Source organism: Salvelinus namaycush, chromosome 4 (assembly GCF_016432855.1).
Source record: "Salvelinus namaycush isolate Seneca chromosome 4, SaNama_1.0, whole genome shotgun sequence".
NCBI lineage: Eukaryota > Metazoa > Chordata > Actinopteri > Salmoniformes > Salmonidae > Salvelinus > Salvelinus namaycush.
The window spans coordinates 66,295,303-66,367,391 of record NC_052310.1 but is presented as its reverse complement, the minus strand read 5'-3'; the positions used below and the strand labels follow the sequence as shown (position 1 = coordinate 66,367,391).

The 72,089-nt window shown below is 41.8% G+C and overlaps 2 protein-coding genes and 1 pseudogene across 7 annotated transcripts; 1 reads left to right on the top strand and 2 right to left on the bottom strand.

Moving 5' to 3' along the window:
- The first annotated feature begins 11,201 nt into the window (after positions 1-11,201).
- LOC120045968 (galanin receptor 2a) lies at positions 11,202-22,385 on the top strand. Its single transcript, XM_038990888.1, has 2 exons — positions 11,202-11,548; positions 21,623-22,385. Exons 1-2 carry the CDS (start codon positions 11,202-11,204, stop codon positions 22,383-22,385), a joined length of 1,110 nt encoding a protein of 369 aa, XP_038846816.1.
- Positions 22,386-49,443: 27,058 nt separating this feature from the next.
- On the bottom strand, positions 49,444-63,298 carry exoc7 (exocyst complex component 7). 6 transcript variants are annotated; one of them, XM_038992211.1, is made up of 20 exons: positions 63,121-63,298; positions 62,674-62,739; positions 62,273-62,457; positions 61,679-61,784; positions 61,240-61,462; positions 59,515-59,682; positions 58,282-58,293; positions 56,816-56,908; positions 55,426-55,571; positions 54,802-54,954; positions 54,540-54,638; positions 54,275-54,337; positions 54,084-54,150; positions 52,601-52,660; positions 51,907-52,027; positions 51,524-51,619; positions 51,303-51,366; positions 50,646-50,687; positions 50,314-50,447; positions 49,444-50,077 (listed from the first exon to the last, which is right to left on the bottom strand). In XM_038992211.1, the coding sequence occupies exons 1-20, from the start codon at positions 63,178-63,180 to the stop codon at positions 49,975-49,977; spliced, it is 2,061 nt and encodes a 686-aa protein (XP_038848139.1). In that variant the 5' UTR covers positions 63,181-63,298; the 3' UTR covers positions 49,444-49,974. The 6 variants fall into 6 exon arrangements, with proteins under 6 accessions (XP_038848139.1, XP_038848142.1, XP_038848145.1 ...); XM_038992214.1 differs by lacking the exon at positions 56,816-56,908 and adding an exon at positions 56,090-56,158; XM_038992217.1 differs by lacking the exon at positions 58,282-58,293 and adding an exon at positions 56,090-56,212 and having other exon boundaries at positions 56,795-56,908.
- A 1,149-nt stretch (positions 63,299-64,447) lies between these two features.
- Positions 64,448-69,721, bottom strand: LOC120045967 (annotated as a pseudogene).
- Positions 69,722-72,089: the final 2,368 nt, after the last annotated feature.

The following is a 72,089-nucleotide window of genomic DNA, read 5'->3' as shown; positions in this document are numbered from 1 at the left end:
TGTTTATCAAAAGTGTTGGAAAAACTTGTCAATAATCAACTGACTGGCTTTCTTGATGTCTATAGTATACTCTCTGGTATGCAATCTGGTTTCCGCTCAGGTTATGGATGTGTCACTGCAACCTTAAAGGTCCTCAATGATGTCACCATTGCCCTCGATTCTAAGCAATATTGTGCTGCTATTTGTATTGACTTGGTCAAAGTTTTTGATACGGTAGACCATTCCATTCCTGTAGGCCGGCTAAGGAGTATTGGTGTCTCTGAGGGGTCTTTGGCCTAGCTTGCTAACTACCTCTCTCAAAGAGTGCAGTGTAAAAAGTCTGAAAATCTGCTGTCTCAGCCACTGCCTGTCACCAAGGGAGTACCCCAAGTCTCAATCCTAGGCCCCATGCTCTTCTCAATTTACATCAACAACATAGCTCAAGCAGTAGGAAGCTCTCTCATCCATTTATATGCAGATGATACAGTGTTATACTCAGCTGACTCCTCCCCGGATTTTGTGTTAAATGCTCTACAATAAAGCTTTCTTATTGTCCAACAAGCTTTCTCTACCCTTAACCATGTTCTGAACACCTCCAAAACAAAGGTCATGTGGTTTGGTAAGAAGAATGCCCCTCTCCCCACAGGTGTGGACCCCAAAGGTCCACAAAACACACACGTCCCTGTGTCGCTTCTCTTTTCAGTTCGCTGCAGCTAGCGACTGGAACGAGCTGCAACAAACACTCAAACTGGACAGTTTTATCTCAATCTCTTCATTCAAAGACTCCATCATGGACACTCTTACTGACAGTTGTGTCTGCTTTGCGTGATGTATTGTTGTCTCTACCTTCTTGCCCTTTGTGCTGTTGTCTGTGCCCAATAATGTTTGTACCATGTTTTGTGCTGCTACCATGTTGTGTTTCTACCATGTTTTTGTCATGTTGTGTTGCTACCATGCTGTGTTGTCATGTGTTGCTGCCTTGCTGTGTTGTTGTTTTAGGTCTCTCTTTATGTGGTGTTGTGTTGTCTCTCTTGTCGTGATGTGTGTTTTGTACATTATATATATATATTTTTTTTTATCCCAGCCCTCGTCCCCACAGGAGGTCTTTTGCCTTTTGGTAGGCCGTCATTGTAAATAAGTATTTGTTCGTAACTGACTTGCCTAGTTAAATAAAGGTGAAATAAAAATAAAGTATGTTGTATTTGTAACAAGATACACTTTGATGTATATTTTACCCATCTCTGATAGTATGTAGCTATGTGAACAACAGTTAAGCCTTGTTTACACTGCAGACCACAATGCTCAAATCAGTTTTGTTTTTCAAATCCGTGTTGGAATATTTACTGTCCAAACAGCAAGTTACAAGTGACCAAATCAGATATGTGTGTGTGTTCAGACAGCAATCATTTGCTGACATGGCCACGCTAGTTGTCATAGTACCAACAGGCGAGTGTGCAGTGGTGTAGGCTGATTGGTTATCGTGCTTCCTATCACTCAGAAGTTTTGCCACAAGCTAAGGTCAACAATGCCTGCCATGGACGTTTCCCAGTTGTTTTGAATGTTCAAAATCATAGTGTAAGAAATACTTTCAAGCCTCAAAGGATAAGATGATACAATTTTTAAAACAAGTCCTTTCTGGCTAACCACAACAGTCAACTAGCTAGCTACTCTATGTAGCTGTTTAGGTTTCTAGCACATTCACTAATTTGTTTATAAACAATTAACAAGCTAGTTAGCTGCCACCTGTTCTTGTCTACCTGTCAACTGAGTAGCAGGCAACAAGATATGCCAAATAACAGTCTAAAAACCACTTGAGTGCAATAAAAAACACTTAAGGGCGACTTGTGTTCAGACACAAGTCGCATGGCCAATAAACTTTTTGTATCTGATTACAAGCCACCTACGAAGCTGGTTTGAAATGTGGCTTCAAATATCCGGCATGTGATTTTTAGTTGTTCAGACTGCAGGAAAAAGTACAGATTCGAATTGGATATGCCCCAAAAATTGGATTTGAGTCACTTCAAACTGCCAATGTGAACAAGGCTTTAGTGCTCCTGCTCCTATCCCAAAGTGATTTGGCTCCAGGTTACCATCAGAAGACCCTGTCCGTCCCTCCGTCTGAACAGCTGCACATTGCTCAGACAAGAACCCATTTTCTCCCCAATCAAGGTGATTGGAGCTCCATTTCCAGTCTGTCTGTCCTTTGAACTCGGGATGCCATGGCCTGAGGGTGTGGGAGGAGGGGGTTATGGGGGGATTGGGGTGGTGCTTGGCAGGCACTTACTATGTTATACAAATGCTTGCTTGCACGGATATGGCAGCAAAGCACCCCACTCCCAAGATCTACACCACACCACTGCATCTCATCCTTGGTTGTGATGTTGATGCACACATCGTCAAGACCTGGAAAGGCTTACTCGCACGACAGGCCTTTTTCGTTCATTAACTACCCTTACTCCAAGCTCCTCACACACACACACAAAATGGTTTAAAATAGTACCAGATTGGGGTTACCTGGCTTGTAATTATAGAGGAACCCTTCTTGGTGCTATATAGAACCCTTTTTTGAAGGTTCCATAAAGAACCATGCTCATAAGGTTCTAAATGAAAAAGGTTCTATTTAGCACCAAAAAAAGGATTCCGCTATGGTTATAACCCTTTTTGGGCCAATATAGAACCCTTTCTTTGGTTATGTATAACACCTTTATGAAGAATTGTTCTATAAACAACCTTTCATAATTTATTTTTTACTGTGTCAGCCGTATTATATGGTAAAAATTATATAGGTGTTATTTTTGTGTTGTATAAGTGTTATTATCAATATGGTTCCACATAGAACAGAGAGACATTATTGTGCCTTCTTCATGACTGCGTTGGTGTGTTTGGACCATGTTAACTCCTTAGTGATGTGGACACCGGGGAACTTAAAGCTCTCTACTCGCTCCACTACAGCCCCGTCGATGTGGAAGGGGGTGTGCTCGGCCCTCTGTTTACTGTAGTCCACAATCAGATTCTTTGTCTTGATGACATTGATGGAGAGGTTGTTGTCCTGGCACCACACTGCTGACACTGTAATTGGGCATAAATCAAGGCAGTGCAGTTGCAGCTTTCCTGAAGTCACCCAGAGGTGTGTTGATTGTTAACCTAACGTAGCAGGCATAAAAGAAACGACTGAGCAGTGTTTCCTTATTTCTGGTCCTGATTAGGGGGATAAACTGTTGGGGGAGGTTCTCTTCTGCACTGTTCAACCAATCCAGTAAATGTGGAGGAGGAGTTAAGATGAAGTGTCGCCATATTAACGTCCAAAAGCGGAAGTTGTGTCACAGGCTCACTTTCCATTTCCCCTGAAAACCAGATGCCATCCGACCCCGCAGTGGGCGGTTGACTGTTGACTTCAACAGGGGGTGTGTAGAGAGAGGTGACGTGCTGGCTGGGTGTGTATGTGCTGTGTGTGTGTGTGTGTGTGTGTGTGTGTGTGTGTGTGTGTGTGTGTGTGTGTGTGTGTGTGTGTGTGTGTGTGTGTGTGTGTGTGTGTGTGTGTGTGCGTACGAAACTCCTGGTGGATGAGCAGCATTCTCACGCTAAGGTGATGCTAACCGTACTACTCATTACCATACCTCTTACATTGATCACTTCCAGGGGATCCCAGAATCCAGACAATGGATGAAAGTGCAGGGCAGTTCTCTTTCATTGACCTTATGTTTCTGACCTGTGGAAAAGAGAAGATTGCTGGAAAACTCAAGTCTGTTGCCATTGCATTTGTCCACAGTCACACACAAAATAGTTTTAATCAGGCAACATAACCAAACCATACACACACACACACAAACAAACACAGATATACATACACACACACTTAAAAAATAATTGATTCTCTGGTCTCAATCCCAAGCCATACTAAGTGTTTCAGTGGAGCCCACATCTATGGTCATTTTCACAAGTGGCAATATTGACACATAGGATACAACACACATGAAGCACAATGGACTTTCCATGACAGTGTTAAAGCAGACTATGTGTTAAAAGCCTTTCCACAACCAGTTGCCTACATTACCATCCTGTTTCTAAACATATAAAGACAGATGGTGGGCTCTGGACAGGCCAGCTCCACCTGTGGATGATACTGAGGTATTCCCAGAAGACCCACCAATGAGCAGCAGATAATGGTAATTCAACCCTATTTCCTATATAGTGCACTTATTTTGTCCAGGACCCATTTTGGGAATAGGGTGCCATTTGGGATTAAGCTAATGTATCAGTACAGACTGCAGAGGCACACACAAAACATAGGTTGTATTCACTATGGTGTTGCTGCCCTCTGCTGGTATGTATACATTTCAGCTCTTCAAAGGTGCCTAATCAAATCAAAACAACGGAGCACACATGGTAAAAGTCCCAAATGGGACCCTATTCACTACATAGTGCACTACTTTTGACAAGAGCCCTATGGGCTAGGCACTTCCGCCCTGGATACCCTAAACCCTATTTTGCTAAACAAGTAGAAATCAGGAGGGAGGCAATGAGATAGAACACCCATTGAAATATAAATATATATATAACTAAGTAGCCATGTGCTTTGTTGCCCTTACACATGTGTAAGGCCCTAGAAGTGTCATCGCCTGTACTTTAGGTAGCACTTACTGCACATTTATGCACTTTTTATGTAAAATTAAAATGTTTCAAAAAGTATTAATAGTACCAACAATCTTTTGACAAACAATCAAAGTTGAGTCGGGCTATACATTTCAACATCGGTTTGGTGTTTGTAGATCAAGAGCAGGTGCGAATCTAGCTCTGGTCAGGGGCTTCAATGCAGCTAACGTTAGTGAGCTTGCTAACGCTAAACCTTTCTTCATCAACGCTGAAACTCTTGACTGGTTTAGAGGCTTGATTTAATATTATTTTGTTACTCACCAGCGCCTATTTCTCCAAAATACAAAATAAATAAAAATGTTTTGAGCATTATTTTTTACCGCCTCTTTTTTTCATAGCTGCAGCCTGCATGCGCATCCAACGCCAATGACGTATATATTGAAACAAAGAGATTGCATTGGTTGAAATCGGGAACGTCATCAATCGCGGGAATATTAGAAGAAGAAAAAAATGCCAAATCACATTTGGAATCTTCAGCTGACGACAGAGCAACAGCTGGATGAAGCACTCGGGGCTCCCGAGTGGCACAGTGGTCTAAGGCACTACATCTCAGTGCTAGAGGTTTAGGCTTTGGCTGGGTTAGGCCTTCATTGTAAATAAGAATTTGTTCTTAACTGGACATGCCTAGTTAAATAAAAAAATTAAGTGGTGTTGGAAGTTGTTGATATCCCTCTCTAATCCTCTGTAGGTGTGCTTTGACAGGTGAGTGTTATTTGTTGTTAATTTACTTTAAGGCCTCGAGCTAAGAATTTAACTCTAGAAGAGATAACAAATAAATCAGATTGTAAAACAGCTTTTCTTTTTAGTCATCATATGGCTAACTGCAACATACTTTCTGAATGTGATACTACTAGCCAACTTAGAAAGGAAACAATATAGCTAGCTAGTTAATAGCTAAACTTCCAGCAGCCTTTTCTAGCCTAGGCCCATCTGTTTTCTAGCTAGCTAACTAAGTTTTGTCTAACTAGCTAGAACCTTCCATACAAACAATTCTAGATCAAACTGATTGTCTTGCAGATGTAAAGAACTGGCTGTTGTGGCCTCCCAACTGGTCGACGCATTGGCCAACCTGAGTCACCTGGGCCTGTAGCTAACTGACTGGGCATTCCTAACTTACTGTTCATAACTCTGGTGAGGTTGGGGTCTGGGTCGAGGTACAGAGGCCTCCTCAGCTGCTCCTTCAAGTAGGTGAACGCGCTTTCAACTCTCCCTGTCTCTGTTTTACTTGTTTGCTTTACTTGTTTGAAATCTTTTCTTCTCATTTTCTCCCTCTGTACCTTCAAGTTTATTTGTGTGATGTTTGTGTTCCAATGTATAGGATGTGTAGAGCTTGTATTTTGTAATGGTATGGTTGTCTGTCAATTCTCTCCCCCTCCATCCCTAATAGAAAATGTTTACTTCATAAACCTACCTCATCTGGTGATTTGACAACATGTGTTGTGGGAAACGGGTTATCTGTGAAGGATGACTTCCTTCTAGGATGACTTCCTTCTAGCATCCCACTCAGATTGTAGGCATACTCTACATCTATGACTTCTCCAAACCAACACTAGAGGGCAGCCAGCTACTACATCATAACCACAAAGTTGATGTGAGAAATTGAGAATCTTAGCATTGCATAGCCAAGCAGGCCTACTAATGTCTGAATTGACAAGCAATGTATTCTATTGCTAGAGTTCACTGGCACTGCCCTGGTTGAGCCTCTGGTCTGATCCCCGGCATAAGTGTGTGTTGCTTCCCAGGAATGCTTCAGAGAGAACACAGGGTACCTGGCACAGGTGAAATGGGGTCATCAAACAGATACTGCCTTGGGTGTATCTCAACAATCCACATCCTTGTATCGTTTCTCACATCTGCACTCATCCGATAAGACAGTATAGGTGAAAGTCATATGTAAACAGCCACCTAAGGGGACGTGCATTGACTAATCCTTGACAATAAAGGTTTGCTGTCTGGCCCCATGTGTTTGTTGAACTGAAGTAGATAGGCAGGCATTAGGCTAGTACAAAATGTTTGCAATGTAGTGGTAATATTAATCATGCGCTTAATAGACAGTAGCTAAGAACATTTCTTTGCATGAAAACAAACTGATACTTGCCAGTAATGTAATTAAATCCTCCAAGACCTTCATTGACTCCCCATGAAGGAGAGGATAGACTTCAAGGTGATACTTCTCCCTTTCAAGGCCCTATGACACTGCGCCCTCCTACCTCTCACAGCCTCCCCAGCCCCACTGCCCTGACTGTTCAACTTTCAAACCAGACCAAATTGTTTCCAACTTGTTAAAGGAAAATTCCACCCCAAAACTATATTTTGGAATTTGTTTCATTAGTCCATTGTTGATATTCAGTCAGGCACCAGATTTCTATAACACATGATAAAATCTGCCATGTGTCAGCAACGTCTGAGCAGGGGAACACAACCAAGGTCAACAAGGCAGCATAATGCGTCGTTCAGAAACATGCATATCTCTTCCATAAAATGTTTGCGTTTTCAAACTAGTTTCCATTGGGAAACAGAATCCTACTCATTATTCCATATGATCAACCTACGTCACTTTTGTTTTGAGCCGACTTCTCCCCCGGTTCCAAAACAAATCACTTTTCATCTGGTAATTAAGGCACTACTGCACTATAAACCATGGAGTTTCAAACTGGGATCCGTAGAGGTACTGCAGGGGTCCGCGATTACTATTTTATTTAGCAAAACATTTTGGTGGAATTTTTGTTTGAATATCGCTAGCTATAACAGAATGCCATCGTGGATACCATTTTTATGTCTCTACGTCCAGTCTGAAGGAAGTTCAAAGTAGTTTCACAAGCCAATGCTAACTAGCATTACGGCAATGACTGGAAGTCATATTATACAGGAACAGTATTATTATTTATTTATTTGTTTGGGGGAGGGGGGGGGGGGGGTAAATCAGTTTTAATATTGCAGATTGTGGCTTCTATCAATGTAATTGTCTGCATCATTTCCAATCCCCCCAAATTTTGGGGGTAAATATACAGTACCAGTCAAAAGTTTGGACACACCTACTCATTCAAGGCTTTATCTTTATTTGGACTATTTTCTACATTGTAGAATATGAGTGAAGACATCAAAATTATGAAATAACACATATGGAATCATGTAGTAACCAAAAAAGTGTTAAACAAATCAAAATATATGTTATATTTGAGATTCTTCAAAGTAGCCATACTTTGCCTTGATGACAGCTTTGCACACTCTTGGCATTCTCTCAACCAGCTCCATGAGGTAGTCACCTGGAATGCATTGCAAATAACAGGTGTGTCTTAAAGTTAATTTGTGGAATTTCTTTCCTTCTTAATGCTTTTGAGCCAATCAGTTGTGTTGTGACAAGGTAAGGGTTGTATACAGAAGATAGTCCTATTTGGTTAAAGACCAAGTCCATATTATGGCAAGAACAGCTCAAATAAGTCAAAAGAAATGACAGTGCATCATTTCTTTAAGACATGAAGGTCAGTCAATCTGGAAAAATTCAAGAACTTTTAATGTTTCTTCAAGTGCAGTCGCAAAAACCATCAAGCGCTATGATGAAACTGCCTCTCATGAGGACAGCCACAGGAAAGGAAGACACAGAGTTACCTCTGCTGCAGAGGGTAAGTTCATTAGAGTTACCAACCTCAGAAATTGCAGCCCAAATAAATGCTTCACAGACTTCAAGTAACAGACACATGTCAACATCAACTGTTCAGAGGAGACTGTGTGAATGAGGCCGGTGGAAATCTGTCCTTTGGTCTGATGAGTCCAAATTTGAGATTTTTGGTTCAAACCACTGTGTTTTTGTGAGACGCAGAGTAAGTGAACGGATGATCTCCACATGTGTGGTTCCCACAGTGAAGCATGGAGGAGGAGGTGTGATTGTGTGGGGGTGCGTTGCTGGTGACACTGTCGGTAAGAGAACATTAACTACCCCTACACTCTGTATTTTCCGCTGGCTGCCCTACCACAGATAGCACTGAGCTAGCCTGAAACAGCAGCATTTTGGATCTACCTTACTCAAGAAAGCAAAGAGGAGACCATGTTTGTATGTGGCTTTAATAACTCAATGATTATTTTTTACATTGTTTGCAAACTGATATGTGACACGTATTAATGCCAATATAACATGGCAACATTTTTGCTAAACAGGTGGGGTTCAAAACAGTTGGGGCTCTGCCCTTAATGACAGGTCGCCACTGCTAATGATGTGGTCCTCTGATCAAACATTACAACAAAATAAATGTGCATGTGCCCTGAATCCCCAGTTTGGGGAATTTTATTCTCCCTGACCTAGGGATGTGAATGTGGCTTGATTGTTAGTTCTCAATGATGGTATTATTAAAAATATATATATAGTTCAATATCTTTCCTGCATGCTTTCTATCTGGTTTTAGTCGTTTAAGGCATGGTTTCCCAAAGTCAGTCCTGGGGACACAGCTGATTCAAATAATAAAAGCTTGATGATGAGCCACCCTTTGCCTTGATGACAGCTTTGTACACTCCTGGCATTTTCTCAACCAGGTTCACCTGGAATGCTTTTACAACAGTCTTGAAGGAGTTCCCACATATGCTTTTCCTTCACTCTGCGGTCCAACTCATCCCAAACCATCTCAATTGAGTTGATGTCGGGTGATTGTGGAGGCCAGGTCATCTGATGCAGCACTCCATCACTCTCCTTCTTGGTCAAATAGCCCTTACTCATCCTGGAGATGTGTTTTAGGTCATTGTCCTGTTGAAAAACAAATGATAGTCCCACTGAGCACAAGCCAGATGGGATGGCAGTGGTTAGAGCATTGGGCTAGTAACCGAAAGGTTGCAAGTTCGAATCCCCGAGCTGACAAGGCACTAATCTGTTGTTCTGCCCCTGAACAAGGCAGTTAACCCACTGTTCCTAGGCTGTCATTGAAAATAAGAATTTGTTCTTAACTGACGTGCCTAGTTAAATAAAGGTTAAAAAAATAATAATAATGGTGTATTGCTGCAGAATGCTGTGGTAACTATGCTGGTTAAGTGTGCCTTGAATTCTAAATAAATCACTGACAGTGTCACCAGCAAAGCACCCTCACACCACCACCTTCTTCTCCATGCTTCATGATGGGAACCACACATGGGGAGATCATCTGTTCACCTACTCTGCGTCTCACAAATACACGGCGCTTTGAACCAAAAATCCCAAATTTGGACTCATCAGACCAAAGGACAGATTTCCACCTGTCTAATGTCCATTGCTTGTGCTCTTATCCAGAGTGACTTACAGGTAGTGCATTCATCTTAAGGTAGCTGGGTGAGACGACCACCAGTTTTAATATTAAAGTGGAATAATGTTGTCTTCCTCAGATTCTCCTTGGTACATACCCAGATGAATACTTTGATGAGGCAGCCCCCAAGCAGATGATGAAGTACTTGCAGGCAGTTGTCCTTCCTCAGCCAGTCAATCATGGAGAGGAATACCAAGCTTACACTGCCCTATAACTACCTGAACCCTGCTGAGATGGAGAATAGTGTGACCATATGAGTTCTATGGTTCCACAGAGAATGTTTATCACAATGTACCCGTGTTGCAGCCAGAGCTATGCAATTAATAATAGTAGTAATAATAATAGCAATAATAGTAATAATAATAATAGTAGTAGTTGTAATAATAGCAATAATGACCTTTTTGGAGAGATAAGGAATCTAAATTGACACAATTTTGCCATCTTGCCATGGCTTCAGTAATACCAATGACCATGTTTTCTTGCCCTTCCTCTCATGCTGAAATGAAGGAGAGAAGTAGAAGGTTCTCAACCAAAGTGAGACGAGGTGCAACCAAAAACTTATATGACTGTTTTTTATGACACACACTTCTGCAAATGTTTGTCTGATTCAATGACCACAATAAGCAGTGTCTATCCTCAGTAATTGTTTTATTAAATGTATGTAAAGTTGTCTCTGGTTGGAGCAGCATAAAATATGTATTTTAATGGAAAATAAATTCAATAAAGCAATTGTTATGAGAAAATAAGAAACACCAAACAACATCCACAGGAAGAGCTGGATGAAAACAAGAAAGGCATATGGCTCTGGTAAAAAGTAATGGACTATATAGTGAATAAGGCCCCATTTGGGAAACAGGCATAAATCTACATCCTTTTGATAGTAACCCCATAATGTACTGTACATGGGCAGATAAAAAAAAAAGATATACTCTAGGAATTATACAGAAGATGGGAGGGATGTGAATGTGGCTTGATATTGATAATATGCAGGAGTGAAAATGCAAGATGGTGAAAAGAGATGTTATCGTAGGTGGTGTGTGGCAGAGAGAGAAAGAGAAAGGACACCCCTCCTAGCCTAGCCAGAGACAGAAAACACTATCCCCCTTTTGTCAGAGATAGGAGGACTAGACTAGACAGATGCTTAAACTTTCCACCTCTTTGAACAACCAAGTATTTCTCGATGCTTAGAACATGTGCGCGTTACGCAGCATCTGAAAATGAACAATGCATTTATGAGATTCACTAAATAAAGGATTTAAAATACCGAAACGTCAGATTTATGAAGAAGTTTAGTAAAAAGTAACAATGAATAACTCTGTGCAGAACCAAACTGGTGCGAACTGGAGAACGGAATCAGTTATCATTTCTCTGGTCTTCTCGCTCATCTTCTTCGTCGGTACCTTGGGGAACGGATTGGTCCTCACTGTCCTCCTCTGGAACGGACAGATGAACACCAAAACAACAAACCTATTTATTCTGAACCTCGGCGTGGCAGACCTGTGCTTTATAGTGTTCTGCGTACCTTTTCAAGCCACTATCTACACTATGGATGAATGGGTATTTGGACCGTTCTTGTGCAAAATCGTACACTTTATCATCTACCTTACCATGTATGCCAGCATCTTTACGCTCACCGCTGTGTCGTTGGACAGGTGCGTTTCACTTACCGTTAACAACAGTTTTTTATATATATATATAAGTTGAAATGGGTCGTAATGTTGTGAAAGATAACATTTTAAGTAGTTTAATGATTTTATTGTTATATTGTCAACATATATTTTTGCTGAAAAATACTTATTCATTGCAGAAGATCAGTCTTGTTACCCCATTTATATACAGTACTGTAATGGTATGAAGATGGTCTATAGGCAAATAGCCTACAGAGGGAAAGTGAGAAAGGGTGCATGATAGTCATTCTTGATTATTTTGTTCAGTGACACTCTCTGACCAATTAAAACATTTGAAAGAACACTCTCTGAGTTCCTTAAAAATATGAAAAAAAATGGTGTCTCCACACAGCCAAAGATTATATTGACAAGCTGGTCGAGGGGCCGCTCTAACGATGGAAATACATGTCCATAAAAAGATGGAAGGCAGACGAGAGGATGCGAGATCGGGTGGGAACATTGTAGCCAATGAGCGGGCAGATATGCGTGTGAGCAACAGGCACAACTCCGATATAACATATACAAGTTGCCGAAATGCAACGTCTTCCACTTAGTCAAAAGTTTGGAAACACCGACTCATTCAAGGTTTTTTCTTTATTTTTACTATTTTCTACATTGTAGAATTATAGTGAAGACATCAAAACTATGAAATAACACATATGGAATCATGTTGTGACCAAAAAAGTGTTCAACAAATCAAAATACACTACCGTTCAAAAGCTTGGGGTCACTTAGAAATGTCCTTGTTTTTAAAAGAAAAGCAAATGTTTTGTCCATACATCAAATTGGACAGAAATACAGTGTAGACATTGTTAATGTTGTAAATGACTATTGTAGCTGGAAACGGCTGTTTTTTATTGAATATCTATATAGGTGCGCAGAGGCCCATTATCAGCAACCATCACTCCTGTGTTCCAATGGCACGTTGTGTTAGCACATCCAAGTTTATCATTTTAAAAGGCTAATTGATCATTAGAAACCCCTTTTGCAATTATGTTAGCACAGCTGAAAACTGTTGTCCTGATTAAAGAAGCAATAAAACTGGCCTTCTTTAGACTAGTTGGGTATCTGGAGCATCAGCATTTGTGGGTTCAATTACAGGCTCAAAATGGCTAAAAACAAAGAACTCTCTTCTGAAACTCGTCAGTCTATTCTTGTTCGGAGAAATGAAAGCTATTACATGCCAGAAATTGCCAAGAAACTGAAGATCTCGTACAACTCTGTGTACTACTCCTTTCACAGAACTAACACATTGTGCCATTGGAACACAGGAGTGATAATTGCTGATAATGGGCCTGTGTACGCCTATGTAGATATTCCATTAAAAAATAGCCATTACCAGCTACAATAGTCATTTACAACATTATCAATGTCTACACTGTATTTCTGATCAATTTGATGTTATTTTAATAGACAAAAAATGTGTTTTTCTTTCAAAAACAAGGACATTTCTAAGTGACCCTAAACTTTTGAACGGTAGTATATATTTTATATTCTAGATTCTTCAAAGTAGCCCTCTTTGCCTTGATGACAGCTTTGCAAAAACTTTGCATTCTCTCAACCAGCTTAACCTGGAATGCTTTTCCAACAGTGTTGAAGGAGTTCTCACATATGCTGAGCACTTGTTGGCTGCTTTTCCTTCACTATGCGGTCCAACTCATCCCAAACCATGGGTTGAGGTCGGGTGATTGTGGAGGCCAAGTCATCTGATGCAGCACTCCATCAATCTCCTTCTTGGTCAAATAGTCCTTACACAGCCTGGAGATGTTATTGTCCTGTTGAAAAATAAATGATAGTCCCACTAAGCGCAAAACAGATGGGATGGCGTATTGCTGCAGAATGCTGTGGTAGTCATGCTGTTAAGTGTGCCTTGAATTCTAAGTATATCACTGACAATGTCACCAGAAAAGCACCCCCACACCACAAAACCTCCTCCTCCATGCTTCACGGTGGGAACCACACATGGGGAGATCATCCGTTCACCTACTCTGCGTCTCATAAAGACACGGCGGTTTGAACCAAAAATCTAAAATTTGGACTCAGATTTACACCTGTCTAATGTCTATTGCTTGTGTTTCTTGGCCCAGCAAGTCTCTTCTTATTATTGGTGTCCTTTAGTAGTGGTTTCTTTGCAGCAATTCAACCATGAAGGCCTGATTCACGCAGTCCCCTCTGAACAGTTGATGTTGAGAGGTGTCTGTTACTTTAACTTTGTGAAGCATTTATTTGGGCTGCAATTTCTGAGGCTTGTAACTCTAAGTAACTTATCCTCTGTATCAGAGGTAACTCTGGGTCTTCCTTTCCTGTGGTGGTCCTCATGAGAGACAGTTTCATCATAGAGCTTGATGGTTTTTGCGACTGCACTTGAAGAATCTTTCAAAGTTCTTAATGTTCCGTATTGCCTGACCTTCATGTCTCTTAAGGATCTGACCCTTTTTTTTGCCTAAATGTCATACCCAAATCGAACTGCCTGTTGCTCAGGACTTGAAGCAAGGATATGCATATTCTGATACCATTTGAAAGGAAACACTTTGAAGTTTGTGGAATTAATGTGAAATTAATGAGAATATAAAACATTAGGTCTGGTAAAAGATATACAAACAAAAAAAACTGTTCCATCATCTTTGAAATGCAAGAGAAAGGCCATAATAAAATATTGCAGTTTAGGCGCAATTTAGATTTTGGCCACTAGGTGACAGAGGTGTCTGTGCAAAGTTTCAGATTGATCCAGTGAAGCATTGCAATACTAGACAATATTTTTTATCAAGTCCTCCCAAATGTGCCGAATTGGTCAATTGATACATTTCAAGTACATAACTATAGAGAACATATACAAATTATATGGTAATACAATATTTAAGTTTACACACTCCCAGGAATGTCATACATGATGGATCATTAGCTTATAGACTAACTTTCACACATCTAGATGGCCGGGCGGGGTGGGTGTGGAGCCAGAGACAGCAGGGGTTCAAACTGTAGAACCCAGTTCCTACATTTGAATATTAAGATGGATTTGATCAAACAAACTATGCTACATTTTATCTCTGGGACCCTCAGGATAACAAATCAGAGCAAGATTACTGAATGTAAGTACATTATTTCACTTCAGAGGTGAATGTATCAAACCAGTTGCCGTGAGTTTTTTGTTGTTGTCCACTCTCCTCAAACAATAGCATGGTATGTTTTCACTGTAATAGCTACTGTAAATTGGACAGTGCAGTTAGATTAACAATAATGTCATCTTTCTGCCTGTATAAGACATGTCTATGTCCTGGAAAGTTTGCAGTTACTTACAACGTCATGCTAATCACATTAGCGCACGTTAGCTCAACCATCCCGGTATAGGGACACCGATCCCGTAGAGGTTTTAAGTAATGATGGACTGTAATTTCGCTTTGCGTATTTGAGCTGTTCTTGCCATAATATGGACTTGGTCTTTAACCAAATAGGGCTATCTTCTGTATACAACCCTTACCTTGTCACTACACAACTGATTGGCTGAAATGCATTAAGAAGGAATGAAATTCCACAAATGAACTTTTAAGAAGGCACACATTTTAATTGAAATGCATTTCAGGTGACTACCTCATGAAGCTGGTTGAGAGAATGCCAAGAGTGTGCAAAGCTGTCATCAAGGCAAAGCATGGCTACTTTGAAGAATCTCAAATATAAAATATATTTTGATTTGTTTAACACTTTTTTGGTTACTACATGATTCCATGTGTTATTTCATAGTTTTGATGTCTTCACTCATATTCTACAATGTAGAAAATAGTGAAAATAAAGAAAAACCCTTGAATGAGTAAGTGTGTCCAAACTTTTGACTGGTACTGTATATCACTGCATTCGTTACAACCTGACCATTAGGAAACTTCAAGTACCAGCTGTTCTGGATGGCTGTGTGATAACGCTCTCGGTAGCTGATGTGAGCAAGACCTTTAAACAGGTCAACGTTCACAAAGCTGCGGGGCCAGACGGATTACCAGGACGTGTACTCAAAGCATGCGCGGACCAACTGGCAAGTGTCTTCACTGACATTTTCAATCTCTCCCTGACCAAGTCTGTAATACCTACATGTTTCAAGCAGACCACCAAGGAAGCGAAGGTAACCTACATAAATTATTATCGCCCCGTAGCACTCATGTCGGTAGCCATGAAGTGCTTTGAAAGGCTGGTCATGGCTCACATCAACAGCATCCTCCCGGATACCCTAGATCCACACTGCCCTTTCCCACCTGGACAAAAGGAACACCTATGAAAGAATGCTGTTCAACAAACACCATAGTGCCCACATAGCTCATTTCTAAGCAAAGGACCCTGGGACTAAACACCTCCCTCTGCAACTGGATCCTGGACTTATTGATGGGCCGCCCCCAGGTGGTAAGGGTAAGCAACAACATGTCTGCTACGCTGATCCTCAACACTGGGGCCCCTCAGGCGTGTGTGCTTAGTCCCCTCCTGTACTCCCTGTTCACCCACGACTGCATGGTCAAACACGACTCCAACACCATCAGTAAGTTTGATGATGACACAGTGATATGCCTGATCACTGACAACAATGAGACAGCCTATAGGGAGGAGGTCAGAGACCTGGCAGTGTGGTGCCAGGACAACAACCTCTCCCTCAATGTGAGCAAGACAAAGGAGCTGATGGTGGACTACAGGAAAAGACGGGCCAAACAAGCCCCCATTAACATCGACGGGGCTGTAGTGGAGCAGGTCGATAGAGGTTGAGATCTTCAAGATTGTTGGTGTCCACATCACCAACAAACTATCATAGTCAAAACACACCAGACAGTAGTGAAGAGGGCATGACAAAACCTTTTCCCCCTCAGGAGACTGAAAAGATGTGGCATGGGTCCCCAGTTTCTCAAAAAGTTGTACAGCTGCACCATCGAGAGCATCCTGACCAGTTGCATCACCACCTGGTATGGTAACTGCTCGTTATCTGACTGAGAGGCGCTACAGAGGGTAGTGTGTACGGCCCAGTACACCAGGACCTATATACTAGTCGGTGTCAGAGGAAAGCCCCCAAAAATGTCAGACTCCGGTCACCCAAGTCACAGACTGTTTTCTCTGCTACCGCACGGCAAGCGGTACCGGATCGCCCAAGTCTAGGACCAAAAGGTTCCAGCTTCTACCCCCAAGCCATAAGACTGCTGAACAATTAATAAAATGGCCACCATATTATTTACATTGACACCACCTCCATTTGTTTTTTACACTGCTGCTACTTGCTGTTTATTATCTATGCACAGTCACGTCACCCCTACCTACATGTAAAAATTACCTCGACTAACCTGTACCCCTGCACATTGACTCGCATCCGGTACCCCCTGTATATAGAGACTCATTAGTGTTATTTTATTGTGTTACTTTTTATTGTTTTTTACTTTAGTTTATTTGGTAAATATTTTCTTAACTCTTTCTTGAACTGCGCTGTTGGTTAAGGGCTTGTAAATAAGCATTTCGCGGTAAGGTCTACACATGTATTCGGCGCAGGTGACAAATAAAGTTTTGATTTGATAAGCCTCAAATCAGCAATTTTTTGTTGACCAAATTCGATACTCTCTCGTTGATCTCCATACAAAAATACCTCACTTCGTGGTCTTGTTTTTGTGGACAGACTTTGGGCAGAGTAAACCCTCTCGCTTCATTTCATCCTCTCTAATACAGTCTAACGTCAGTGTTTAGGGTACAATCAGGGCAGGGCAAAGACCTTCTGAGGGGCAGGTGCTCAAAGTGAAAAGAAATAGGGATTATAAAGGGCATTGTGTGACATCACAAAATCTCAAATTTGAATACACATCTTATTAACATCTTATTTTTATTGGGGTGGCCGGTAGCCTAGTGGTTACAGCATTGGGACAGTAACCAAAAGGTTGCTAGATTGAATCCCTGAGCTGACAAGGTAAACATCTGTTGTTCTGCCCCTGAACAAGGCAGTTAACCCACTGTTCCTAGGCTGTCATTGAAAATAAGAATTTGTTCTTAACTGACTTGCCTAGTTAAATAAAAGTTTTTAAAAAATGTCTTACCTAATTAAAATATATACCACAGAAGTCGTGTTCAGAGGGGTGTGGTTTACATAACTAGGTAGTGTCAAAATTTTACTGCAGCGTGTCAGCAAATATAATTTGAGATTTAAGGCAAAGATACTTATAGGTTTCCGATTTCATTTGTGTCTGGTTCTAGCTAGTAATTGGGCGGATTCAATTATGCTGACCCGCCTGTTAATGTGATCTGGTGATAACGGGGAGGGAGGAGCATGAGTGCCCTTCTCAAATCACGACAGTAATCTACACAGAGTCATTTTTGTCAACGGGGTGCATTGTTCAGAAACATACATCTCTTTTCCATAAAATCTATTTTTAAATGTTCCCACTTGTTTTAATTGGGATGGCAGATAAAGCTCTAACGCAATCACTGTTGCATGTGAAAACACAGAATCCTACTCATTACTCCACATGCTCCTTTTTTATTTAACTAGGCAAGTCAGTGCAGACCAAATTGCTATTTTACAATGACGGCCTACCCTGGCCAAACCCTCCCCAAACCCGGACAACACTGGGCCAATTGTGCGCCACCCTATGGGACTCCTGATCACAGCCAGTTGTCATACAGCCCAGGGTCAAGCACTGAGATGCGAGATGCAGTGCTGTAGACTGCTGCGCCACTCAGGAGCCCTCCTATGTCACTTTGCTTTGAGCTGACTTTGCGTGGGCTTCGAAAGGGGCACCTGGATCACGCTCGGGAGGCAGCCCGGACCCAAAAGGAATGCAATCAACTTTCACCTGGTGCACAACACGCCGACACAGGCGCCCGAGCAAGATTAATCGAACCCCCTCACTGGCTAGCTAGGTCTTCAGCCAGCATGGAACAAAATGGGAGGAAGGCTTGCCCGAAACTCTTACGCAGTTGTCAAGTCATTACATCAAGAGACATGCCAAAACAGAAAATTGACACAGATTTCTTGACTTCATTGATAGTCATGATACTATATATGAACATTATCAGACAGTCAATATACTATATATTCAATCAAAAGTTTAAGCGGAAATTGTCCAAAGTGAACTAGCTTGTCAGTGCTGACAGTTCCATTTGGGCTAGTTAGCAAAATTATACAGCCAACATTTTGTCTATATAATGCTGTTAACCAAACAGTTGGATAAGCAAATCATTTTTGAAACCATGATGTAATGTATGACAGGATTGGATGTTGCATGCATATCAATGTTGTTTGAGTTGCTTTGTGTATCAGTGTAACAGTATTGCTTCCGTCCCTCTCCTCACCCCTCTGCACACATAGACAACAGCCACCCTCGAAGCATCGTTACCCATCGCTCGTCAAAAGCAGCAGCCCTTGCAGAGCAAGGAGAACAACTACTTCAAGGTCTCAGAGCGAGTGACGTCACCGATTGAAACGCTATTAGCGCGCACCCCGCTAACTAGCTAGCCATTTCACATCGGTTACATCCGCAAATTTGCTTGAGATAATATCACTGCAACACTGCTCACTGAGTCCATGGTGCTTGACAGGCATTTTCAAAGAACCTTCAGTCAAAGTCCGCTCCCCACCCACTTATCCTACTAGCTCCCCGCCCACGTAGTCTGCCTTTTTAAACTTCCTGGTAGTTTGAAATGAGAGAAAAACTGCACTTCTTCTCAAATTTTTGTCATTTTTATTGTGAAAGAATATTATGGGAGATGTTTAAGTCACGCAAAAGGCTATTTTATATGGGAATCAGAATGACTGTTTGGGACCTTTAAAATATGTTTCTTTCCATTTGTCAAATGGCAGATGCACAGAGCAGAATTTGGCTGCTGGAATTAATTTGTGTGTGGACGAACCTGCACAGGTAGCCTACATGAGCCTTTGATTGTTTGGCAATCAGATGAAAACATCATGACTGGTTGTTTTTATGCCACATTAAAAGGTAATACATTTTTCTTAAGTTAATTGACAAATGTGTTCTACTAGGCCCACACATCTTATGAAATGAAAAGGGATTCTATATGTAATTCTATGATGAGGCCCATAGTGCACACAAGCACACAAAAAAACAGTGGTTCTCAATAGTAACAAATAGGGGTTATTTGGCTTGTAACCATAGCAGAACCCTTTTTGTTGCTATATAGAACCCTTTTTTGAAGGTTCACAAATAACCATGCACATAATGTTTTAAATGGAACCTGTATGGTGCTATAAAGAACCATTTTCTAAGGTTTGCCTCATGCAACTCGACACATCCCCTTCGCATAGAGTTGATCAGGCTGTTGATTGTGGCCTGTGGAATGTTGTCCCACTCTTCAATGGCTATGTGAAGTCGATCCAGAGCATCCCAAGCAAGCTTATTGGCTGAAATGTCTGGTGAGTATGCAGGCCATGGAAGAATGGGACATTTTCAGCTTCCAGGAATTGTGTACAGATCCTTGCAACATAGGTCCGTGCATTATCATGCTGAAACATGAGGTGATGGCGGCGGATGAATGGCACGACAACGGGCCTCAGGATCTCGTCATGGTATCTCTGTGCACTGAAATTGCCATCGATAAAATGCAATTGTGTACGTTGTCCGTAGCTTATGCCTCCCAACATTGACATCAGAAAACCACTTGGCCACACAACGGCAAACGTCTGCCCGGTACTGTTGAAACCGGGATTAATTCGTGAAGAGCACACTTCTCCAGCGTGCAAGCAGAAATTGCAAGTGATAATTTGCCCACTGAAGTCCGTTACAACGTCGGATTGCGGTCAGGTCAAGACCCTGGGGAGGATGACAAACACACAGATGAGCATCCGTGAGACGGTTTCTGACAGTTTGTGCATAAATTCTTCAGTTGTGCAATCCCACATTTTCATCAGCTGTCCGGGTGGCTGGTCTCAGATGATCTCGCAAGTGAAGAAGCCGGATGTTGAGGTCCTGGGCTGGAGTGGTTACACGTGGTCTGCGGTTGTGAGGCCGGTTGGACGTAGTGTCAAATTCTCTAAAATGATGTTGGGAGGTGGCTTTTGGTAGAGAAATTAACATTAAATTCTCTGGCAAAAGCTCTGGTGGACATTCCTGCAGTCAGCATGCCAATTGCACGCTCCCTCAAAACTTGAGACATCTGTGACATTGTGTTGTGTGACAAAACTGCATATTTTAAAGTCGCCTTTTATTGTCCAGAGCACAGGGTGTTCCAGTGTAATGATCACGCTGTTTAATCAGATTCTTGATATGCCGCACCTGTCAGGTGGATGGATTATCTTGGCAAAGGAGAAATGCTCACTAACAAAGATGTAAACAAATTTGTTCATAAAGTTTGAGAGAAATAAGCCTAATGCGCATCTGAAAAATTTGAGGGATCTTTTATTTCAGCTCATGAAACATGGGACAACACATTGCATTTATATTTTTTATTTAGTATAATTATATAACACAACACATTAAAGAAACTAGAATAACACTCTCACTCACGGTTGCACAAAAAGACCTGGGTGCAAACCATGCCCCAAAATATTGTAATGCACCGCCCCTACATTTGAAAGATCACTAAAAGAGCAAAGAACCCTTTTGAGAACTTGAAATAATTATTGAAGCGCTCAAATGGTTCTTTGAGTTCTTATGGTTCTAGATAGAACAATCATCCTTCCCTAAGAAGCCTTGAGGAAACCTAATTTTTTTGTGTGTAGGAGGTCCCGTAATGGAAATAAATTACATCTACTTTCAACCCTGCTTATAACATTTCTACAGCTAGGCGCCGGTAGTTTCTGCTTGTGCAACAGCAGGAAGACGACTGCAGTGCACGCTCGCATGGGGGCAGAGTAGCGGGGAGAGGTGATTTTCCAAGATTCAAAAATTTGAAATTAGCAAATTTGATGGACAATTCTTTACCGGACAGGATAAAAAAAATAAAAAAAAAATGAAAATGTATTCATAAGAAAATGCTACCAATCTGACAGGGCACTTTTTTCTCATAGAAGGACATACCTGGGTATTATTTTATGTATCACTAAATCCTGTCTGTCCAACTATCTGAGTCCACCTCTTCTTCCTATTGTTGACCCCGAAGGTATCTGGCCATCCGCTACCCTCTCCGTTCCAGGGAGATGAGGACCCATCGTAACGCCCTGACGTCCATCTGTGTGGTGTGGGGTTTGTCCCTGGTCTTCTCTGGCCCGTACCTGAGCTACTACCGACAGATGGACCTGGACGGCACCGTGGTTTGCATCCCCGCCTGGCAGTTCCAGGACAGGCGCCTTATGGACGTCTGCACCTTCTTCTTCGGCTACCTCATCCCTGTCCTCACCCTCAGCCTGACCTACGCCAGAACCATCCGTTACCTGTGGACCACAGTGGACCCCATGAAGGACATGTCTGAGTCCAGGAGAGCAAAGAGGAAAGTCACCAAGATGATTATTATCGTAGCGGTGCTCTTCTGCCTCTGCTGGCTTCCCCATCACCTGGTTATACTGTGTATGTGGTTTGGTCACTTTCCGCTAAACCACACCACCTATATACTCCGTATTCTCTCTCACCTGGTGGCCTATGCTAACTCCTGCCTCAACCCTATAGTGTATGCCCTGGTGTCCAAACACTTCCGGAAGGGATTCCGGAAGGTGTTTGACTGTGTGTTGAGTAAGAGGGTGGTGAACCGGGTGCATGTGTTTCAGGCGGCGCATGTGGTCAGCACGGTGGAGGTGGGGTCCAGTGAGACGTCCAATCAGAGCCTGGGGTCACAGCGAGGAGATAGTGCCGGACTAACCACATCTGGGGCCCTGGGCAAGAAGAATTTGGAGGCCCCGCTCATGGCAGTGGAGAGATTTTCTTTTTAAGCTAACTTCCTGCAATTCCAACCTGGACTCAGGGGTAGACATAACATAGTAAATCGGTCTCCCTCAATATAGCATGATATGTTAAGTTTCGTATGGAATGTATTAATTTGTGGATCTCCATCACCCATTTTGTATGATATATTACAAATTGCAATTCGTATGATATTTCACAAATGTAAAAATAAATGTGGCTAATGTTAGCTAGGTGACTAGTTGGCTAATTTAAGCTAGGTTAGGGGTTAGGGGTTATGGTTAGGGGAAGGGTTAGCTAACATACTAAGTAGTTGCAAATTAATAAATAGTTGCCCATGATGTGAACCTTTGCATTGCTAGATGTTTGTGTTATATCCCCACCCATCACCCCGACCAACTTCCCACCTTTTGTTTTTAGCTTAGTAACCTTATGTCTTATGTAACTATACCAAACGTAACATATCATACTAATCAGAGTGTCACAGATTTACTTTTACTATGTTATGTCTAGTCTTTGAGGCCAGGCTAACAATTCTAAACATTTTGCCATAGGGCAGAGAGAAAAATATGCTGTTTATAGAAAATTTCTTGCATTTCTACACTTTTTGCCATGTGGCGGAGGGAAAATGTTTCCGTTTTAAATTAGATTTCCTACTATTCCACAAATTTTGCCATGGGGCTGAGAGATGATTTTTGAGTTTTAAAGCATATTTCTTCCTATTCTATACAGTACATTTTGTCATTGGGCTGAGAGAAAATGTTCCTGATTTAAAGCTAATTTCTCTTACACCTTATGTTATCTGATCAGGGCAGGCTCTAGCCTTTTGGGGGCCCTAAGTAAGTTTTGATTGGGGAATAATAATAATAATAATAATAAATAAGAGACTGTCCATGAAACAAACTGTCAGTGAACAGTCACCTGCTGAGGATGATGCTACTGAACCACAAAATGTTTGCAATACTAAATTCAACATGTAAATACTTAAGGGACAGTTCAAAATTTACAAACATTTTCACCTTGTACTGTAAAATTGCACACCCTCCTCCCTCATAGAATTAACTTAAAACAATGTTTACGACCACACCATAAATAACAATACATGGATATCGACTTTTCCACTTTAGTGTGCTTGATGCCATCCAGAGCTGCGGGCCAAAAGATTGAGGGTTTGCTGTCCACCATGGATGAGCTAACTCTCCCTGCCTGTTTCAATAGAACTGCACTATGATCAAAGCTGGCTGCAGACAATTATCAGCTAGGTGGAAATCAGATTTTACATTTTGATGCTATATTCATAATTATATAAAATATATGCAACTAATTTTCCATCAACAGGTTTCTATGCCACTGTCTGCACAGTTTGGATGCTGGAAAAATATTTTGGTGAACATGCGCAGGTAGACTACAGGAGACTTTTGAAGTAGCCTAATCAGATTAAAACATTGTGACTGGTTGTGTTTATGCCACACATAAAATTACATACATTTTAGAAGTTAAATAACAAATATTTTGTCTATATTGAAGCATTAGGTGCACAACTAATACGATGGGAAGCGGAGTTAAGCTTTTCTGAATAACTGAGCCTGCTGGGAGCATATTATTATAAGACAACTGATCGAAATGGAATGAAATATGCAATTTACAGAATATAGTAGAATTTTGTGCACACTTGAAAAAAATAATACAATTAATTATTAATTTCCCCTTAGGTGTTGTAGGCTAGTCTGGGTAGCCTTGTCCCTCAACAAGAAGAATTGAAGAAGAAAACCATCCTTAGAATGGAATCGGAATTTAGAATTGGAATTTAGACGGTCTGAATTGGAATTGAATTGGAAAATAAAAACAAAATTGGAATGGAATTTGAATAAAACATTGTAATTGTGCAAATTCCATTTACTGGATTAAATGCATTTAGCATTGAAATTGAATGCAGATGTTGTTTAAAATCAAATAAATATAAGTATTACTGTTTATAAATATATTTTTTATTTTGGTCCAATTAAAGTGATAGTTCAGCCAAATGACATATTCGTTTCTTTACGCTTAAGCAGTCTATGAACTATGTCATTTTGTCGATGCATTTTATATGGAGGCAGAATTTGAATTCTACTAATTTATTGTTTACTCAATTATTGCATCTACAACATATACATCTACAACATATGCCATTTAGCAGAACCTTTTATCAGACGCAATTTACAGTGACGTACGCATACATTTTTTACCTAACGGTGTTCCCGGGTATTGAACCCACTATCCTGTCATTGATACCATGTTGCTCAGTTGGTAGAGCATGGCACTTGCAACGCCAGGGTTGTGGGTTTGATTCCCACGAGGGACCATTACAAAAATATATGCACTCACTACTGTAAATTGCTCTGTATTAAGTGTCTGCTAAATGACAAGTATGTGGCAAGAGCCATGTGCTACCAATTGAGCACTGCAACATTCTGTATTGCTTACTTTTAGACTTGGAAAAATACATTATAAATTACGTCAGGCGGCTGATTAAAAGAATTCCCAGCATGCTGTTTTGCTGGTCTATTTTTCAAATTATTTGATTATATGTGTGTGGTTTTCGATGTACAAGGATTGTTATATTATGCTGAGCAAAGACAAACAAAAAATATTTTTTAAAGTCTACTATAATCTGTTGGATTTTTTTGCACCCATTATTGAGATGGTGGAACCAGTTAATAAGGTTTGGGTTGTTTGGGGATAGTTGCTAACCTTGTCTGAATGTATAAAGTTGGAAATTGAATATTCTAAACTTGACATTTGGCTAGATTTCAGTGGGAATTAAACACCACCCTGAAGATCATCAAAAATTAATGAAATGTGTTGTGTAAGTCCAATACAGTTGAAGTCAGAAGTTTACATACACCTTAGACGAATACATTTAAAATCAGTTAAGCACAATTCTTGACATTTAATCTTTGTAAAAATTTATTTTAAGAATGTGAACTGTCAGAATAATAGTAGAGAGAAGGATTTATTTCAGATTTTATTTCTTTCATCACATTCCCAGTGGGTCAGAAGTATTTGGTAGCATTGCATTTAAATTGTTCAACTTGGGTCAAACGTTTCAGGTAGCCTTCCACAAGCTTCCCACAATAAGTTTTGGCCCATTCCTCCTGACAGAGCTGGTATAACTGAGTCAGGTTTGTAGGCCTCCTTGCTCGCACACGCTTTTTCAGTTCTGCCCACAAATGTTCTATAGGATTGAGGTCAGGGCTTTGTGATGGCCAATCCAATACCTTGACTTTGTTGTCTTAAGCCATTTTGCCACAACTTTGGAAGTATGCTTGGGGTCATTGTCGATTTGGAAGACCCATTTGCGACCAAGCTTTAACTTCCTGACTGATGTCTTGAGATGTTGCTTCAATATATCCCCATAATTTTCCTCCCTCATGATGCCATCTATTTTGTCAAGTGCACCAATCCCTCCTGCAGCAAAGGACCCCCACAACATGATACTGCCACCCCCATGCTTCACGGTTGGGATGGTGTTCTTCGGCTTGCAAGCATCCCCCTTTTTCTTCCAAACATAACAATGGTCATTATGGCCAAACAGTTCTATTTTTGTTTCATCAGACCAGAGGACATTTCTCCAAAAAGTATGATCTATGTCCCCATGTGCAGTTACAAACCATAGTCTGGCTTTTTTTATGGCTGTTTTGGAGCAGTGGATTCTTCCTTGCTGAGTGGCCTTTCAGGTTATGTCGATATAGGACTCGTTTTACTGTGGATATAGATACTTTTGTACCTGTTTCCTCCAGCATCTTCACAAGGTCCTTTACTGCTGTTCTGGGATTCATTTGCCCTTTTCGCACCAAAGTACGTTCATCTCTAGGGGACAGAACGCGTCTCCTTCCTGAGCAGTATGATGGCTGCGTCGTCCCATGTTATTTTTACTTGCGTACTATTGTTTGGTACAGATGAACATGGTATCTTCAGGCATTTGGAAATTTCTCCCAAGGATGAACAGGCTTGTGGAGGTCTACACATTTTCTTCTGAGGTCTTGGCTGATTTCTTTAGATTTTCCCATGATATCAAGCAAAAAAGCACTGAGTTTGAAGGTAGGTCTTGAAATGCATCCACAGGTACACCTCCAATTGACTAAAATATTATATTGATGTCAATTAGCCTATCAGAAGCTTCTAAAGCCATGACGTAATTTTCTGGAATTTTCCAAGCTGATTAAAGGCACAGTCAACTTACACGGAACCCAAACCGGCTGCGCGCGTGCGCTATCGTGCATAAATGTATTTTGCCCCCCCACACCAAACGCGATCACGACACGCAGGTTAAAATATCAAAACAAACTCTGAACCAATGACATTAATTTGGGGACAGGTCGAAAAGCATTAAACATGTATGGCAATTTAGCGAGCTTGCTTGCACTTACTAGCTAACGTTAATTTGTCCTATTTAGCTATCTTGCTGTTGCTAGCTAATTTGTCCTGGGATATAAACATTGAGTTGTTATTTTTCCTTAAATGCACAAGGACCTCTACTCCGACAATTAATCCACACATAAAACGTCCAACCGAATCGTTTCTAGTCATCTCTCCTCCTTCCAGGCTTTTTCATCGTTTAACTTATATGGTGATCGCATCTAAACTTTCATTGTATTACCACGACTACAGGCAAAACAGTTCGTCTTTCAATCACCCACGTGGGTATAACCAATGAGGAGATGGCACGTGGGTACCTGCTTCTATAAACCAATGAGGAGATGGCACGTGGGTACCTGCTTCTATAAACCAATGAGGAGATGGGAGAGGCAGGACTTGCAGTGCGATCTGCGTCAGAAATAGGAATGAGTTCTATTTTAGCCCTTGGCGTCGTAGACGCTCGCGAGCAGTGTGGGTTCAATAATTGAATAACATGGATTTCTAAATTTATTTTGCGACGCTCGCGCACGCGACGTGTCCGGTCTGGTCAGCATGTTAGTGTATGTAAACTTCTGACCCACTGGAATTGTGATACAGTGAATGATAAGTGAAATAATCTGTCTGTAAACAATTGTTGGAAAATATACTTGTGTCATGCACAAAGTAGATGCCCTAACTGACTTGCCAAAACTACAGTTTGTTAACAAGAAATTTGTGGAGTGGTTGAAAAACGAGTTTTGATGACTCCAACCTAAGTGTATGTAAACTTCCGACTTCAACTGTACATAATTTTGCTGTGCAAAGGAGTGAACAGGCAATCAACAATGTACTGTACATTCTGGTATTTTAACAACATTTTGATACACAAAAATGTGAACTCTTAATCAACCGCAACCTGCATTTAGAATGACTGCAAGCATTTGGAGCAGGGAGACTACCTACTGTACATCATTTAAACTGGAACAATCATCTCAGTTACGGGTACAATGAGTCCAACTACTAACAGATTTAATTAGCTTAGTAATAAGCTAATTCTGGGAAATTTGACGGGCATGGTTTTGACTAAGTGTTTTACTACAGAGTAAAAATGACACAATCACACTCAACTCTGGTTATTAACACCAACAGGTTATTTTACAAACTGAGTGTTAATTTAACTCCTGAATAAATAAGCATCTCATTCATTTTATGGAGAGTGGAGTTCCACTGTACCTTTAGTATTTTTCTTTATTTAGACAGATACATAGCATGAAAGAAGGAAATGAAAATAACATACACTTTATGTAACATTTACACATGTTGTCAAGTGCTTAAATGCATAGTTCGAAAGAAGATTCATGATAGAAATGAGAGGATCGTCCAGAGCCGTGGTCGTGTGGGCAACACTCCCAGCAACACGCTAATGTGTGCTTCCCCACCGGAGACCAAGGTTCAATTGAAGGATATGTTACATAAAGGGTTTTGTTTGAATATTAAAAAACGTATGACCATTTTTTTTTAGGTGTTTCCCAATCTAAATCTCACAATTTTTTTGTTGAGCATTGGGCTTTGTTCCACAATGTGCCAAACCAATTGGGGGGGAAACTGTATAACGTAATATTGAATAATACAGTAGCCACTACCGAGTGGAATAGAGTATTTAGCATTTTCGGCATTATTTAATGCTGTTCCTTTTAAACAGCTTTAACTTATCAATGATATTCACAAATTGGATGGGTTATATTTAGGACAATGTTTTACATCTTTATGATTGTATGTTTAAATTTGAAAAGCATCTTATTGTGTTATTTAATATATTTTGCATGTTAAGCTTCCTGAAAGTTTTCAGAATTAAGGGGACATTTTGAGGTTTACCAGGAATATTCCCTCTTAGTTCGTGAAGAGGTTAAGTTTGTCTTCGTAATCTACCATGAGTTGAGACAGTTGGGTGGAGTATGGCTTGATTTGAAAGAAGTTGACGAATTTAAATTCAGGGTATTGGTCTACAGAGGTAATTTAATTATGTAAATTTTTGTGACAGAATATTGAATTAAGAATTGTAGTTTTAAATTGACTTAGAATTAGAATTTGAGATGAGTTTAAATTACTCTGAATTGCAGAACTTCTCTGGAATGTTTTTATTAATTGATGTAATTTATATGGAGAGGGAATTGAATTTGTGGAATTGACCCCAACCCTGCTGTAGTTTTGACTTTAATTGACGGAATTTATAGGGAGAGGTAATTGCATTGGAATTTAATTTGTGGAATTGACCCCAATCCTGCAACCCTCCCCTAATTTGGACCCCCTCCCCAGTAATTTTCTAACTGTCCCTAACTTCAAAATTGCACCTTGAGAATTCTACTATTCAAACTCTCAAACGTAAGTTGAAAGCCCAACTGTTTTCCTAGAGCTCGAGGCCCCAGGGCACGTGCCATGCGTCCCCCATCAGTAATCAGGCCATAAGTGGAGGGCCCAGAGCTAAGGATAAGCTCTGGGCCAAGACAAGGAATGACAATAGTACCAAGAGAAAGAGCCTACTGAACCTATTAATTTCAGTGTGACAAACTCTTGAACACACACTCGCACCTGTGTGGTTGAATGAAAATAGCATTGGGCAAACTCTGACCCTAAACATTGGCGCATGTGGTAAGCATGTGGTCTCTGTAGCTGCAGACAGTCACTGTAACGTAGCAAGGCATACACTGATTACATTCTACACCTACTCCGTCATTGACTTATGAGGATAGTTGGCTGGTGTCTCCTGAAGTATCTTTCTTGGAAACTACACTTATTCAGTTTCACATGTAAATATCTGTTACTGTCTGTAATTATTTGTTTGTATGTGATTTCAACTAGCTCTCACAGTCTCATATCAGAATTAGACATTCATCCATGTTTCTTCAAAATGTCAAAGTTGTTGCAAACGTGTTTAAGGTTAAGTTTAGACATTTACTCCACATTTTTGAGGGTTAAGGTGAGGGTTAAGTTTAGGCATTAACTCCGAAATCTTAAAGTTTGGCATTAACTCTGAATGCTTATGGTAAGGGTTAAGGTTTGGGATAGGCTTAAAACAAACTCTCAAAAGCAACTTTGTATTGCTGGATTTGAACTCACAACCTTTGGAATCAGAGGCTGATGTTCCCATCCACCATCCCTGTCCACAATGCCCTAGCAAAACTCAAATCTACTTGAAGGTAACAGCGCCCACTGTGGCCCCTAGTGGCTGGTTTCCACGTCATCTCTCGACATCCTCAGACATGGATGGACATTGAATACCATGGATGGACATTGAATACTGACTTGTATCAAGGGTGACCTGGTTGGTATGTATTGTGTTGCTGCAAAATGAATTGCCTCATTGAGGACTTAAAGTTTTCAGTTTCTGAATCTGAAACACAGCACCACTGGCCTGAATGGAATTTACTTTAGAAACAAGGACCCAGAGATCATAAGTCTTGACACACACATACACACTCTTAAGATTCTGTCTTGTAATATAAACAAATAAGGGCTCAATTCAACCCTTATAGTGGAAGATCCACTGTATAGGGCAATTTAAATTTAAAGTCCCACTCCAGCAATTTTTGTACTTTTCCTGTTAAAAAACGATATTCCAAATATAAATACATATTTTGAGCAAAATAGTGTTTTTAGATACAATTGCGAAATTTAAGGGTTTGGCAATTCAAGGAATTTGATGGTGCACTCTGATGTCATCGGCCTCCCCCCCCTGCTTGCAGGAACAATAGAGGAGCAATTGAAGACCAAAGGCCAACCCCCACACTTGTGCCATGTCAGAGGACACCTGGACCACCTATCAGGTAATCAATTAAGTTCTAGGGAGGCTGGAGTGGGTCTTTAAAGGCAATGTTCACTAGTTTGCGGAGACTACATTCACGGTTAATGCTGCATATGCTGCATATGTCCGCTCAATCAGAAATTAGCTTTACATTTAAATTGCGCTATACCGTATCTCTTTTGCGATAAGGACGGAATCATGCCCTAAACCTTTGAAGTTATGTTTGGTTTTAATTGGGACCATATTTCACATCCCATCCTGGACAGAGAACCACAAGAGGATCTTAACTTAATGTAAGCAACTGTGGGTGTCTTTGAACTTCAGTTCTAACCCAACCATTATGCAATGTGCATGCCAACCAAATGTACTCTTACTCCTGTATATACTTGTGATAAGCATAGTACCTTCTGGTCTGGCTTGAGAGCTCTCACTTCAGTTTGGAAGTTGCTACAGTAATACATTGTGCGAGCCAACCCAAGAACCAAGATGTACTCTTAAATTACCGCTGTATACACTTCTAGTAGTACCCACTGATCCGCCATGACAGCTCTCATACGTGTCTCTGTACGAGACCTAGCTGTTGCCTACCTGTTGCCTGGTGTCAGGGGCCGTTAAAACGATAAGCTGGGTGATCTTGTGCTGTCAGTGGAAAAAAGTGTGTTGCAGGCTCATTTAACATCTGTGGTGCTTCAGCGTTGTGTAGGTGAGTGTGACAGTGCCATTGTAACAGCTTGCGCCTTAGAGTCGTGTGGTGGGGTTTTCTCTATCATGGTTGCTGCATATTTAAAGTCATGTCCTCTGTTGTTGAAAATCATTGTGCACTGTAAGAAAAATACCACTTTAATTAAAATATATCTGTTTGATATGCATTGAATAGTATCATGCTTGCAGTGTGTCGTGTTTTACACAGCATCTCAACTGTTTTGAAAATAAATGAATGTGGTTGTTCAATAACCCAGGTTGTGAATCAATATGTTTGACAGAGTTTCACAACACAGCAAGATTAACAGGTATTTTATGAATGCAGGCATAGCAAGCATTTTATTCATGTTACATAGACCCATAACTTTACCAAAAACATGTAATAATAAGCCCTGTGGTGTTACTAACAGTTTAGGAAGCTTGAGATATTTATATTTTCACTAATGAATGGCTCATCAGTCCATTGGGACTTCCTCTATTTCCCTCCATCACCATGAAGATTATCTTGAGCAAGTGAGTCTCTCTTTACATCACATAGTGACCCTACAATTTACAAAACATTTGGGCCCAAGTTATTCAGCACGAATGCAGACAAAAATGTATGAGCCCTGTGAAATCAAATCAAATCCAATTGTATTCAAATCCAATTTAATTTGTCACATACACATGGTTAGCAGATGATAATGCGAGTGTAGCGAAATGCTTGTGCTTCCAACCGTGCAGTAATATCTAACAAGTAATCTAACCATTTCACAACTAACTTATACACACAAGTGTAAAGGAATGAATAAGAATATGTACATAAAAAAGTATGGATGAGCGATGGCGGAACGGCATAGGCAAGATGCAGTAGATGGTATAGAGTACAGTATATACAGTATATACATATGATATGAGTAATGTAGGGTATGTAAACATTATATAAAGTGGCATTGTTTAAAGTGGCTAGTGATACATTTATTACATCCAATTTTTAATTATTAAAGTGGCTAGAGATTTGAATCAGTATGTTGGCACTCAATGTTAGTGGTGGCTGTTTAACAGTCTGATGGCCTTGAGATAGAAGCTGTTTTTCAGTCTCTCGGTCCCAGCTGTGATGCACCTGTACTGACCTCGCCTTCTGCGAGCGGGGTGAACAGGCAGTGGCTCGGGTGGTTGTTGTTCTTGATGATCTTATTGGCCTTCCTGTGACATCGGGAGGTGTAGGTGTCCTGGAAGGCAGGTAGTTTGCCCCGGGTGATGCGTTGTGCAGACCTCACTACCCTCTGGAGAGCCTTACGGTTGTGGGAGGAGCAGTTGCCATACCAGGCGGTGATACAGCCCGACAGGATGCTCTCGATTGTGTATCTGTAAAAGTTTGTGAGTGTTTTTGGTGACAAGCCAAATTTCTTCAGCCTCCTGAGGTTGAAGAGGCGCTACTGCGCCTTCTTCACCATGCTGTCTGTGTGGGTGGACCATTTCAGTTTGTCTGTGATGTGTACGCAGAGGAACTTAAAACTTTCCACCTTCTCCACTACTGTCTAGTCGATGTGGATAGGGGGCTGCTCCCTCTGCTCTTTCCTGAAGTTCACGATCATCTCCTTTGTTTTGTTGACATTGAGTGTGAGGTTATTTTCCTGACACCACACTCCGAGGGCCCTCACCTCCTCCCTGTAGGCCGTCTCGTCGTTGTTGGTAATCAAGCCTACCACTGTAGTGTCGTCTGCAAACTTGATGATTGAGTTGGAGGCGTGCATGACCACGCAGTCATGGGTGAACAGGGAGTACAGGAGAGGGCTGAGCACGCACCTTTGTGGGGCCCCAGTGTTGAGGATCAGCGGGGTGGAGATGTTGTTTCCTACCCTCACTACCTGGGGACAGCCCGTCAGGAAGTCCAGAACCCAGTTGCACAGGGCGGGGTCGAGACCCATGGTCTCAAGCTTAATGACGAGTTTGGAGGGTACTATGGTGTTAAATGCTGAGCTGTAGTCGATGAACAGCATTCTTACAAAGGTATTCCTCTTGTCCAGATGGGTTAGGGCAGTGTGCAGTGTGATTGCGATTGTGTCGTCTGTGGACCTATTGGGGTGGTAAGCAAATTGGAGTGGGTCTAGGGTATCAGGTAGGGTGGAGGTGATATGGTCCTTGACTAGTCTCTCAAAGCACTTCATGATGTCAGAAGTGAGTGCTACGGGGCGATAGTCATTTAGCTCAGTTACCTTAGCTTTCTTGGGAACAGGAACAATGGTGGTCCTCTTGAAGCATGTGGGAACAGCAGACTGGGATAAGGATTGATTGAATATGTCCATAAACACACCAGCCAGCTGGTCTGCGCATGCTCTGAGGACGCGGCAAGGGATGCCGTCTGGGCCGGAAGCCTTGCGAGGGTTAACACGTTTAAATGTCTTACTCACGTTGGCTGCAGTGAAGGAGAACTACCAGGTTTTGGTAGGGGGCCATGTCGGTGGCACTGTTTTGTTCTCAAAGCGAGCAAAGAAGTTGTTTAGTTTGTCTGGGAGCAAGACATCGTGGTCCGCGATGGGGCTGGTTTTCTTTTTGTAGACCGTGATTGACTGTAGACCCTGCCACATACCTCTCGTGTCTGAGCCGTTGAATTGCGACTACTTTGTCTCTATACTGACGCTTAGCTTGTTTGATTGCCTTGCGGAGGGAATAGCTACACTGTTTGTATTCGGTCATGTTTCTGGTCGCCTTGCCTTGATTAAAAGCAGTGGTTCGCGCTTTCAGTTTTGTGCGAATGCTGCCATCAATCCACGGTTTCTGGCTGGTGAAGGTTTTAATAGTCGCTGTGGGTACAACATCACCGATGCACTTGCCAATAAACTCGCTCACCGAATCAGCGTATTCATCAATGTTATTGTCCGACGCTATGCGGAACATATCCCAGTCCACGTGATCGAAGCAATCTTGAAGCGCTGAATCCGATTGGTCGGACCAGCGTTGAACAGACCTGAGGACGGGCGTTTCCTGGTTTTCAGTTTACATAGAGTTTAATGAAGTTCTATCAGGGCCATTGATGTGTCTGCTTGGGGGGGATATACACAACTGTGATTATAATCAAAGAGAATTCTCTTGGTAGATAATGCGGTCGGCATTTGATTGTAAGGAATTCTAGGTCAGGTGAACAAAAGGACTTGAGTTGCAAGTATGCACATTTGTGGCCTGCTGGAGGTCATTTTGCAGGGCTCTGGCAGTGCACCTCCTTGCACAAAGGCGGAGGTAGCGGTCCTGCTGCTGGGTTGTTGCCCTCCTACGGCCTCCTCCACGTCTCCTGATGTACTGGCCTGTCTCCTGGTAGCGCCTCCATGCTCTGGACACTACGCTGACAGACACAGCAAACCTTTTTGCCACAGCTCGCATTGATGTGCCATCCTGGATGAACTGCACTACCTGAGCCACTTGTGTGGGTTGTAGACTCCGTCTCATGCTACCACTAGAGTGAGAGCACCGCCAGCATTCAAAAGTGACCAAAACATCAGCCAGGAAGCATAGGAACTGAGAAGTGGTCTGTGGTCACCACCTGCAGAATCACTCCTTTTTTGGGGGTGTCTTGCTAATTGCCTATAATTTCCACCTTTTGTCTATTCCATTTGCACAACAGCATGTGAAATTTATTGTCAATCAGTGTTGCTTCCTAAGTGGACAGTTTGATTTCACAGAAGTGTGATTGACTTGGAGTTACATTGTGTTGTTTAAGTGTTCCCTTTATTTTTTTGAGCAGTGTATTACTATAAAAGGTGATATCAACCATATTGAGCAGAGGCCTACAAAATACTCAGTACTGTCTATATTTATTCATATAGATAGTATATGTATAAGTATTCTTGATGTGTTGCTTTACTAACCCTTCTGCCTGTCTTTTAATTCAGTAAGTTATGACAAAAACTAAATAATACACTGTTAGAATTAATCAATCATTCAAACATATCCTTTGACATCCTTCAACGCAATACAAACGCAGTGTTTACACAGGCAGCCCAATTCTGATCTTTTGCAACTAATTGTTCTTTTGACTAATCAGATTCAATCAGATCTACACACAATACTTCAGAATGACAAAGCAAAAACAGGTTTTTATAAATATTTGCTACTTTATTAAAAATAAAAACCAGAAATATTTTTTTTTACATGAGTATTCAGACCCTTTGCTATGAGACCCAAAATTGGAACCCAATGGCCACTCTGACAGTGCTCCAGAGTTCCTCTGTGGGAGAACCTTCCAGAAGGACAACCATCTCTGCAGCACTCCACCAATCAGGCCTTTATGGTAGAGTGGCCAGACGGAAGCCAAAAGGCACCAAAAGGCACCAAAAGACTCTCAGACCATGATAAACAAGATTCTCTGGTCACATGAAACCAAGATTGAACTCTTTGGCCTGAATGCCAAGCGTCAAGTCTGGAGGAAACCTGGCACCATCCCTACGGTGAAGCATGGTGGTGGCAGCATCATGCTGTGGTGATGTTTTTCTGTGGTAGGGACTGGGAGACTAGTCAGGATGGAGGGAAAGATGAACGGAGCGAAGTACAGAGAGATCCTTGATGAAAACCTGCTCCAGAGGGCTCAGGACCTCAGACTGGGACGAAGGTTCACCTTCCAACAGGGCAACAACCCTAAGCACAAAGCCAAGACAATGCAGGAGTGGCTTCGGGACAAGTCTCTGAATGTCTTTGAGTGACCCAGCCAGTGCCGACTTGAACCCGAACGAACATCTCCGGAGAGACCTGAAAATAGCTGTGCAGCGATGCTCCCAATCCAACCTCACAGAGCTTGAGAGGATCTGCAGAGAAGAATGGGAGAAACTCCCCAAATACAAGTGTGCAAAGCTTGTAGCGTCATACCCAAGAAGACTAATCGCTGCCAAACGTTCGGGAACAAAGTACTTAGTAAGGGTATGAATACTTATGTAAATGTAATATTTCAGTTTTTATTTTTTATACATTTGCAAAACTGTCTATTAACCTGTTTTTGCTTTGTCATTATGAGGCATTGTGTGTAGATTGATGAGGGGGAAAACGATTTAATCAATTTTAGAATAAGGCTGTAACATTACAAAATGTGGAAAAAGTGAAGTGGTCTGAATACTTTCGAATTAACTGTATATTAGCTCTGTTCATAACACATTAATCACAATGTCAGACAGCACTGACAGACCCATAAAGATGTTATATCTCTATGGACAAACTCTGTGGTGAAAGACCCATACAGTTCACAATGGTGCACTTTAATGTCTCCCTCCATGCAGGAATATTGAATGTAAACAAGATCATTACGCACAATTAGACTACATGGATCAGTCGCGTAAAATAATAATCCCTTTCCACAAAGACTTTGTACTCTGGACTATATAACTGCTGTTTGAAAGTCTTTCTCTGTGCCAATCTGATTATAGAATAATTTGGAGAGAAAACAGAGGACCAGAAGAATACAGAGACAAATCACTGTGACTGTACTGGAGAGAAACCTCAACTCCTGTTATGTCATACACATTGTCCTCGGCGTCCTCTGCAACAATGGAAATATGACCTCCTTAATATGGTTATAATTAAAGGTACAATCTGCAATATTGCACCATCCCTCTGCTTTACAGCCAACCAAGTGGCACAGCTGCCATTAGGCTGCACTGTAAAAAGTGGGAAGGCACTGTTGTTCATCTAAGTGCTTTTTCTGATTAGTATGATCCAAAATTACGCTTTGGTTCATTCAACCTATTCTATTCAATTTGTCTGAAATGAAATAACACATTTGACAGATACAGTACATTCAAACATTAAGTAACTCAAGGAAGCAGTAAAATCAGATTTAAATCAGATAAAACTACACCTTATGGAACAACACGGACTGTGAAGAGACACACACACACACGCATAAGCACACACACGCAATCTACAGACACGTATATTATAATGTTGTAATGTTGTTGTAATGTAGATATGTAGCAGTAGAGTAATGGTGTAATAATGTGTTGAATGATGTACTGTTGTTTTTGTTTGTGTGCATGTGTGTGGGTTTGATGTAATTGCCTTGATCTTGTTTGGACCACAGGAAGAGTAGCTGCTGCCTTGGAAGGAACTAACGGTAATACGTAATGAATACAAAAAATACCTCAGACGGAGGAATATGAACAAGCCTAAAAATAAGGGTTCTTAAAGGGTTCTTTGGGAAGGGTGATGGTTCTATGTGGAACCATAATGACTAAAATAACCCTTTGAGCTCTTCAAGGGTTCTTTGCTCTTTTAGTGATAATTCTAGATAATTGTTAGCTAGCTATTCATGGGTTTTAGTTACATATATATATTTAGTTACATATATACATACATACAGTGGGGAGAACAAGTATTTGATACACTGCCGATTTTGCAGGTTTTCCTACTTACAAAGCATGTAGAGGGCTGTAATTTTTATCATAGGTACACTTCAACTGTGAGGGACAGAATCTAAAACAAAAATCCAGAAAATCACATTGTATGATTTTTAAGTAATTAATATGCATTTTATTGCATGACATAAGTATTTGATACATCAGAAAAGCAGAACTTAATATTTGGTACAGAAACCTTTGTTTGCAATTACAGAGATCATACGTTTCCTGTAGTTCTTGACCAGGTTTGCACACACTGCAGCAGGGATTTTGGCCCACTCCTCCATACAGACCTTCTCCAGATCCTTCAGGTTTCGGGGCTGTTGCTGGGCAATACGGACTTTCAGCTCCCTCCAAAGATTTTCTATTGGGTTCAGGTCTGGAGACTGGCTAGGCCACTCCAGGACCTTGAGATGCTTCTTACGGAGCCACTCCTTAGTTGCCCTGGCTGTGTGTTTCGGGTCGTTGTCATGCTGGAAGACCCAGCCACGACCCATCTTCAATGCTCTTACTGAGGGAAGGAGGTTGTTGGCCAAGATCTCGCGATACATGGCCCCATCCATCCTCCCCTCAATACGGTGCAGTCGTCCTGTCCCCTTTGCAGAAAAGCATCCCCAAAGAATGATGTTTCCACCTCCATGCTTCACGGTTGGGATGGTGTTCTTGGGGTTCTACTCATCCTTCTTCTTCCTCCAAACACGGCGAGTGGAGTTTAGACCAAAAAGCTCTATTTTTGTCTCATCAGACCACATGACCTTCTCCCATTCCTCCTCTGGATCATCCAGATGGTCATTGGCAAACTTCAGACGGGCCTGGACATGCGCTGGCTTGAGCAGGGGGACCTTGCGTGCACTGCAGGATTTTAATCCATGACGGCGTAGTGTGTTACTAATGGTTTTCTTTGAGACTGTGGTCCCAGCTCTGTTCAGGTCATTGACCAGGTCCTGCCGTGTAGTTCTGGGCTGATCCCTCACCTTCCTCATGATCATTGATGCCCCACGAGGTGAGATCTTGCATGGAGCCCCAGACCGAGGGTGATTGACCGTCATCTTGAACTTCTTCCATTTTCTAATAATTGCACCAACAGTTGTTGCCTTCTCACCAAGCTGCTTGCCTATTGTCCTGTAGCCCATCCCAGCCTTGTGCAGGTCTACAATTTTATCCCTGATGTCCTTACACAGCTCTCTGGTCTTGGCCATTGTGGAGAGGTTGGAGTCTGTTTGATTGAGTGTGTGGACAGGTGTCTTTTATACAGGTAACGAGTTCAAACAGGTGCAGTTAATACAGGTAATGAGTGGAGAACAGGAGGGCTTCTTAAAGAAAAACTAACAGGTCTGTGAGAGCCGGAATTCTTACTGGTTGATAGGTGATCAAATACTTATGTCATGCAATAAAATGCAAATTAATTACTTAAAAATCATACAATGTGATTTTCTGGATTTTTGTTTTAGATTCCGTCTCTCACAGTTGAAGTGTACCTATGATAAAAAAAATTACAGACCTCTACATGCTTTGTAAGTAGGAAAACCTGCAAAATTGGCAGTGTATCAAATACTTGTTCTCCCCACTGTATATATACATACACTACCGTTCAAAAGTTTGGGGTCACTTAGAAATGTCCTTGTTTTTGAGAGAAAATTTTAAAAATTGTCCATTAAAATAACATCAAATTGATGAGAAATACAGTGTAGACATTGTTAGTGTTGTAAATGACTATTGTAGCTGGAAACGGCAGATTCTTTATGGAATATCTACATAGGTGTACAGAGGCCCATTATCAGCAACCATCACTCCTGTGTTCCAATGGCACGTTGTGTTTGCTAATCCAAGTTTATCATTTTAAAAAGCTAATTGATCATTAGAAACCCCTTTTGCAATTATGTTGGCACAGCTAAAAACTGTTGTGCTGATTAAAGAAGCAAAAAAACTGGCCTTCTTTAGACTAGTTGAGTATCTGGAGCATCAATATTTTGTGGGTTCGATTACAGGCTCAAAATGGCCAGAAACAAATAGCTTTCTTCTGAAACTTGTCAGTCTATTCTTGTTCTGAGAAATTAAGGCTATTCCATGCGAGAAATTGCCAAGAAACTGAAGATCTTGTACAAGGCCCATTCCTCCTGACAGACCTGGTGTAACTGAGTCAGGTTTGTAGGCCTCCTTGATCGCACACACTTTTTCAGTTCTGCCCACAAATTTTCTATGGGATTGAGGTCAGGGCTTTGTGATGGCCAATCCAATACCTTACTTTGTTGTCCTTAAGCCATGTTGCCACAACGTTGGAAGTATGCTTGGGGTCATTGTCCATTTGGAAGACCCATTTGCGACCAAGCTTTAACTTCCTGACTGATGTCTTGAGATGTTGCTTCAATATATCCACAATTTTCTTTCCTCATGACGCCATCTATTTTGTGAAGTGCACCAGTCCCTCCTGCAGCAAAGCACCCCCACAACATGATGCTGCCACCCCCGTGCTTCACGGTTGGGATGGTGTTCTTTGACTTGCAAGCCTCCCCCTTTTTCCTCTAAACATAACGATGGTCATTATGGCCAAACAGTTCTATTTTTGTTTCATCAGACCAGAGGACATTTCTCCAAAAAGTACGATGTTTGTCCCCATGTGCAGTTACAAATGGTAGTCTGGCTTTTTTATGGCTGTTTTGGAGCAGTGGCTTCTTCCTTGCTGAGTGGCCTTTCAGGTTATGTCGATATAGGACTTGTTTTACTGTGGATATAGATACGTATTTCCTCCAGCATCTTCTAATTATAATAGAAAAAGAAGAAAAAACATCTGAGATGCCATCTTGTTCTCATTAATTTACAAACAAAGTTAGCTAGCTTAGCTTGGCTACAATCATATAAATTGGAAAATGTCACACATTTTTCACTCGGTCAAAACACTTAAATTATACATAAAAAGGAACAGAAAAGTTTAGACATACATGTTGTTTATAGATTTTGAAAATGAATCCATGGTTATAAATGTTACAAAGCTGAAAACAGGATAAATAAAGAGACACAAAGTGTTGGCTGTTCACTGGGCTTGTCTTCCAACACATGAAGAAGTAGAGGCACGCGCCTGCAGCCATTGAAAGTTTACATGACATGCACAGTCTGGAAATTTCTAGAAACTTTTTAATGCATAATCAGGAATTTCCTATCCCAGAAATACCCGTATCACACAAGTGTTCTGGGATGCGCAGGAGTGTGCAGGAATCCACACACTCACATGGAAAATTCCCACTCAGGACCTTGTGAATATAGCAGATTGAATTACACCCAGAAACTGCTTTCATGCAATGAGATGTTTATCTAAAAAACTACTTTTAAAAGTTTGGAAGGTTATAACCAGAAGTATTTAACTTGACTTGAGTCTGCCTGGTCTGAAGAATAAGGGGTCACCAAAGTTCCTTTCTTTCTGTATGTTCACTTTGTGAAGCTTCACCCTTCTTATTCACACAGTTTAGTAGTCTTCCTGAGTCTAGGGCTTCATCTTCTAGAGTAACAGTTGGACAGTTCACCAATTAAAGCCTTGTTGATTCCGTTTCTCAGCATGGTAATGTAGTTACCAGTATGACAGGAATGACCTTCTCCAGAATCCATCAACAAGCTGAGTCATTGTCACTTGTTTTCAGGAGTTACAATGAGGAATAAGACTTTTTGTCTAATAGAAGAGTCTCAAAAAAAGTACCAGTAATTGTGTTTATGGAGTGTTTACTTCCAGGAGCAGAGCTAGTGTTACCTTTGATTATAAGTTGAGACCTTTGACTTATTGTTGGGAAAGATTCCGGCTCGACTTCTGCTCCGGCTTTAACATGTTTTTGTTGTTATCATTGTTGTCTCAAGATTTTCTTCATTGCGTAAATTTCATCTGATTGAAGACACTTTCAGAAAAGTACTGCTGTTGCAAGCAGCAAGCCGTACCCAATTTAGTCGTCAATAGGGTGCCTTTGCGTAATGAAGAATGATGTGAGTTGATCAGCGTGTTTAGAGTTTTTGCATGCATGAGCTTACATCTTTACAGCATGTGTGTGTTGTGAGCATGGATGTTGTTCAGCTCTCCCCAGTAGCCTGCTGTGTTCAAAGAAGGTGAAGAGACCTAATAATTGTACATTGAGTTAAGAATGATTCTGATAACACAATAAGGCATAATGGAGAGTTGTGTTGTTGTAGAACAATTGCATGATAAAGACTGAGGACATCCTGATGAGACTCATTATACCCAGGTCTCTCCATTCTCCATCATAGAGGGGGGTAGTGAACTGAGGGTTCTGACTATGTCCCAAATCGCACCCTATTCCCTAGTGCACTACTTTTGACCAGAGCCCTATGGGCCCTTTGCAGGTAATAGGATGCCATTTAGGAATCATACTTTGTTTCAGACGGGGATAGTGAATGGAGTGTTGTGCCTCAGTAGGGAATGAACGGAGGGTTCTACCTACCTTCAGTGTCAGGCCCCCCTTGGCCTGATTGTCCTAATAGGGTCTGGTAGAGGAGCCGTGATCAGGGCCCCTATTCGCAAAATAGTCTCAGAGTAGTAATGCCCTCTGTAAAATGGGTCAGATGAGGCACACTTTAGTTTCTGAATTAGAGAGCCCAAAATAACGTTGAAAATAAATATTTTCCAGATGTTGACATCGTGCATTTCAGGTGCTGATTGAAAGGCTAGAAGACGTCTTATCCGGACATCAAAAACACGTATTTTCCGGACATTGAAAATATGTCTTATACGGACGTCGAAAATGCGTCTTAAATGTCTGTTGAATATACATATTTTCCGTACATCGAAGAGACATCTTATACAGACGTTGAAAATACCTCGTCAAATATTTGTATTTTTCGGTCATTGATTTAATGGACAAATTTCAACTGCACATACATTCTCAATAAAGTAAATATTATATCACAATAATATGTTTTCAAGTCTCTCAATATAGGAAAGAGGAGCCAAATGAAGAGTGCAACAGAATATTTATTATTGCTCCCATCTGTCACATGCACTTATGTTAGATTTCTCATAAGCTTTAAAACTGGCATTGAATTAACCAACAGACCACTTAAACTACAATAATAATCTTAGTAACGATTACAGATTTTTTAAATTATCTTGCTATGACTGTATATGTTGTTTTTTTGCCTGCGTTGGTTGAATGCACTGATTGTCAGTCGCTATGGATAAGAGTGGCTGCTGAATGACCAAAATGTAAATGTTTCGAAAAACAAACACTTGCAAAGCATGCTGGGTAAACAAGTACAAATTTGGTCGGTGCAGACCAGATCCAAATCTGAACGAATCATAGATGTCTAGCTATGTTTGACAAGTTTGAACATCACATTTCAGAATGGCAGTTTAGTATAGTAGAGTACAGTACGGTATGGTACAAAACAGTTTTATTCAGCACAGTAGAGTTTAATTCAGTAGAGTTTAATTCAGAGTACAGTATTACAGTACAGTAAAGAAAAGTCGAGTATAGTACAGTAGAGTTTAGTTCAGTAGAGTAGAGTACATTAGAGTAAAGTAGGGTACAATACAGTCACTATACTTACATTTTCTTTACTGTACAGTACAGCATGGTACAGTAGTTTAATTTATTAGAGTGTAATTCAGTAGAGTATAGTATTACAGTACACAGTACAGTAAAGAAAAGTAGAGTAGAGTACAGTAGAGTTTAGTAGGGTTCAATACAGTCACTATACTTTAATTTTCTTTACTGTACTATGTACAGTAATGTACGGTACTGTGTACAGTAATGTACTGTACTCTGTTGTGCTCTACTGTATTGTACTGTGCTTTCCAAACTTGTGAAACATAGCAATCTATGATTTGTTCAGATTCGGTCCGGTCCGGACTGAACCAAATCGACCGAAAAAAAGATGTCCTTGGACGTGGAAAACAAGGCCGATCCGGAATGCACCACAAAAAAAAAAAAAGACATCCGGACCAAAATAAGACGTCGCCGTCAGTGCCATCACATTTCTGACACCAATGTGACGAACAACAAACCCGGGTCATGGCGTGAAAGGCAAACACCCTTCTGGACCAATTTTGACGTCTATATTTGGGCCAAGTCATGCCCAGTCAAGAACGGACCAAATCTGAACCAATCTTAGACATAATTTTTTGGGGTCAAATCAAGGCCAGTCTGGACCGGACCAAATCTGAACCAAATATAGACGTCTATGATTGGTTCAAATTTGGTCCGGTCCGAAATGAAGGCACCAAAAAAAAAAAAAATAATAAAGACAGCCGGTCCGGACAGGACCAAACGCCTAGTGGGAGAGCAATGACAAGAACACCCAAGATAGGTTGAGTCCTTTATGCTGTGCTGCCACCTCTACATTTCTACACTATATATACACAAATGTATGTGGACACTTCTGGCTATTTCATGCACACCCATTGCTGACAGGTGTATAAAATCGAGCACACCGCCATGCAATATCCATAGACAAACATTGGCAGTAGAATGGCCTTACTGAAGAGCTCAGTGACTTTCAGCGTGGTACCGCCATAGGATGCCACCTTTCCAACAAGTCAGTTCGTCAAATTTCTGCCCTGATAGAGCTGCCCCGGTCAACTGTAAGTGCTGTTATTGTGAAGTGGGAACGTCTAGGAGCAACAGTGGCTTAGCCCCGAAGTGGTAGGCCCCACAATCTCACAGAACAGGACCGCCGAATGCTGAAGCACATATTGCGCAAAAATATCTATCCTTGGTTGCAACACTCACTACCGAGTTCCAAACTGCCTCTTTAAGCAACGTCAGCACAACAACTGTTTGTCGGGAGCTTCATGAAACGTGTTCCCATGGCATAGCAGCCGCACACAAGCCTAAAATCATCGTGCACAATGCCAAGCATCGACTGGAGGGGTGTAAAGCTCGCCACCATTGGACTCTGGAGCAGTGCAAACACCTTCTCTGGAATGATGAATCTGACGGACGGATCTGGGTTTGGCGGATGCCAGGAGAACGCTATCTGCCCGAATGCATAGTGCCAACTGTAAAGGTTGGTGGAGGAGGAATAATTGTCTGGAGCTGTTTTCATGGTTCGTGCTAGGCCCCTTAGTTCCAGTAAATGGAAATCTTAACGCTGCAGCATACAATGACATTCTAGACGATTCTATGCTTCCAACTTTGTGGCAAAAGAGGGGATAAATTGGAGCGCTGACTGCGAGCCAGGCCTGAACGCCCAACATCAGTGCCCAACTTCACTAATACTCTTGTAGCTTAAATGGAAGCAAGTCCCTGCAGCAATGTTCCAACATCTAGATGAAAGCCTTCCCAGAAGAGTGGAGACTGTCATAGCAGCAAAGGGGTTCCAACTCCATATTAATGCCCATGATTTTGGAATGAGATGTTTGACGAGCAGGTGTCCACATACTTTTGGTCATGTAGTGTACATCTGTGCTTTCTATAAAAAGAAGAGTCAGAAGAACTTGGTGTGAAATGCACCTTTAACAAAAAGCTAATCACTGAAACATTCTGTTGTTGGCACCTTAGAAAACATAAAATTAATCACAAATGTGGGGATAGAGAGATAGAATCTCTACTTCCGCACAGTACTAGTTTCCAAGGCAACTTCTAATGAAATGCTTCAATCAGTGCATATATTTTTTAGGCTTTTTAGAACAATATGCTCCCTTTCTAAATGGAAAACTCTTCAACAAAGACCCAATTTAAAAACACATCCATGCTCTGGTTGGCTTCAATATGTAAAATAATGTCAAATATACATTTGACATTGTCAAATATAAAGCTGTTATTTACAGTGCATTCAGAAAGTAGTCAGACACCTTGACTTTTTCCACATTTTTATGTTACAGCCGTATTCTAAAATTGATTAAATTGTTTTTTCCCCTCATCAATCTACACATAATGACAGCAAAAACTGTTTTTTTTAGAAACTTTAGCAAATGTATTATAAATATAAAACTTCAATATAACATTTACATAAGTATTCAGACCCTTTACTCCGTACTTTTTTGACACACCTTTGGCAGCGATTACAGCCTTGAGTCTTCTTGGGTATGACGCTATAAGCTTGGCACACCTGTATTCGGGAAGTTTCACCATTCTTCTCTGCAGATTCTCTCAAGCTCTGTCAGGTTGGATGGGGAGCGTTGCTGCACAGCTATTGTCAGGTCTCTCCAGAGATGTTCGATCGGGTTCAAGTCCGGGCTCTTGCTGGGCTACTCAAGGACATTCCGAGACTTGTCCCGAAGCCACTCCTGCGTTGTCTTGGCTGTGTGCTTAGGATCGTTGTCCTGTTGGAAGGTAAACCTTCGCCCCAGTCTGAGGTCCTGAGCACTCTGGAGCATGTTTTCATCAAGGATCTCTCTGTACTTTAATTAATCTTTCCCTCAATCCTGACTAGACTCCCAGTCCCTGAAAAACATCCCCACAGCATGATGCTGCCACCAACATGCTTCACCGTAGGGACGGTGCCAGGTTTCCTCCAGACGTGACGCTTGGCATTCAGGCCCAAGTGTTCAATCGTGGTTTCATCAGACCAGATAATATTGTTTCTCATGGTCTGAGAGTCCTTTTGGTGCCTTTTGGAAAACTCCAAGCGGGCTGTCATGTGCCTTTTACTGAGGAGTGGCTTCCGTCTGGCCACTCTACCATAAAGGCCTGATTGGTGGAGTGCTGCAGAGATGGTTGTCCTTCTGGAAAGTTCTCCCATCTCCACAGAGGAACTCTGGAGTTCTGTCAGAGTGACCATTGGGCTCTTGGTCACCTCCCTGACCAACGCCCTTCTCCACCAATTGCTCCATTTTGCCATGTGGCCAGCTCTAAGAAGAGTCTTGGTGGTTCCAAACTTCTTCCATTTAAGAATGATGGAGGCCACTGTGTTCTTGGGGACATTGAATGCTGCAGACACTTTTTGGTACCTTTCCCGAGATCTGTGTCTCGTAGCTCTACGGACAATTCCTTCGACCTAATGGCCTGTTTTTTTTCTCTAACATGCACTGTCATCTGTGTGACTTTATATAGACAGGTGTGTGCCTTTCCAAATCATGTCCAATTAATTTAATTTACCACAGGTGGACTCCAATCAAGATGTAGAAAAAACGAGAAAATAGGATGCACCTGAGCTCAAGTCTCATAGCAAAGGGTCTGAACACGTATGTATGTAAATAAGATTTTTCTGTTTTTTACATTTAATACATTTTCAAAAATGTAAAAAAAAATGTTTTTGCTTTGTTATTATGGGGTATGGTGTGTAGATTGATGAGGGGAAAAAATATTTTCATACATTTTACAATAAGGCTGTAACATAACAAAATGTGGAAAAAGTCAAGGGGTCTGAATTACAGGTCGACCGATTATAATTTTTCAACCCCAATACCGATACCGATTATTGGAGGACCAAAAAAAGCTGATACCGATTAATCGGCCGATTTTTATATATATATATTTGTAATAATGACAATTACAACAATACTGAATGAACACTTATTTTAACTTAATAGAATACATCAATAAAATCAATTTAGTCTCAAATAAATGATGAAACATCTTCAAACAGTTCAATTTGGTTTAAATAATGCAAAAACAAAGTGCTGGAGAAGAAAGTAAAAGTGCAATATGTGCCATGTAAAAAAGCTAACGTTTAAGTTCCTTGATCAGAACATGAGAACATATGAAAGCTGGTGGTTCCTTTTAACATGAGTCTTCAATATTCCCAGGTAAGAAGTTTTAGGTTGTAGTTATTATAGGACTATTTCTCTCTATACCATTTGCATTTCATATACCTTTGACTACTGGATGTTCTAATATGTACTTTAGTATTGACAGCCTAATCTCGGGAGTTGATAGGCTTGAAGTAATAAACAGTGCAATGCTTAAGCACAGCGAAGAGCTGCTGGCAAATGCAGGAAAGTGCTGTTTGAATGAATGCTTACGAGCCTGCAGCTGCCTACCACTGCACAGTCAGACTGCTCTATCAAATCATAGACTTAATTATAATATAATAACACACAGAAATACGAGCCTTAGGTCATTAATATGGTCAAATTCGGAAACTATCATTTCGAAAACAAAACGTTTATTCTTTCAGTGAAATACGGAACCGTTCCGTATTTTATCTAACGGGTGGCATCCATAAGTCTAAATATTGCTGCACAACCTTCAATGTTATGTCATAATTATGTAAATTTCTGGCAAATAAATTACGGTTTTTGTTAGGAAGAAACGGTCTTCACACAGTTCGCAACGAGCCAGGCGGCCCAAACTGCTGCATATACCCTGACTCTGCTTGCACAGAACGCAAGAGAAGTGACACAATTTCCCTAGTTAAAATAAATTCATGTTAGCATTTTAAGAAAGGCATTGAGGTTTATGGTTAGGTGCAACAACAGTGCTTTTTTCACGAATGCGCTTGTTAAATCACCCATTTGGCGAAGTAGGCTGTGATTCAATGATAAATTAACAGGCACCGCATCGATTATATGCAACGCAGGACAAGCTAGATAAACTACTAATAACATCAACCATGTGTAGTTAACTAGTGATTATGTTAAGATTGATTGTTTTTTATAAGATAAATTTAATGCTAGCTAGCACCTTACCTTGGCTCCTTGCTGCACTCGCATAACAGCTAGTCAGCCTGCCACGCAGTCTCCTCGTGGAGTGCAATGTAATCGGCCATAATCGGTGTCCAAAAATGCTAATTACTGATTGTTATGAAAACTTGAAATCGGCCCTAATTAATCGGCCATTCCAATTAATCGGTCGACCTCTAGTCTGAATACTTTCCGAATGCACTGTATATCCAACCTTTCTCTGTTCTATCATTCATTAGGGAATCTATTAGACCTTGGCCTCTTGAACTGTCCACTGATATTGACTACTCTGCTGTCACAAACTCCCCTCAAGAACTGACAGGAAAAAAAATTAACAAGCACTTTTCCCACTAGCACTGACTTTGCTGATAAATACACTGCTCAAAAAAATAAAGGGAACACTTAAACAACACAATGTAACTCCAAGTCAATCACACTTCTGTGAAATCAAACTGTCCACTTAGGAAGCAACACTGATTGACAATAAATTTCACATGCTGTTGTGCAAATGGAATAGACAAAAGGTGGAAATTATAGGCAATTGATATATGGTCTCACAAGGGGTCTGAGGATCTCATCTCGGTACCTAACATTGTGTTGTTTAAGTGTTCCCTTTATTTTTTTGAGCAGTGTACTTTCCTGGGGAAATTGCACTTGATACGATTGTATTGTGTTCTCTTACCTAGCTATCTTAAGATGAATGCACTAATTGTATGTCACTCTGGATATATGACTAAAATGTAAATAGAAACCCTTGCAAACAATTAGTATTAATGTAGAGGAGCTGAATAATAAGGCCAAGTTTCCAGCAATAATCCTACTCCTCAACCTTCCTATTGCATCTACCTTTCCAACAATAATCCTACTCCTCTACCTTCCTATTGCATCTACCTTTCCAACAATAATCCTACTCCTCAACCTTCCTATTGCATCTACCTTTCCAACAATAATCCTACTCCTCAACCTTCCTATTGCATCTATCTCTCCAATGCCCATCTCCAAGGTCCTCTACAACTGATGTGTCGACTCAATCCAAACATTAGCTAACTCTCGACATTATTAGCATTTTGATGATTTCAGGATTTAGTGTGGTCGGAAGGTAGTATCTTATAAAATGTACAGATCCGGCCACGCAATCCTTGTCATGCATTATTGCTGTATTCATCCAATCTGAACATCTATTCTAGATTAAGCTAATACCTTGAAACAAATGGTTTCAAATATTAAACTAATAGTTTCACCAGAATAACCATATTTTGGAATAAATGACAATGGGACAACAATAAGTGACAACTGGTAATTCTATTCTATTCACATCTGATAACTTTTCAATTAGATTAGTTGTTAGTACACAACACACTGACTGGACAATTATATGGAGCTACTGTGCTGTTATGTAATTGCATTACCCACCACCAACAAAACAATAACAACATCATCGCAAATCACAGACTTTGCATTATTAGATTCAGATGCTCATTGATTGGAGAACAAGTAAATTACATATAAATACATTACTATATAAAAAAAGAGCATAAAGTATGAGACACCCATAGGGCAATGGGTGTCTCAGGGGAGGCAGGAGCTCTGGGGTTTATTCAGTAAAACTTTCCAAAAGTTGCAGATATAAATAGAAGTGACACAATTCTCTATTTTATCTGACAGACAATCATATCTGTTCTACACAATGCATTTCTATGTGAACGTTACATCCTCCTGAACAGGCCCTAGTCATAGGGGACCCAGGAGGTTGAGCTGAGTGTTATGAGGGTTGTGGGTATGGTTACTTTGCGGGTGTGGTCAATGGGCGTGGCTTAGGCTGAGGTATCAAAAAGCCTCTCGATCATCTCCTCCACCTGCTCTGGACGATACTTGTGGTATTTCTCAGGATTTTTGGTGAACGAAATGTTGGTGTATCTGTGAAGGAATTCAACATTCATGAGTAACAATGTTTTGTGTAAACTTTCAGCCGTCCTTCCTAACTGAGCTGCGGAGAGAAAGGAAACCCTTTTAGCGAGGTTCTGACTAACAGAAGATGAACCCAGAAAATAAATACACTTCCTACAAATTACAATGGTTACCATCCTTTACAATATGTGAGAGAGAGGAGGAATAACACAGATGTCACAGTAGTGGTGGTGCTTAAGACTCACCTCTGTAGGAAGGCCCTGTAGGCCTCCGACACCACTCTCCTCTGGGCGTGGCGGATGGTGTCTCTCTGCTCCTTGTCTGGGATGGCCCACACCTTCTGGATCTTACACAGCTCCTCCAGACCGTCGTTGAATCCCTACAGAGATCAAGGGATCAGTCCATAAGCATACGCTTAAATCATACGTTCATGGAGCTAGAGATTAAATTGAAGGCATTTTAACTGATGTGTTGGCACATTTAAAAAGTATCCAATTCATCACTCTTGAATCCTGAGTATATCCTTGGTAGGGATTCAATGTGTTTTGTGTTACCTGTATGCTGTTGGTTATTTTACCTTAAACTTGTCTTTGATCACCTGACGCTCTTTGTCTTTCAGCTGGTGAGAGGGAACATATGAAAACCATTTACTTCACATGTACAGATAAAATAGCAAATGTGCACAGCAAGCTAAGCATCGCAAACAAGGCTGTATGCTTTGTATACACACCGAGTGTACATCCTTCCTTATATTGAGTTGTCTTCAAAACAGCCTCAATTCGTCGGGGCATGGATTCTACAAGGTGTTGAAAGCATTCCACAGGAATGCTGGCCCATGTTGACTCCAATGCTTCCCAAAGTTGTGTCAAGTTGGCTGGATGTCCTTTGGGTGGTGGACCATTCTTGATACACATGGGAGACTGTTGAGCGTGGAAAAACCCAGCAGCGTTGCAGTTCTTGAAACAAACCGGTGTGCCTGGCAGCTACTACCATACCCCTCTGAATGGCACACATACACAATCCATGTCTCAATTGTTTTAAGGCTTAAAAATCCTTCTTTAGCCTCTATCCTCCCCTTCATCTACACTGATCGAAGTGGATTTAACAAGTGACATCAATAAGGGCAATCATAGCTTTCACCTGGATTCACCTGGATTCAGTCTATCATGGAAAGAGCAGCTGTTCATGTTTAGTACACTCAGTGTACATACGCATATCAAGTAAACAGTCTCACCTTGGTTCCTGGTTGGAAGGCAGGCATGTTCCGGTCCGTAATATGCTCTGTGACCTTGTACCAGCTAAAGAAAAGCAAGACAAACAACAGAATAGTATGTTATGTAAGATCACAGGAGATAGTTTACGTAGTGCAGGTACTAGCTAGTGATTCAGGAACATGCTGTAGCTACATCTAAATGAGAGCGTACCCAGATACCCTTCAGCCCATTATGTATTTACCTGCGCTGGTATATCTGTATCTGCTGTTCTATCAGCTCTCTGTATGAACTCTCAGCCTTCTTCTGAGTCACTGTCACCAACTGGATCAGTTCAGACCTGAGGGAGGGATGGACACACGGACACACACAGGGTAATATGGTTAAAATAACATGTGACTTTGACTAAGTATATTCTTGCTTTATGGTATATCAAAAGGTAGAAAAGGTGTTTGGCTCCGTGGCAATGCATTTCTTGATTAGTGTTTACTGTAGGCTATATATATATGTTTGAGTAGCGGATATCAATAGGGTTACTAGTAGTTTCGAAAGATATCAATTTAAATGGTTTGTGTGTGAGGTCGTGCAGGCACGTTGGTGGGATAATAAGGGGATATCGGGGCCTACTTCTCCAGGGACTTGAGGATGTAGTTGTAGTTGTTGTGGAGGAAGATGGCACTCAGAGCAGAGTCCTCGTACACCTTGGATTTACTGAGAAGATTCAGCTGCAAGTTCCCCAACACTTTACCTGAGAGAGAAGCAACCCAGATTCAGAATCAGAGCCAAGGACATTCGTAAACTGTGCTTGGTTGGTTCCAACTGTTTGCACATTTGAATCATCTAGTTATGGAGATATAAGATATATAGGATCAACTTTATTGTCATTGAGGGGACGTTTGTGTTGGAGAAAAGTTCAATAATGTGACCAAAACAATTCAAAGCTCTGTCCTTTATATAGCTACTGTACAAATGGATTACATACAGCATGTATCTTTACTTAAAGGTAGACTCAGCGAGATGACGTAGATGCAATGTAAACAGCAGCAGTTCATTTCCGCAACAACTAAGAGCGTTGAAGGGCGAAGGTTAAACTTCTCCGTTGTTTTGGTCCTGTAGCAACCACCCTGTAACAGCGTGAAGCGAACCTTTGCACATGCGCAGATACTCTGTGTGACAGCAAAATCTTGCATCGCGTTTATCGCAATATCAGCAGTGCTGCTCGTGGCAACGTTAAAACGCTGAGTCTACCTTTAATTAAGCTCTTGATTTTCTTTGTAACATGCAACGTTTTAACATACACATCTTCACTTCCTAAACTTACATATGTAGGTGCTGAGAAGTCTCCTACTGAACTCAGAGCTGCTGGCTGACGAACTGGTCTCTGCAGATTGTAAAACAGTGTTAACATAAGATCTATCTATAACCGTTGAGTTACATAATCCACTGTGTCACTGCTAATCCCTCAACTGAGATATAATATCATATCATCTTTCTGTTAATCTCCCATGATCTCTTTGGGATTTGAATTATAGTCATTTTTATTCCTGTTCAAATAACTTATTTCATTAGAGGCGAAAGCTTAATTACAATTTAAATGTAAAATATATGGGAGAGTGTGACTGGCTGGAAAAACGCAATTTCCATAATACTGTAAGCACCTCAATAGCATGATCCATGTTCCACAGTCTTTACAATCATATAAGGATGCAATACTACTACCCATACTTACTATCGAGGTATTTCTGTTAATGGGGTTTGTGTAACATTACTCATCCATTAACTAAATCCTAAACAACATGTTGATAAAAACCTGAGACCATTCATAAAGTCAGAAACGTATTAATGGCTCTGTCCTTCCCTACTCCTCTGGTAGTGAAGCACCTGTGAAACCTGTCTTGTGTTGGCTTACCTCGGGGATCTAAAGGGATATTGTACGTGTCCCCCAGTACTTTAGGGCAGAGGCAAGGCAAAAAAGAGAGAGACAGAAAAGATGAGAAGCAAAGTGCAAAAGGTTAGAAAAGATATGTTAGTGCAGAGTAAGCAAAGTACTGTTAACAGCCAGACAGCGATAGGTAGAGAGTATGGTGGTTTATGGGTAAGGGGCATGGGGTGAGTGTATAGGGTCACGGTACCGGGATGCAGGAGGGGCAGGAGGGACTAACCCATACAGTGGGGGCCCCTTTTCATCCTTATTGCTAGTATGATTGGTCTTGTTATGACGGTCCATATCTTACCCTCTCAAAGGGTTCAAATGCTGATATGTGTGGCCATTGAGGTTAGAAATGGTTACCCAGATAGTCCCTAGAAAGGGAACACCCTGTCCATAGTACAGTATATGGAGTGTCTAGGGGCTCCCTCTAGAGGCAGAGAAAGGCAGTGCAGCAGCGATGGCGAGGAAGAGGTGAAGAAGAGATGAGTTCAAGTCAGCAGCACATTAGAGGAAGTTACAGACACAGGCAGAGGAAGAAGGATTAGAAAGAACTCTGGAGGAGAGAAATGCTGATGTGACGTAACTGGAGATAAGGAGGACGTCTAGTTTCTATTACAAACATCAGTTGGTGGATACATGGGGACTTCTCCGACAAAGATGGGATGGTCTACTACTACCGTTTCAGAACAGACAAACAATGGACAGACGGAAGCTGGTGGACACTAACAGCAGACCTGGAGCCCGTCCCAAATGGCACCCTATTCCCTATATAGTGCGCTACTTTTGAACAGAGCCATATGGGCCCTGGTCAAAAGTAGTGGACCTTATAGGGAATAGGGTGCCTGAACAGGACAGTCCACTCAGCCCTCCCTACCTTGAGAGGCCAGCATAGCTCCGGCTGTCTCCTGGAAGTCCAGCAGCTGCTGAAGGAACAGGATGGCCTGGGGAAGAGAGAGAGACCAGGGTGAGGAATAATGTAAGGGATGACGGTATGTGACACGAAGATGCTAACAGCAACATATGCCACTATATAAACTCCAGACTGTATGTCAAGAGTTGGTTTACATTGCTGGTGAGCTCATGGACAGTTCCATCCTTAGGCATGTTGTACTCCTTGTCAGGGTCATTCTGTCATAGAAAAGAGAGAGAGACAAATTTGTCTTCAATATTTTTTCTCTCTTACAAGAACACTAGGAGATGCTGGTCCTAATAAAATGTCCATATATATTATACTGTAAATAGTTTAGGAATAGTTTGTTAATGGGTTCAAGCTGTGTATAGTATGGTTGAAAGAGCTAAGGAGTGATCGGTGGAGGGTAGTTGCTCTTACCTTGATGCTGTCTGCAAACTCCTCCAGGGCTTTCGCTCCAATAGTCTCCATGGACGTGATGAGGGTAGGCAGCTTGTTCTTGGTACTGGCAGCTGTGCCCTGTAGATACATACCATGAAGGGAAAAGGGAAATTAGATCATAATACAATTTAATTCAAAAAGCTTTTTTTTGTCCAACGTAAAATTGGCTTTGGCATTACATTTCAGATTGTTTATTGTTAATTCATACATCTGCTTAAGTGAGGCCTGTAGGTTACATTACCTGGAGCGTGGAGTCAAAGTCTGGCTTGGTCTGTTTCAGGTGCCTGAGGATGGGGAAGATGGTGAGGACAGCAGAGTAGTCGTGTCTCATGATGGCCCGCCGTGCTGCCGCCACTATGTTGTCTCCCTCCAGCATCAGGTTGTCCAGGGCTTCCTAAGACACAGGAGATCAGACACAGAAACAGGAGGAGTCAGCTTCACTGTACATTATATCAGAGAGCCAATATCAGAGCCAGTACTTCACGCCTCTGTCAACATTCCTATTTTACTACTTTTTATTAATTATTTCTTTACATTTTTGATAACGTGTATTGTACTGTTGAGGAGAGCTTGCAAGTAAGTATTTCACCGTTCCATATGCACAGGATACAGGGTGTAAAAGACCAGTAAACCTTGATTTGACAACATTCTCTTTGAAAACAATCTTGTTATTTGCACAGACACAGTAAACTCAGGAGACTCGTTATATTAGTCTTCTTCTGGGTAAGAAATGCCTATTGTTCGCCTGTCTTTGGTTGAGACCTGACCATACAGTGAACTATGATATTACTGTCCTTAATCTGACATGAAAAAAAGAGGCAACCGAAACGATAAAGGCCTGTGGTTTGGCTGTCTGAGGCCTGACCTGTATGAGGGAGTCAAAAGTCTTCTTCTGGTGATGTTCAGGGATGATCTCTGTGAGCAGGGCGTATTCACTCTGGGCCAGCTTCACAAAGGCACTGATGCAGTGGATGTAAGAGTCGATCTCTATGTCCAGGACATCATCCTTCCCTGAGGGGCACACGGTGAGGTCAGTTAGGGGACAGGGTGGAGAGGAGACTCGGTGGACCAGGGGCATTGGGCAGGTTGCAATAATACCAACAATCCTGACTGAGAATTATGACTGTTTAGATATGTGTATTTACAGCATGCTTACTTGATGTGCTACTTCCATGAATGGTGTTTTTTCCCCCAAGGGAGATAAATATTGGGCACGTATTTGTTCAAAATTATATTCACTGTATTTCAAAAGCAAAATGGAGAATGCCAGTAGGGGAGAATTTACTTCACATTGATATAATGACATTACCTGACCAGTATATTAGCTGAAAGGAACCACTGACTACTATTTGATGAGGTTTTTTAAACAATAATAGCTAACTTTTTAACTGTCAGCACATATCCACTGGCTTCCATAGCTGTCAATGGATGTGTGCTGAACCTGGTATCACATCCCCACAGGCTTGAATTCTGGTGGGTGTCTTGTTCCCCATACAGGACATTTTGGAGCAAACTTCCCCCTTACTCACCTGCTGCTGCCCCATGCTTGTCGGTCAGGGCGTCTGACTGGTGTTTGACCCGCTGGTCATGATCGTGACCTGATGGGTAGGGGGAGGGGGGTATAGTCATGGAACCAGGCTCACTCCTAGGGCCTATAGGCCGAGTGGTAAGCCTGGGACTCGCCTAGAAACATATACTGACCACCAAGCACCCAGCGGGGAAAGCAGAGAACACCCTTGTTGGGGGGCAGGGGGAGGTCAGGGGGACCAGTGAGTTTGTGCGTTTGTTTGACCTGTGTCTGAGATAGTTAGTGGAGGTTATAGCTTTTACAGGAACCAAATTTACATGGCTTTGAAAGCCAGAAGTCACACCAGTTTAGACCTGCTGCAGTTCTAACACGTATTACGTGTTGTAATTTTTATTTTATTTAACCTTTATTAAATAAAATAAAAAATGTTAAGTAAACTTCTATTACCAAATACTACATTTCAATGTGGAATATTTCAGGCTAGCTAAAAAGGAGTTGAAACATTTGAATTACAACTATATTTTGTATTCATTTAACAACATAACTTTTAAATTATTTGCAGCGTCTAACAGCCAGTGACTCTGTAGAGGTTCCTGTGTGTCTGTTGTTTAACAAAAACAACAAGTTAACCTGGACAAGAGCAACAGACCAGTAACCCCAGTACACTGGCATAGTGATAGAGAGAGAGAGACACCGAAGAGAAGACAACAAAGCCAGGGTGCGTTACCTTCCAAAGGAGTGAGGTTAGAGCCCCCCTTTTTCCCATCCAGACCATGCTGAGAGTACTGTTTGAGAAGGTTCTGAGCCTTGCGAATGGTCCCTGCTCCCACAGAGTGACACACAGACACAATCCAGGGGTCCACAGAGAAGAAAAGAAGATAGAGAAACGAAGTAGGAACGGGGGAAGAGAGATGAGAGGAAGAGAGCTAGGAAGTGTGATGAAGATACACCAACACCACATCCCTTCACCACCACCAATCATGAGTGAGAAGAGATGGGGGGCAATGGGAACAATGGCCTAGCACCGCTACTACACAACACAGAAATACAACTACAAGGTAGAACTACAGCACAGCTAGATAAACACACTATGACGGGTGCGCCGAAGCACACTCCACCAGCAAGGTAACAAAAAGAAAATGTAAAGGTTAGGTTCATTATACAAACACAAACAAAACAGCCATCAGAATTAACAATACATTCATTTCAGCATTGTTATTATGGACATTCACTCACACTACTACTGTTATAACATTAACGTAGCATTGGTAGGTAAAATTGTTACATGGTTATATGTTTTACATCTTATAGATGTATAGATTCATACAAAAGCCTGAGTTAATGCAAACAAATAGAGAGCAAGTAAAACAGTACACGATTACGACTTGGGTTTGTGTGTTAGTAAGCATGTGATGCATTATTAGTAATATCAATGAAGTGGGAGACAGAATAGAAATAATGATGCAGAAATATATCTACGTAGAAATGTCTGAAACAATCCTTATTCCTCAACCTATGCTTTGCCTATGATGTTTTCAATTCTAGCAACGTAAGCTATTACTGAGCAATTTTTTTGATCAATTATAATAGAATTGAATATAAGCCATGTAGCAAATGCATTGTTATAGCATAGGAGCATTTAGTTATCGGATGTTGCAGGCCATGTGGTTAAATTACTTCTAAATCAAGCAGTATAAATATGTTCATGTTCTGCAATTGGCTGATTTTGATGGAGAAAATGTTAGCTTTCAGGTCGGTCAATATAAACCACCTATAAACTACCTTAAAATACTTTATAACTTTTTATATTGGTTGCAGAGCAGTCACAATACACACAAAACCCCAAACACTTCTGGCAAACACCAAAGACACTGCAAAACTGGGAGATCAAAATAAAGACATGCAAGATGCTTCTGTCAAGTCTGCCTCTTCCTCCTGTATCCAACTACATCAAGAAACCCAACTGGAGGTGACCAACTAACCTAAGTGACAAAAACAACAAACTATCAATCACGCTGAATAGGGGAGCGGTAGCATAACTGTTTCCACATCAGATGGCATGATTCTAGTTCACGGTGTTCTGGTCACTGACTACGGCACCCTCGTTTGTGGTCAAATGTGACGTCCAGTTAACAGAAGCAAGCGATGGTAACGAGACGATAGAGAGAGACACACTAAAGCTTTTCTCTTTACCTGGGATGTAGACTGTCATCACCATCATCATCACAATACACATGAGGATTATAAAACAAGAGGAAAGCAGAGGGGTTAGTCGGGGTCATGACAAGGAGAGAGAAGGCAAAATCACAGGAACATATAGTCTACGTCCCAAATGGCACCCTATTCCTTACATACAGTAGTGCACTACTTTTGACCAGGGACCTATGGACCCTGGTCAAAAGCAGTGTACTATATAGGGAATAGGTTTCCATTTGGGATGTAAACATAGAAGGGGTGGTGAGGGACACTGTCGTCCATTAATAAGGCTGATGATGCTAGAGAAGCTCGGGAGTCATGACGACTATGATGAATCATGCTCTCTGTGATTTGGAGGACACTTGAAACAGAATACAATTACGCAAGAGAGGGAACTATAACCAATCATCTGATTCAGAATGTTCAGACCAGAGGGACATTCTTAAGTGTGTGAGCTGTCTGAAATTGTAGTACAGTGTATGATAATAGATTATCTTGATATCTACACTGAGTGTACAAAACATTAGGAACACATTCCTAATATTGAGTTGCACCTCCTTTTGCCCTCAGAACAGCCTCAATTCGTTGTGGCTTGGACTCTACAATGTGTCAAAAGCGTTCCACAGGGATGCTGGCCCATGTTGACTCCAATGCTTCCCACAGTTGTGTCAAGTTGACTAGATGACCTTTGGGTGGTGGACCATTCTTTATACACACAAGAAACTGTTAAAGGAGAGAAAAAACCAGCAACGCTGCAGGTCTTGACACACTCAAACTGGTGCGCCTGGAACCTACTTCCATACCCTGTTCAAAAGGCACTTCAATCTTTTCTCTTGCCCATTCACCCTCTGAATGGCACACACACATTCCATGTCTCAAGGTTTAAAACTCCTTATTTCACCTGTCTCCCCTCCCCCATCTACACTTACTACGGTGGATTTAACAGGTGACATCAATAAGGGACAATAGCTTTCACCTGGATTCACCTTGTCAGTCTGTTATGGAAAGAGCAGGTGTTCATAATGTTTTGTACACTCAGAGTGTATATTCCTGTTTGCAATGACTGTGATGAAGTAACGCATTCTGTGAATTTGTGGTAGATATGAACCTGTTTGTGGTGGGTATGATTTTAGCATACGGATGAGAGTGATAGTGACACTATAGCTATAGTTGAATCGTCATGGAGGCACAGCAGAGTGTAACATTACCGGGCCGCAGCAGGGCACTGACCTGGTCTCTTGGGTGCCTTCTTAGTTGGCGTGTCCTTGCGTTTGGTCTGCACGGCGGGCGAGTAGAGGATGCCAGAAGAGGCAGAACTCTTCCGGAAGTGGTCTTTCAGACCCTTGATGGAGCGGTCCAACTGATTGGAGCGGATCTGGAAGTACACGTTCATAAAGTCTGCAGAGCAGAGAGGAGATGTGGTCAAGAGGAGAGGACAACTATCAGACATAAATATGGTTATGAAATCTACATCTATGTTAGGAGCAGGTTTTGAGTACAACTGTTGAACATAATCATGAAATCTGCAGAGGTAGAGAAGAAGTGGTCAAAACTGGACGATAACCACCATAAAACCCATAATTATGGAATTGACAAGGGTGTGGTAGGTTCTGAGTACACCAATGGAAGGAAAAGGTTTTCAACTGATCATGTAGTGTGATGAACAGGATCCTTGGGACGTACTAACTCTGACCTCACCCCATTGAAGTTGAAAACGGTTAGGGTTGAGTTAGGGGTATGGTTAGGTTTATGGTAGGGGTGTCCCAAGGATCCCAGATAGCACTAACCATGAGAGAAGGGGCAGCTAGTCTGTTTCTGCCACTTACGGTTCCTGAGGGTGAGATGGGTTGATGCTGGTAGGGATCTCATCTGACCCTATCCACCGTCCTGCTACTGCTCTTCCTGCTGGCTGACTGAATCCTCATCCTCCTCATTGACACTGGCTTCATCTGAGTGACCTGTACTGCAATCTCCTATTGCCCTGTTATCTCTCCTCAACACGTAATCCACATAACATCTACATAATAGTATTAAGTCTACACGTAGTGGAGCAGGTTGAGAGTTTCAAGTTCATGGTGTCCACATCACCAACAAACTGACATGGTCCAAGCACACCAAGACAGTACTGAAGAGGGCACGACAAAACCTATTCCCACTCAGGAGGCTGAAAAGATTTGTCATGGGTCCTCAGATCCTCAAAAGGTTCTACAGCTGCATCATTGAGAGGATCCTGATTGGTTGCATCACTGCCTGGTATGGCAAATGCTCAGCCTCCGCCACAAGGCACTACAGAGGGTCATGCGTACGGCCCAGTACATCACTGGGGCCAAGCTTCCTGCCATCCAGGACCTCTATACCAGGTGGTGTCAGAGGAAGGCCCTAAAAATTGTCAAAGACTCCAGCCACCCTAGTCATAGTCTGTTCTCTCTGCTACTGCACGGCAAGCGGTAATGGAGCACCAAGTCTAGGTCCAAGAGGCTTCTAAACAGCTTCTACACCAAAACCATAAGACTCCTGAATAATCAAATCAAATGGCTACCCAGACTATTTCCTTAGCCCCCCTGCACATGACTCTGTACCGGTACCCCCTGTATATAGCCTCGCTATTGTTATTTTACTGCTGCTCTTTAATTATTTGTTACTTTAATTTCTTATTTCTTTAGGTATTTTTCTTAAAACTGCATTATGGGTTCAGGGCTTGTAAGTAAGCATTTCACTGTAAGGTCACCTGTTGTATTCGGCGCATGTGACAAATAACATTTTATTTGATTCATGTACTATAAAATAGAATCAGCATCCTTTGAAAAGAAACCGATGACACCTTCAAACATGAAACGGACATCAATGGAAGAGTGAGTGCATTTCATGTACAGTACAAGTACCCTGGTTGAGTCCATACTCCAAGGGACTACGCTAAAGGAGAAGGTGACAATGTATAAAGTGTGGGTGATCTACCCTGGTTGCGTCCGTACTCCACCAGCCAGCCAGAGATACAGATGATATCCTGTAGCACGGCCTCAGGGAGGTGTTCTAGAGTCACCTCCTCCTGAACCTCCAGCTCCTCATCTACAGTGATGGCATCCAGGATCAATATGGGAGGAACAGGTTTACTGTAGCGGGTCAGCAGACCACGGAACTCAGCTTCCAGCAGCTCCTTACCCTTCTCAAACCGTGCTTTCTGTAGATAGCAAAAAGTACAGTGAAGTAAGTATTTAATGTTAAGAATGTATTGTTATTGATAGCAGGATGTGAGGAATGATTTTAGAGGGAGTGAGAGAGAGAGACAGACAGGGGATGAGAGAGAGAGGGGGGAATGAAAGAGAGAAAGAAGAGAGAAAGAGAGAGAGCAAGAAAACAAGAGCGAGTGAGAGAGACCGATATTTGAGTACTGTACCACTGTATTGAGCTCAGGGCTATCTGGGTTGTTGTCCTGAAAGTACTCAACAGCTTTCTGGATCTTGGCAATGCAGGCCAGGTACTCATCTAGTCTGCCCGTTGGCCTGGAACATAGAAACATAGCACCAGGTATCAGCTTTTGTCTGTTATCCCAAGCTAAGACATTTTGCCTGGACTGTTAGCTAGTAGTTAATAGCTAGTAGTTAACAGCACTGCTTACAGTACTCTCTACTCCAACACAGGAAGCAATAGGACAGTGCTGAATAAAATATGATGACTGTCATATCATGGAAAATTAAATCCAAGGATAACAGGATAATAGTTAAGTAGAGCGCGATAATGCAAAAATAGCCTTACACCCACTTTTGGGTCAAAACGTTACACTCAATAAAACTGGGTGAGCATTTTATATATTTTAATTTTATTTAACAGCGTGCAGCTGTCTATCTAAATAGATGCCAGTCTCTCTCTCTCTCTCTCTCTCTCTCTCTCTCTCTCTCTCTCTCTCTCTCTCTCTGTCTGTCTGTCTGTCTGTCTGTCTGTCTGTCTGTCTGTCTGTCTGTCTGTCCCCGGAGTCATGTCTGACTCTCACCCCTCTCTGATGATCTTGTCGGTGTCCTTGGCTACATGGTAATAACTGATGACATGGTCCATGCAGGACAGGGTCTTATCCACATTCTCCTGAAGCCTCTGTAGGTTCTCTGTCTGCTTGTGTACTGGGATAATGGAGTTCTCCAGCTGCATCAGACGACTCTCAAACGATGACAAGATGGACACCTGCATGGGAGCAGTGGTGGGTTGCAGAAAGAGTCAGCAGTAAAATAACAGTTTATGTGGAATTACTAGGCCTAGGTTTCAAGTGTACAGTACAGATTATGAGAATGTCAGAAAATAGTTGTCTGTTAAGGAACCATTGACTTTTGTATTCACCAACTATATGAAATATATTTCTAGGAGTATTGAGTGGGAAAAGAGTGTCAACCTGCAACATACCATTCCTTTAGTCAGCTGATCACTCTTCTCCATATTCTCTCGGATGAAGGATAGGGTTTCCTGTTCCTGTGACTCATAGAGGGAATGAACGAATTATGACAACAGTGGCCCGAGAGGCAGGATAGTGACAGGGATGTCTACAATAAAGCCTAGCTTGGTTCTGTTGGAACATCTGCTTATCAACCATTCCTAGTGTAACGATAAAGATCTGAGAACGTTGATCAAAGAAAAACGCCTCTGTGTGGCTGTGTTTGACAGGTCAAGTCTGGTATGACTGTGCAGTCAGTGTACACTTGTAAACTCATTTGAACAAATTACACTTATAACATGCATAGAGAGGACAACATGTAGTAGCCAAAGTCAAATGTCGCTTAGCTAGTAAATAATGCTAGTTAGCTAGCTAGAGATTTCTCCCATTTCCTTCCCTTCCCATTTCCTGAAACCGACCTGCTTTAGTTTCTCCTCTATCTCCCTCTTCCTCGCGGACGCATCCTCGGTCGGAATCATCCTGGGTGTTTTTGGCAAACGTAGATACAGAAGAAAGGTCACAAATATTGAAAATATAATAGCAAAAGCTATTCAACAAAATAATAACAATGACCCCCAGATTCTCATCAGCTGGGGCGGGGCAATCAAAACGAGATCGCTTCCGTATCCGTCTTCTTCACATCAGTCATGAACGGCCATCTTTGTTGTGGCAGAACACGTTGCAATAATGTTCCACAAGGTGTCGCTGTCGATCCTAACATTTGCTGCGCACTGAACCTAACATGACCAACATGCACGACTGACGTAAGTAGGCTTATGAGTTACTTTAAAATACTGATTCATTTATGCCACATCATTTAATTTAATGAAAATACCTTCCCATCAAGTTCCCATGAGTAAAACTATAAAACAGAGGTGTGTAATCAAATCAAATTATATTTGTCACGCACCGAATTCAACAGGTGTAAACCTTACCCATGAAATGTTTACTTACAAGCCCTTAACCAACAATGCCGTTAAGAAAAAAGATTTGAGAAAATATTTACTAAATAAAATAAATTAAAAATAAAATAAATAAGTAACACAATAAAATAACAATAATGAGGCTTTATACAGGGGGTACCGGTACCGAGTCAATGTGCTATACAGGGGGTACCGGTACCAAGTCGACAAGTTAGTCGAGGTCATTTGTACATGTAGGTAGGGGTAAAGTAACTATGCATATATAATAAACAGCGAGTAGCATCAGTGTAAAAACAAAGGTTTCCTGTATGTACTCTTTGACCCCACACATCAAATTAAAATGAAAGATTTTAGATTCGTAAAAGTTTAGTAATGCATTTCATGAAGTAAATCCAGAATAACTCAAAACACACAGCTCATTTTGGAAATGTTATAAATGTATTTCCACAAAAATATGCCTCACTTTTTTTTAACATAAATATACTATTTACACGTGAACTTGATCTTCTATACTGCTTTACAACCATCAGTTTTATACAGGCAACATGTTTGTATAATACAAGTCAGAAACAACATTTCACTGTATTGAATAAAGTCTAGGGATAATATGCAACAACACATGAAACAGATAAGGTTTTGAGTCAGTATAGCTACAGTGGAAAAGCACAGACTTATCTAGAAATGATCCTTTTTCTCACTTTAAATGGTATCATAATGTGAAAACTCTTCAAAGGTAAGCAATGTCACAAAATGTTTCTATTTTGCATTAGTTTCTAGTAAAACTCTAGGTATACTGTAGCATTCAAAATAATGCAAACATAAGTTAAAATCTGAGAGCAGTCACCCTTCTCTTTGACTCTTCTTGTTTAGTCATTGCCTGTCAGAGAGAAAACACACAAAACAAAAACACAACATTAGATACGCACACAAAATCCTGATTTAAATAAATACAGACAGTTCTTGTCCATTTCAGTAAGGCCTACACGTTGCATCCCAATTCTCCATCCGTCTCCCGAAGTATGTCAGGGAGCCTTCAAGTGCACACTTCTGGAAATGGATGGGGAATCAGGACTTTTTAAATGTTTTAATTTTATTTCACCTTTATATAACCAGGTAGGCTAGTTGAGAACAAGTTCTCATTTGCAACTGCGACCTGGCCAAGATAAAGCAAAGCAGTTCGACACATACTGTACAACAACACAGAGTTACACATGGAATAAACAAACATACAATCAATAATACAGTAGAAAAATCTATATACAGCATGTGCAAATGAGGTAGGATAAGAGAGGTAAGGCAATAAGTAGGCCATGGTGGCGAAGTAATTACATTATAGCAATTAAACACTGGAATGGTAGGATGTGCAGAAGATGAATGTGCAAGTAGAGATACTGGGGTGCAAAGGAGCAAGATAAATAAATAAATACAGCATGGGGATGAAGTAGATTGGATGGGCTAATTTACAGATGAGCTATGTACAGGTGCAGTAATCTGTGAGCTGCTCTGACACCTGGTGCTTAAAGCTAGTGAGGGAGGTAAGAGTCTCCAGCTTCAGTGATTTTTGCAGTTCGTTCCAGTCATTGGCAGCAGAGAACTGGAAGGAAAGGCGGCCAAAGAAAGAATTGGCTTTGGAGGTGACCAGTGAGATATACCTGCTGGAGCGCGTGCTACGGGTGGGTGATGCTATGGTGACCAGTGTGCTGAGATAAGGTGGGGCTTTACCTAGCAGAGACTTGTTGATGACCTGGAGCCAGTGGGTTTGGCGACGAGTATGAAGCGAGGGCCAGCCAACGAGAGCGTACAGGTCGCAGTGGTGGGTAGTATATGGGGCTTTGGTGACAAAACAGATGGCACTGTGATAGACTGCATCCAATTTGTTGAGTAGAGTGTTGGAGGCTGTTTTGTAAATGACATCGCCGAAGTCGAGGATCGGTAGGATGGTCAGTTTTATGAGGGTATGTTTGGCAGCATGAGTGAAGGATGCTTTGTTGCGAAATAGGAAGCCGATTCTAGATTTAATTTTGGATTGGAGATGTTTAATGTGAGTCTGGAAGGAGAGTTTACAGTCTAACCAGACACCTAGGTATTTGTAGTTGTCCACATATTCTAAGTCAGAACTGTCCAGAGTAGTGATGCTGGACGGGCGGGCAGGTGCGGGCAGCGATCGGTTGAAGAGCATGCATTTAGTTTTACTTGCATTTAAGAGCAGTTGGAGGCCACGGAAGGAGAGTTGTATGGCATTGAAGCTATTCTGGAGGTTTGTTAACACAGTGTCCAAAGAAGGGCCAGAGGTATACAGAATAGTGTCGTCTGCGTAGAGGTGAATCAAAGAATCACCAGCAGCAAGAACAACATCATTGATGTATACAGAGAAGAGAGTCGGCCCAAGAATTGTACCCTGTGGCACCCCCATAGAGACTGCCAGAGGTCCGGACAACAGGCCCTCCATTTGACATACTAACTCTATCAGAGAAGTAGTTGGTGAACCAGGCGAGCAGTCATTTGAGAAACCAAGGCTGTTGTGTCTGCCAATAAGAATGTTGTGATTGACGGAGTCGAAAGCCTTAGCCAGGTCGATGAAGACGGCTGCACAGTAATGTCTCTTATCGATGGCGGTTATGATATCGTTTAGGACCTTGAGCGTGGCTGAGGTGCACCCATGACCAGCTCTGTAACCAGATTGCATAGAGGAGAAGGTACGGTGGGATTCGAAATGGTCGGTAATCTGTTTGTTAACTTGGCTTTCGAAGACCTTAGAAAGGCAGGGTAGAATAGATATAGGTCTGTAGCAGTTTGGGTCTAGAGTGTCTCCCCCTTTGTAGAGGGGGATGACCGCGGCAGCTTTCCAATCTATGGGAATCTCAGATGATACAAAAGAGAGTTTGAACAGGCTAGTAATAGGGGTTGCAACAATTTCGGCAGATAATTTTAGAAAGAGAGGGTCCAGATTGTCTAGCCCGGCTGATTTGTAGGGGTCCAGATTTTGCAGCTCTTTCAGAACATCAGCTATCTGGATTTGGGTGAAGGAGAAATGGGGGAGGCTTGGGTGAGTTGCTGTGGGGGGTGGAGGGATGTTGATCGGGGTAGGGGTAGCCAGGTGGAAAGCATGGCCAGCCGTAGAAAAACGCTTATTGAAATTCTCAATTATAGTGGATTTATCGGTGGTGACAGTGTTTCCTAGCCTCAGTGCAGTGGGCAGCTGGGAGGAGGTGCTCTTATTCTCCATGGACTTTACAGTGTCCCAGAACTTTTTTGAGTTTGTGCTACAGGATGCAAATTTCTGCTTGAAAAAGCTAGCCTCAGCTTTCCTAAATGCCTGTGTATATACTCTATGTTCCTAACTTCCCTGAATAGTTGTATATCACGGGGGCTGTTCGATGCTAATGCAGAACGCCACAGGATGTTTTTGTGCTGGCCAAGGGCAGTCAGGTCTGGAGAGAACCAAGGACTATATCTGTTCCTGGTAAAAAAAAAATGGAATGGGGCATGTTTATTTAAGATGGTGAGGAAGGCAATTTTAAAGAACAACCAGGCATCCTCTACTGACGGGATGAGGTCAATATCCTTCCAGGATACCCGGGCCAGGTCGATTAGAAAGGCCTGCTCGCTGAAGTGTTTTAGGGAGCGTTTGACAGTGATGAGGGGTGGTCGTTTGACCGCAGACCCATTACGGATGCAGTCAATGAGGCAGTGATCGCTGAGATCTTGGTTGAAAACAGCAGAGGTGTATTTGGAGGGCAAGTTGGTTAGGATGATATCTATGAGGGTGCCCGTGTTAACAGATTTGGGGTTGTACCTGGTGGGTTCATTGATCATTTGTGTGAGATTGAGGGCATCAAGCTTAGATTGTAGGATGGCCGGGGTGTTAAGCATGTCACAGTTGTCAGACTATGCATTCAAAAGTTACCTGTCCAAAATAGTTAGTAGCCATGTTCTTCAAACTGGTACTACCACCCACTTTACAGCGAACATATCCGTACAGGTTAGCCCCCTGTAGCACCACGCCCATGATGACCATGGCCTGGGTGGAGGAGAGAGGTGCGAGATTATAAGAACTAGGCCTTTATGGCTGACATCGGAGCAACATCCTTATAGTGAGAGAGCACTGGCAAAGCTAAAAATTAACTAGCCCACTTCATCTTGAAAGAGCCGAGGGTGCTGATGAGTAATGTGAGCAGTGACGCCTTACACAGTATGTCTGACGATGAAGCAATCTCCACAAATTGAGAGAGCACTGGCACAGCTAAGAACTTACAATTAACTCAAGCTGTGTTGATGTAACAGTTTAACTTTATACCGTCCCCTCGCGCGAACCAGGGACCCTCTGCACACATCAACAACGGTCGCCCACGAAGCATCGTTACCCATCGCTCCACAAAGGCCGCGGCCCTTGCAGAGGGGAACCACTACTTCTAGGTTTCAGAGCAAGTGACGTAACCGACTGAAAGGCTGCTAGCGCGCACCACCGCTAACTAGCTAGCCATTTCACATCGGTTACATTCACCCCCCTTTCAACCTCCTCCTTTTCCGCAGCAACCAGTGATCCGGGTCAACAGCATCAATGTAACAGTATAACTTTAGTACGTCCCTTCGCCCCGACCTCGGGCGCGAACCAGGGACCCTCTGCACACATCAACAACGGTCGCCCACGAAGCATCGTTACCCATCGCTCCACAAAGGCCGCGGCCCTTGCAGAGCAAGGGGAACCACTACTTCTAGGTTTCAGAGCAAGTGGCGTAACCGACTGAAAGGCTGCTAGCGCGCACCACCGCCAACTAGCTAGCCATTTCACATCGGTTACATTGACACCCATGTGATATTCACTTTAAAATATAATGGACTAGATTTGACTAACCAGCCATTTGATCTTGAAGGAGAAAAGTGTGTTGAAGACAAAGTAGACCCAGATGAGTGGACACATGACCAGGCCCAACCAGAAGATCCTCGACTTGGATCTGACACCAGCTGCTTCGAATTCCCTCGAGGCTGAAAGGAAAGAGAGGACATTCTCACATCTGTGGATGCCAAGTAGCTTGTTGACCAAGTAAGTATTTGGCAATACAAAGTGCTGGGTAAATTCTAGGATTGAGGGTTATAATGCTTTGAGTGTATCCAAAGAAAGTACACCTCAAGATTGGGAGAGACCACATGTATATACAGTAATAGGCTTTGTTATGACATCAAAATCCAGAGTCGATACAGGTTCTATGGAACTAGGTTTTACCCCTACAGAAGAAGGTAATTCAGTGGAGGGCAGTTAGTTACTATCTGCCTCGAAAGGATTGGGATGTGTGTACCTACCTTTCTGGACTCAAACAAACCAGTGGATTTTTCTATCGTCCATCCACCTGGTCCCACCACCTCAGGCCCACCATCAACCGCCCAGTGATGTTCTGAAATATGGTAGAGGAGTCAATACATCATTAGGCTACTTAGTTAAAAAAAAGAGACAGAGGGTTGACAATATTTACACATGTTATATTGGTATTTTATTGGTCTTCTATTGCGGTTCTATTGGAGTTATATTACTATTCTATTCTATTAGTATTCTATTACTATTCTATTGCTGTTTTGTTCTACAGTATTACTGTTTAGGGCCTACCTTAACGGTCCAGAAGTCAGCTGACAGGAAGAGGATGACGGTGACCATGCAGACAATGAAGCTACTGCAGAGGAGCTCACAGAGTATGTACACCAAGATAGCACTCTGAGAACTCTGAGGAACAGGTGGAAGGAGGAGGCCATTGGATGCCTGTAAAATATGATATGAATGGGACTGTGGCTTGTATTCAGGGCTGAAAGCCATTGCGTTACACTGTTTTCTGGCTGATTCACTGAGTGCAATGCTGAACGAAATATCTTGATTTTAGTCTTCTTTGACTACCCTACTCTGCATCAAACAGGGAGACGTCATCATCATTGTTGTAATCCTACAAACATAGGGAAGAAAACATTAATGGAAACATTCAGAAAACATGTAATGTATGTACATGTACTTACCTAGAGTGCCTGCGCTGTTTTACTAATTACTACAGGTGATCATTTGTACTTGCACTTGACCCATGACATCTGACAAACATTGTTATTTTACCCGCATCCCTGCCTCATTGTGCTAATATATTACAATTACTCCAGACATGTGTAACTGCTTTAATCTGCATAGCTCATCCACTGATATTACAGTAACATCCAGCTAGCTCGCTAGACATCCAACTTTTGTAAAACAATGTTTACCGCTTTTTCTCCCCAATTGGTAGTTACAGTCCTGTCCCATCGCTGCAACTCCCGTACGGACTCGGGAGAGGCGAAGGTCGAGAGCCGTGCGTCCTCCGAAACACAACCCAGCCAAGCCACACTGCTTCTTGACACAACGCCCACTTAACCAAGAAGCCAGCCGCACCAATGTGTCAGAGGAAACACCATACACCTGGCAACCGTGTCAGTGTGCATTGCACCCGGCCCGCCACAGGAGTCACTAGTGCACGATGGAACAGGAACATCCCTGCCTGCCAAACCCTTCCCTAGTCCAGATGATGCTGGACCAATTGTGCGCCGCCCCATGGATCTCCCGGTCACGGCCGGCTGCGACAGAGGCTGGACTTGAACCAGGTTCTCTAGTGGCACAGCTAGCACTGCAATAAAGTGCCTTAGACCACTGTGCCATTCGGGAGGCTAGATATCCAACTTACCTAGCTACCTACCAGTGTGTGCTAGCCACTAAGCTCTTTAGCTAGATATTCATGTTTTAGTGTTAATGATTTGTTAGATGACTTTTGTCATAAAATAACACGTTTGTTAAATAGGCCTAACATCTAAACAAAACCTTCTTTAAGTTTTATTGGCGGATCACAACCAACTGACAGGTGCATACACAGCCACCAACTGTACTGGAGTGTGAGGCAGGTCACGACCTATGGTACCAGTCAAAAGTTTGTACACACCTACTCATTCAAGGGTTTTTATTTGTAAATAACACATATGGAATAATGTAGTAACCAAAAAAGTGTTAAACAAATCCAAATATATTTTAGATTTTAGAATCTTCAAAGTAGCCACCGTTTGCCTTGATGACAGCTTTGCACACTCTTGGCATTCTCTCAACCAGCTTCACCTGGAATGTTTTTCCAACAGACCTTCAGCACGCTTATAGGGGAGGACATTCAGCAAGCACAGCACTTACACAAATGACTGATGATTGGCAAAGAGAAATTAATGATAAAAAGATTGTGGGGGCTGTTGTGTTAGACTTCATTGTGGATTTTGACATTATCGATCATAGTCTGTTGCTGGAAAAATGTATGTGTTATGGCTTTATACCCCCTGCTATATTGTGGATAAAGAATTAAGTGTGGACCCTGTGCAACTGGGTCCTGGACTTCCTGACGGGCTGCTCCCAGGTGGTGAAGGTAGGAAACAACACCTCCACTTCGCTGATCCTCAAGACAGGGGCCCCACAAGGGTGTGTTGTCAGCACCCTCCTGTGCTCCCTGTTCACCCATGACTGTGTGGCCAATTTTGCAGACGACACAACAATAGTAGGACTGATTACCAACAATGACAAGATAGCCTACAAGGAGGAAGTGAGGGCCCTGGGAGTGTGGTGCCAGAAAAATAACCTCTCACTCAACATCAACAAAACTAAGGAGATGATCGTGGACTTCAGGAAACAGCAGCGGGAGCACCCCCCTATCCACATCGACGGGGCCGCAGTGGAGAAGGTGGAAAGCTTCAAGTTCCTCGGTGTACACAAACTGAAATGGTCCACCCACACAGACAGTGTGGTGAAGAATGTACAATAGTGCCTCTTCAACCTCTGGAGGCTGAAGAAATTTGGATTGGCACCTAAAACACTCAAACTTTTACAGATGCACAATTGAGAGCATCCTGTCGAGCTGTATCACCGCCTGGTATGGCAACTGCACCGCCCGCAACCACAGGGCTCTCCAGAGGGTGGTGCGGTCTGCCCAACGCATCACCGGGGGCAAACTACCTGCCCTCAAGAACCCCTACAGCACCTGATGTCACAGGAAGGCCAAAAGATCACCAAGGACAACAACCACCCAAGCCACTGCCTGTTCACCCTGCTATCATCCAGAAGAAGGTGAGGTCAGTACAGGTGCATCAAAGCTGGGACCAAGAGTCTGAAAAACAGCTTCTATCTCAAGGCCATCAGACTGTTAAATAGCCATCACTAGCACCTTAAAGGCTGCTACCCTATATACATACCCCTGCAATTACTGGACACTTTAATAATGTTACATATCTTTCATTACTCTTCTCATATGTATATACTGTATTCTATTCTATTCTACTGTATCTTAGTCTATGCCGCTCTGACATTGCTCGTCCATATATTTATATATTCTTAATTCCATTCCTTTACTTAGATTTGTGTCTATTAGGTATATGTTATGAAATTGTTAGATATTACGTGTTAGATATTACTGCACTGTTGGAGAATTTCG

What these genes read in the sequence shown, in the direction of transcription:
- LOC120045968 (XM_038990888.1), top strand. Translation starts at nt 11,202, where the DNA reads ATGAATAACTCTGTGCAGAACCAAACTGGTGCGAACTGGAGAACGGAA. An exon ending in ACCGCTGTGTCGTTGGACAG is followed by an intron (nt 11,549 to 21,622) that starts GTGCGTTTCACT and finishes TTGACCCCGAAG; the next exon opens with GTATCTGGCCATCCGCTACC.
- exoc7 (XM_038992217.1), bottom strand. Translation starts at nt 63,180, where the DNA reads ATGATTCCGACCGAGGATGCGTCCGCGAGGAAGAGGGAGATAGAGGAG. An exon ending in TAGAGGAGAAACTAAAGCAG is followed by an intron (nt 62,740 to 63,120) that starts GTCGGTTTCAGG and finishes TATGAGTCACAG; the next exon opens with GAACAGGAAACCCTATCCTT. An exon ending in CTTTTGACTCCCTCATACAG is followed by an intron (nt 54,955 to 55,425) that starts GTCAGGCCTCAG and finishes CCTGTGTCTTAG; the next exon opens with GAAGCCCTGGACAACCTGAT.